The sequence below is a fragment of the Python bivittatus genome, unplaced genomic scaffold (genome assembly GCF_059951505.1).
Source record: "Python bivittatus isolate LINGU-HERP-01145 unplaced genomic scaffold, Pbiv_v1 ctg000410_np1212, whole genome shotgun sequence".
Taxonomy (NCBI): domain Eukaryota; kingdom Metazoa; phylum Chordata; class Lepidosauria; order Squamata; family Pythonidae; genus Python; species Python bivittatus.
Genome location: NW_028277067.1, coordinates 12,320,616 through 12,392,704, shown reverse-complemented (window position 1 = coordinate 12,392,704; position 72,089 = coordinate 12,320,616). Strand labels below are relative to the sequence as shown.

Below are 72,089 nucleotides of genomic sequence, written 5' to 3'. Positions count from 1 at the left end.
TCTATTATTACATTTATCATTTATGGTAAGTTTTAAAGACTTAAAATTTTAGTGACTTAGCCTGTGTCCACCAAGACTATTTCAAAGTTTCACCGTGGTATGGATGTATATACTGAGATGCTGGGAACTTCTGTACCAGACAACTGCAAGCAAGAGAGTACAGTAGATATGTACTCAACCTTCCCTTTGATGTGTTATGATGTTGGAGACCAGGTAATTTTGATCAGGCCTGCATTACTGAACAGGCTAATGAAACTCTGGCTTAGGGCCTGTGGTTTTCAGAATGTGCCATTGGCAAAGTATCCATTTTCCCCCTACAGATCCACCAGTTAAAGGCATCTTTGTTAGTGGCCTGGCCTAGAACCCAGAGTTTTCCTATGGCATGCTAGCTTTCATTATGGTAATGTGAAAAATAAAATAAAGTGAAATAAGTACACATGCTTTGAGTTGTAAAAGAAAATATTGAGCGCTATACTAACAGCTGCAACATTTTCAGGTCATCAAAATAGTTTTGAGAATAGATGAACAGCCAGTACCAAGCTAGCTGGATCACAGATCACAGTGCAAGATGATATTTTTTAGAATAAAATCCAAATACTAGTTCTGCTAGCGTCCCCTACTCTTCATCTTCATCTATTTTTTAAATTATTTTTTTTACTATTAATTTGTTTCATATTTCTTTCTGTACTTACTTTTCAAATGTATGCCACTCCATCAGTGTCTAACTAGCAAAACAAGTAGATCTGAAGTGCTGAACCTGTGTGCAGCTTAAACACAACTTTGTAAAGCTGTTGCAGGCCATATGTTCAGTACACTTAACAGCAGGTAATAAAGAGTAAGAGTTAACAATCTTTGAACAAAAAGCAAAACAAAACATGGTAGTACTGATCTAAATTTAAAAATATAATGACATGTATTTTTAATTTGTCCATAATGACAGTGCAGTTTCCAAATCAGGTGAGTTCAGCATTACTGTTTTCAGTGTTAGCTATAAGAAAAATACAAGACAGCATCAAATGTTGACCACATACCAACTGATCACTTACATAAAATCAGAACAATTACAGGCTAATACATTTACAAGATCTTTGGGTGGCAAAAAGCATAAATGGACTGCAACTGTAGACCGGGAACTGTGGATCTATTTTTTATTATTTTATTATTGCTTATTATATTTTATTGCAGAGCACGCACTATTCCCCCTCATCATTAATTTAAGTCTTACAGAAACTGTTAAGTCTCTCCACCAGTTTATTACAAAGCTGAACACATTTTCAGTGCAAAATTTTGATAGACCAAATGAAGCTATTTTACAACACAGTTTACTATTGATAGAATAAACCAAATAATTTTCTTCTTGAAAAAGACAGCAAATCAAGTGCAGGAATAGTCAGTATAGTTGCTGAGAAAAATATCACATTGGTACTTTTATCTGGAGAGTATCAGACATACAGAGAATTTCTCTAACATGGTAATTGGAGGGAAGAAACATGGATCGTGCCAAACAAATGGGAAACATGGGCTCTTTGGTTTGGGGAGTGAGTGACTCGGATGTGAGCCTCTTTGGTCTTGAATCCTGTTTGCCATTCATCCTCCTTCTCAATGTCCCCAATGTCCTGTCATGACAGGAAGCCGTGATGACTCGAACAAGCATTCCGCCCAGAGGTGACAACCCAAGCTCACCCTACCTTAAGAGCAGCCACGTGCCAAACAAAAGTTGCCCAACTTGTTTTGCTGAACTAGGCTGAACAGTTCTTACCAAACCGGTGGGGCGGATTGGGTGGTGGCCCGAGCCAAGGAGACAGAGAGACAACCAGGGTGTGGTAGCAAAATTTGGGACAGTCCCTCCCCAGATGGCCCAGCTCTCTGGGAGTGATGCTTGTCAGAATGGAAGCGCTTACCCCCTACTTCTCCACTCTACTTTGGCCCTGTTTAACAATGGAGTTATTCTAAAGTCCTGGAGAAACTCTGAAAATTCCCATCTTTTAATCCTCCAAAGCTCAGTGGCCAAGGAGCAAACAATATCATTGTAGCTTTAATTAATGAGTAAAAGGGACATACAGCTGAAGGCTACATTTGCCTTGGGGACACTGTGCCATGCTCCAAAAGAAGGTAGGGCCAGTTCAAAGTCATAGGTGGGACTCAGGAAGAAATGAAATTCAATTTAATACAATGCAAATGTAACTCAAACTAAAATCGCATTACATTAATTAAATACTGCTTATATTATTAAATTAACAGCATTTAATTAATTAAGAACCCTTCCCCTGTAGTTAGTATTTTTCTTCTTTCACATTAAAAATTACAACTTGGTGGCGATTTTTGAAAGGGCTCTGTGGACTGCACCCAAAACCTTTGAAAGATACACACAGTTTTGAGGCCTCAAGCTGTGTGCTGCCATATGGCTACTTACATAGTTGTAGAGTTTTACCACACATATGCTATCTCATGTTAGGTGCCTCTATCCAGTGTCTTTCATACATATTTCCTCAGCATTTTGATCAGTGTTTCTCAACCATGGCAACTTTAAGATGTGTGGGTTTCAACTCCCAGAACACCCCAGCCAACATGGCTGGCTGGGGAAATCTGGGAGTTGAAGCCCACACATCTTAAAGTTGCCAAGGTTGAGAAACACTGATTTTGATGATCATGCAAGTTTCTCCACAACAGTGACTCCTATTTTGGACAACAATTATCACTTAGATATACTGGCCACCTTCTAGTTCTATGGAAAGGCTGAAGCTGGCAGGACAGGAATCCATTATTTTGAGACCAGGCACAATCATTATGACAACATCCCTGCGGTTGCTTCTCCTGACCTTGAACAGAGGGGCAAAACATCCATTGACTCAGAAAAGTGGGAGGAAAAAGACTAGGATTTAAACTTTGGACCAGAGAGAGAGAGACATGTACACTTTAAGTAGACAGATCTTCTGTGTATATAGGCGACTTCTTTCTTTGCAAGAAAGTAAATAATCTAGCTGTGTCAACTCTGTAAAGCTACTGCCATTACTGAATGCAGAATCATTCTGGAGAGTTGATATTTATTTCCATTTTCCTTTCAGCTTCCACCGAATCTCATGTCCCAATAGTGAACTCATCTAATGGGTGACATATAAGAAAGAGGTTCAGAGGAACCCCAGGATTTGAGTATAAACAAATCTTTCAACACTCTAAGAGTGTTGTTGTTGCTGCTGCTGCTGCTGCTAATGTTGTTAGTTGCCATCAAGCCAATGGCAACTCATGGCAACCCCATGGATAGTTGTCCCAAATTGTGTTTGGTCTTCACTTAGGCAGCTGTTAGAGTGGTGTCCATGGCTGTTGTTCTTGTTGTTGCATCAATCCATCACATTGCTAGTCTTTCTTTTTTGCATTTTCCTTCAACCTTGCAGTGTAGGGATAAAGAAAAAAAAACAACGAGATGCTGATATAATAAGGAAAAAATGCAGAATCACTAATGGGACCATTCTGTGTTGCCATTTTTTTTAAGGTAGTGGCTCTATTTCCAACCTGACACTCATGGTAACACGTACACACACACACCAAGCCCAAAATAGAAACATAGCTAAATATCAAAGTACTGTATATTTTATAACCATTTATTTCAACAACACTGTTTTATTGTAGACCTCAATTTAGAAATTATCTTGACAAGCTCAACAAAGGAAGAGGGTGAAGATGGTGAAAAATCTGAAGACAAAGTTCGATGAAGAAAAGTTGAAAGAAGTCCATATGTTTAGCTTGAAGTGGGGATGATTTGATAGATATCTTCAAATATCTGTCACATGTTGCTACAAATTGGTTTTCTGTAGTTCCACACCAACTTTCCCCAGTTTGATATTCTCCAAATATGTGTAACTATGATTTCCCAAATTCTCAGCTAACATGGCCCACTTCCTCCTCCTCCTCTGATTTATTTATTTATTTGTCTACATACTCCCCTCCCTTCCCCACAACAGTTGGTAATCTCTGGATCACAGCAAGCAAAATTAAGTGATTGTATGTTGAATTTTTAACATTTTAACAAACTAATAATAAACATGCAGCATTAAAAACACTCTGTTATAGAGGATAATAGGATGGAGAAGGGAAAACAAAATGCGTCAAGCACAAATTTCTGGAATGGTTAAATGGACTGAGTGAATGATTCTATAGAGAATGAAAACAGCATTAAGAAAGTGGCAGGTAAACTTCTCTGAGGAGGCAATTCCAGGGTGCTTGGCCCCCCATCGTTTGTTACTCCATAAATACATGGATTTGGATCCTGAAAGAAGACATTTTCCCCTGGTTTTGTTCTTATTTATGTTATTTTTTTCCCAGTGCACAACATTAATAGAACTGCATATTTCATTCAGAATGAGCTGATCCATGGATGTTAATGTAATATGTAGCACATTTCACTACAACTCTCAAAAATTATTAGCTATCAATAGTGGTCAACACTGATGTCTATGTGGCAGATGCTAGCTATTCTAATCTAACAAATATTCCCAGAGAAGGGGCAGAAATTATTTATTTTACAGTTTTGTATTCTGCCTCAAATAAAATGTGGATCAGAGAGTTTAAAAGATGCCAGTTAAATCACTACCATTTCTTTTAGCTATTAATTAATGGCCAATGTCATGGCTGTTATAAAAAAGCAAACACTGCTCTGGCCCACTCAGCTCCCTCCCTCCCCCACCCCCACGCCCCCATTGCTTCTATAACCAGCAAGAACAAGAGTCAAACACAGACTTTTCAAAGATCTTGCCCATGTTCTGAACAGAACTGAAAGCGTCCATTATGACTGGACAAGCAGAAGCCAAAGCTGCTTCAACTGTGTGGACACACGTGGATGGATGGATGGATGGATGGATGGATGGATGGATGGATGGATGGATGGAGTGAGAGATAGACAGTCACTCTTTTTCACACACACACACACATACACGCTGGAGTGTGTGAATATTCAATTCAGAGATTCAGCCTGGATCAAACTAGGGGCTCTGAATGCAGTTGGCAAATTAATTCAAATTGTTAAACTGAATTGGGTGCTTCTGAATTGATTTGGATGTTTGATTTGAATGACTTCTGTGCATATGTAGAAAATGTGCATTTTTTTTTCCTGAATCAGTTTGGAAGTAGAAATCAAATCTGATTGAATCAAATCACCAAAGCCCATCGACATATATATACATTCACACACATGCACCAATGCACACATACACACACAAACGTATATCTGTACTTAGGTGAAGGTCCATCCTGTTTTCTTTTAAGTGAATCACAGCAGCATAGTTAAATGTTACACACTATCTGTAAGCTAGCTATTTTTAACACAATTTAAATCTGAAGAGCATCAAACCCATATCAACAATTATTAAAACTGCAGGTACTTCTGTAATAATTTGCCATTACTGCTAAAAATGCAACTGTATGGCAGTATCAGTTCACACTAATGTCTTGCAGAAACATCACTGCTTAAATCAGAAAATATTCTATTCACCCAAGGATGTTTATGCAGCATGTAATATTGTGCATAATATCAAATATGATATTTAAGGTGCAAGTAGGATTATGTAATTACATTATTCCCTCCCACCCACCGACCCTAGGACCACTTGCAAGGATCACTGATCTGCAGACCGAGTTTGAAAACCAGTTTATGAGACAAAACCAGGTAGAAAAAGTTCTAAGGCAGTATGTTATGGCTTACCATGTCTTCGATTGCTCTGTCAGCATGCACCATTTAAAAAATGTGTGGTTTAACAGGGTGAGCAACAGGACAACATGCAACCTTCATCTTAATTGCAAAAGCCCTTTGCAAGCAATCCGTTCATCTCTGGGCAGAATGATCCTCTGGTTAGAGAGGAGAGGAGAGGAGAGGAGAGGAGAGGAGAGGAGAGGAGAGGAGAGGAGAGGAGAGGAGAGGAGAGGGGTATCTGCAGGATATGTCAAAAAATTCAAGATGGCAGCCACCATGGTGTGATGAAGCTCCACCCATTTTATTTGCATCTCAATAACATCGTTGCAGCTGCCATCCTGACTTTTTTGACCATACCTTAAAGAAACTCTCGGAAGAGAGAAGACAAAGTGGGAAGAAAAGAGACAGGAAAGCCACTGCATATTATTGACAGCTCTTATATCAGGGTTTGGATCCTGTCAGGTTATATTTCTACACCCTCCCCAGCAAAATAATACTACTACTACTACTACTACTACTACTAATACTACTAATAAAAAACATCTGCCTAACCCATGTGCTTGGGAAGGACTTGATAGGTGGATAAAAATGTCAAATCCAGTCTAAACATCTGGCTATGTGACTAACAACAGCAACAATGAAAATAATAATTGTTTCTTGCAGTGAGCTGGTGCTTATATTTGATATTACAGTATTGGCATCTTTTAATAGTTGTGCTAGCTGTTTCTCTGTAACAAGCTTCAATGCAGGCAACCTTATGCTGTTATTTTTGTGCTGTTCTAGATGCTCAGTTATTCTTCGTTTCAGTTCCTCTTGTTTTTTATCTAGAGGGCTTTGTTTTTTCTGAGAAGGCAGAGGAGGGGGTGGGAATGAAAATGATTCAATAGCTATGCTGGCTTCCTCTACTGTTGATTCCTCCTGGTTTGCTTTTATAGTCTGAGCTACGTCTGGTGAGGCTTCAGTTTCTTTGCCCTGGGTAGACCTTTGCAGTTCTTCCAATTCTACCTCTGTGAATTCTTTATTATAAATCAGTGTTGATCTGCTAGACTTTGTTCTGTTATTTCTGATTTTGGATTTTGTTCTTTTCAGAACTGGTGCATTCTTTTCAGATATCCTCTTCTTGTTGGACTTGATTTGTAATAGCAGATCATTATTTCTTTGTTTCTGGTCTTCAGACACTCTTCATTTGGCTCCTCTGATGAGACCTGTCCAGTATGGTTGAACCACTGGCATAGCTCTCATCCTCCTCAGAGCACACAAGCCCCACAACCACATCAAAGTGGTGCCTCGCTGGGGGATAATGCCCTTCATCCACACACCGCCAGTGACAGACTCTACTTACCAAGGAGCATAGGTGGGCGTGGAATGTTGCAGGCACACCAGACAGCTGAAGATGAAAAAAGGGCATTGGAAGAATATCTGAAGGACATTGAAGAAGATGCACTGAAGCTAGTACACCATGAAGGCTTACTGAATACCAAAGAGACCAAACTGGCCTACCAGTTTGAAATACCAAATGAAGAATAGAAAAGAGACATGGCAAGGCAGAGTATTATATGGCCAGTACATTAAAAAAAAAAAAAAACCTAGCAGGCAAAGCAGATAACAACAAGACCTGGCAGTGGCTAAGAGCAGGAAAGTTGAAGAAAGAGGAGCTAATTCTGGCTGCTCAAGACCAAGCCTTAAGAACAAATGCATATAAAGCCAGAATTGAGAAGACAGCAATAGACAGCAAATGCTGCCTCTGCAAAGAAGCTGAAGAAACAGTGGACCACCTAGTTAGCTGCTGCAAGAAGATCTCACAGACTGACTACAAACAATGGCATGGCAAAGTAGCAACAATGGTGCATTGGAATATCTGCAAGAAATACCACTTGCCGGCAAGCAAGAACTGGCGGGACCACAACACAGACAAAGTAATAGAAAATGAAAAAGCTAAAGTGCTCTGGGACTTTAGCATTCAAACAGACAAGCATCTGCCACACAATACCCCAGATTTAACAATTGTTGATAAGAAAGACAAAAAAGTCCGGATAGTGAACATTGCAATACCTGGAGACAATAGAGGAGAAGAAAAAGAACTGGAGAAAATCACAAAATATAAAAACCTGCAAACAGAAATAGAATGACTGTGGCAAAAGAAAGCAAGAATAGTACAAGTAGTCCTTGCTTAATAACCATTTGTTTAACAACATTTCAAAGTTACAATGGCCTTGGAAAAAGTGCTTTACAACCTTTACTTCCACCTATAACTGTTGCAAACCGTCACACCACCTCCCAGAGTCACATGATCATGATTTTATGAACATTTTTATGACAGTCATTAAGCAAATTGCACAGTTGCTAAGCAAATCACATGGTCATTAAGTGAATTCTGGCAAACAAATCCATTGGGGAAGTTGGATTTGGTTAATGACCATGTGATTCTCTTAACAACCATCATAAAATGGTTGTAAAATTGGGTCTGGTCATGTGTTGACTTGCTTAACAACCACCCCACGTAACTATGAATTTTCTGGTTCCTATTGTGGTTGTTAAGTGAGGATTATGTGTAACAATAGTAATAGGTGCCTTAGGTGCAATTCCAAAACTTCTGGAGCACCACCTGAACACCATTGGCATTGACAAAATCACCACCAATCAGTTGCAAAAGGCAGCTTTATGTGGAACAGCTTATACCCTGCAATGATACCTTTAACACCATCAAACATCTGCCTATCTTAGGTCTTTGGAAGGACTCGATAGGTGGATAAAAATGCCAAATCCAGTCTAAACATCTGGCTGACTGTGCAACCAACCATAATAAATCATTGCCTCACTCTTGAACAATACAATAGCTGAACCAAAAGAAATTACATGTTTCGAGCTGCTCTGCACTTCCTTTTCAAGCAACAGGTCTATATTAATCTCTGTGGCAGAGCTATAACTGTTTAGCATCTGCAGCTGCTGGCTAATTATTTTCAAGTTCACCACCTGATATACTCATTAAAATTTGCATTCAGTTCTATATTCAGTTACTCAATCGGATAATTTTCTTTTTTAAATAATCCAGTCAGGGATAGAATACATCAGAACACACAGCTAAGTACTGATCTCTATCTCAGATAATATTCCCACCCAGGTAATATTCCCACCAACAAAAGGACGAATTGATATTACAATAAATTATTGACAGTTGTATGGTGTTTTTTTTTTTTAATGTTACAAGTATATTTCGATAACTTGTCATACAAAGGAGACAAAAGGATCCTTAATCACACAGAAGGATTGCTGAAACATGCGGTGTTTAGCCCAGAGAGGTGGCCTGTGTGTATTTTGGTTACCCACATGTGACTTCAACAAAGGCAGGGGAAAAACACCGATGTGTGATTTCCTCACCACGCCCAGGAGCACCAGTATGTTTCCAGATATCTCCCTCCCAATTCAAACCAGAAATGATGTTTTACAAGCCATGTTGTGCTAAATCAAAAATGGCTAATCAAACCATGCTTATGAGAACCAAGTCTTATAATCCTGTAGACAAAGTCCCCTATGGTTTGACAAAAACTGGCCAACTAGCATATAAAATGAAAAAAAGAAAATGAATGAAGAAATATGTACAGTGGTACCTCGAGTTACAAATGCCCCTCCTTACGAATTTTTCGAGATACGACCAGCTCTGGCCCCAAAAATTTACCTCGACTTGCGAACTCCACCTCGAGTTATGAACCGGATCCGCGGCCATTTGCCCTGCTGCCACGCGGTCGCAGCTTCCTGTGGGCGAGATCGCGGTAGCAAGGAGACGTTCGGTGAGGCTTGTGGTGTGTTTTGTGGCGTTTGGAAGGTGTTTGGTGTGCTTGTCAGCATGGCTCCAAAGAAAATGCAGAGCAGGCTTGGCAAGAATAAGGCTTTGAAGAAAAAAGTGACGATCGAACTTAAGAAGGACATTATAGAAAAGCACGATCGTGGTATTTGTGTGACTGATCTGGCCTTAGAGTACAAGATGGCAAAGTCGACCATCTCGACTATTTTCATGTTTTTGTGGTTTAAAAATAAAATGCATATGTTTCAGAACTGTTTAACCATATGTATTTACATTGAACCTTATGGGGGAAATTTGCCTTGTGGTGCGACCAAATTCAGAGGGCAGATTAGCCGTATTTACATTGAACCTTATGGGGAAATTTGCCTCGTGGTGCGACCAAATTCGGAGGGTGGAACGGATTAACCGTATTTACATTGAACCTTATGGGAAAATTTACCTCGAGTTGCGACCAACTCGAGTTGCAACCAGAGTCACGGAACGGATTAAGTTCGTAACTAGAGGTACCACTGTATTGTTGCCAGAGATGGCCACATTTACTAGAATTTGCAAAGCTGCTAAGCCAGGCTACTCCTTTTTAGGCCACTTTCAGAAATTTAAAATCAGTGTTAGATGTTGTTCTGAACTTTGAAAGTACCAGATGTAAGCTGAGTTCCCTCTGTAGATGTGGGGTATCATTAGGGGAAGGGAGAGGCTGATGAATTAACCATTATGAACCATTAAAACTTCAGAGGAAATTAATTAACAGTGAAGAAAATGGACAAAGATGTCATGGGAAATGTAGTTATCAAGACATGCAGAAGTCTTTCTCACTGGCTAGCAACACTGAAAAAAATGTAGCTCTTCTGGTGTCTTCCAGAGATGGAAGAAGTACAGCTTCCTAACACTGGGTAGATGAGAAGCACCTCATTTACTAGGCCAGTGTTCCACTGCAGGGCACAGGTTGACTCCAGGGTGCAGTAGGGCAATTTGGGGTCCTGGTAACTCACTTGAGGCAGGACAGATGTTTCTTAACCCGCCTTATCCCCAGTTCAGAATCCCCAATTCTGAAGCCTTAGGCTGAACCTCTCAATGATAGTTTTGCCATTCCACCATGCAGTAAAGGGCAGGGTGTCATCACAGCCTAAGGGATGTGGGAGAGAAATAAGAAAAATTGCTCACTTACAAGGGAAGGGAGGGGGTGGGACTGCTGATTTGGTGATTCTTGGGTCTGTCCTTAAATAAGAGTGAATCTTGAAATGAGATTATCACTGGTTTTTGTGGATAGGTAGCAAAAATGTGAAAAGTCAAGAGGGAGAGATGGATATTTACTTCCTTCAATGGGCTTGCTTCAACGTTGCCCATATTCTCTTTTTAAGTAGTTCTGGGAGTGACTTTTTTTTTTTTTGGACACATTTTAGTTGCAACCAATGCATTCTTTCATCATCTTCCTTCTCACGATCTGACCCTCCTTCACTTAGTATTTCCCATCCAATTGTCCATTTCATTCTCTCCTTTCTCAACCTTATTATTATGAGCTTTGCGAATGCTGCAGAAATGCTTTGAACATTTTTGTCACCACAATGAGGCTTAATTTTTTTTTTCTCAGTTTATACTCCTGAAGCAGGAAGAGATTGGAATAATGGATGACACTACTGCTCTAGATCTACTCACTTCTGGAATCCAGAATCAAACTGCAAAACAGCCAGGGGTTCTTTGCAAAGGCTTAACACTCAATCTTTAGGATATTTAGGATATTAATTCGACTCTACCAGTCAATTCATAGAGGAGTCTGCAGAATTTCTTACATAATTCCTTGGAGTGAAATAAATGAAGAGAAATGATCCATTGAAATAGAATAGCCTGTGAAATTACATATATATTGTGTTTTAACTGGTGTACGTGTTTATATTTATTTTAAATTTATGATAAAGTTCAGCATTATTTAAGGACTTCTGTAAAGCAAAGTGGTGTCCAAAATTTGGGCAGAGACTTTTTATAACTGCAGCAACGGATAACTAACTTTTAGACTAGTGGAGTTATTTTTTAATCTATAATTCCTTTGATTAATCCAGATCCTAATATTTTCTTGGTTTTTAAACAACTGATAAGATTTAAATAATCTTTGGTAAGACAATTCTATCTGAAGAAAACAGATAATATAATTGATAACTTTGCCTGGATATCTATGAAGACATCATTGCCTCCTTAGCTATTTTTCTTTATAAGGTCCTATACATTCTAGCTGCATTCGCTAAACATGTTTCACCTGGTTTCTAAATTATCCTATTTTCTGGAATTGTACAATACAGTGAACCATAAACCAACCAGAGTGGATTCACGCAACATACTAAGACACAAAAAAAATAACCAAGGTTAACAGAAACCAAGTTTTACATTGTATGTCAATACAACTGTTAGGTTTTTAAATGACCTGGTAAATGCAATATATAATTTATACTTTTTAAATGAATGCACAATCTCTCTCTCTCTCTTTTTTAAAGCAGGCAAACAGAACTTTTGTGCAACTTGTTCTGAGGGTTGTACTTCAAAAGTACTGTATAGTGACTGTCCCCCTAGCACAGTGGCATAGTAAATATGGTCTCTTTCCTTGTAAACTACAAAAAATGATTTGAGAGGGACACTGAAATTCAAGGAAATGGGAAAGAAATGGGAAAGAGGACATAGTTATGCTAATTTATATGCATAGATGCCAACTGCAAAATAATTAGAAATTACAAATACAAGTGTAAGATATCTCACCATAGTGGGAAGATAATGATCACATGGTTGAGGCTTACTAAGGCTATTGTCCAGGTTCCAATTGTTCACAGATAACTTCAATGACTCTTTTTTCCCTTCTGAAACCTGTTTATTTTATCAAGTGGTTAAGGTTTGGACAAGGACTGGGGAGACCCAAACTCCAGACCATCTTCACTCATGGCATAATTCCCCAGATTAGAAGCCTAAAGTCTGAGCTCACGCAAAACCCTGGAACAAATCAGAAAAAAATGTAGAGGCTTCATTTACCCACTAAACTAAATGAAGTTCAGCCTTTGTTTGCTTGCGGCTTAGCATGTTGTATAAACACAAGATCCAGTTGATTGATTTATGGTTCAATGGATTGTAAAAACTCAGAATATAGGTTAATTCATAATTAAGTGAAGAGCAAATTGTGGAAATATAATCAAAATCTCTTTACCAGTCTATCTTAAATTATCATTGTTGTGGGGGATGCTTAGAAGAAGGAGATCTTGTCCTGAAAGAAGGAAGGCCTAAAAAAATCCCTAAATACCTGAAGGACATAATTCATATGAAATAAATGAAAAGTTAATTGGTGTTTTGGGTCCATAAGGGGAACGTCATGATACTCCATGACTTATCAAGGTTAAAGACAGAGGTTGATCCTCTCTAACCCAAATCCTAGCCTAACAACTCACCATTTTCCACAATGCTTAGATTACAATGGTTGCTTTAAAGCTGAAGATATTTTTGTATGACTTTGAAGTTGAATTGGGGGGAAAGGAGGGCATAGGTTGAATCTTTCTTTGGTCCTCAATTATTATTGTTATTATTTTGGTCTGAATGTCTGCTTGCTTTCAACTCCAGTCTTGAAGTAATTAACTTTTCAATGTTGAACTATCAAAGAAAGAGAAGGAGAGAGCCCACATGAAATAAAAAGCCAGATTAAAATAAGTGTCTCCCTTCCTCCTCACCAGCTTTAAATCCCTGCACATAATATATATTCTCGTTTGGGTAATTATAGAGGCCAAGGTGGAGGTGAAGAGCAAGAACCTGAACGCATGTGGGAAGGATAAAGATTCTACTTATTCCAGAAGGCTAGTTAGAAAGAAAGAGAAAAAATAGCCCCAGTGACCCTGGTGGAGTTCAATGGGGGTTAATTACATGGCAGAGATAATTTTGTTGACTCTGACTTGTGAATTATGAAAACGCCAACAAAGAGGTCCTTCCAAAGGGCAGCCAACGCTTGAAAACCTGTCCATTTCATCAGTGCCTTCCCTGACCTGATGTCCTCCAGATGAATTGGACTATGATTCCCATCATCCCCAGACAGCGCAGTGAATAGAGATGGTGGGAGCTGCAATCCAGCACATCTGGAAATTGCCAAGTTAGGGAAAACTGTCCTCTTCCAACTCTTTTGTTCATTCTTTCTTTCGTACTCCCTGTGTTTGTACAACACACATACCCACTTATATTTTTATTCAATCAACCCACATTTCTAAGTTTGCAGGACACACTAAAGTGACCAAACAATAAACTAATCTTATAGCTAGGTTTGACAACTCATTAGATTGGCTAGTTTATGCTTCAGTGTGTCACGTGAACACAACTGGTATTTCGTTCCAGAGAAAGCAAGATGATAAGGCAATTGGCAGAAAGATGTAAGTGCTCATGTGAGATTCCGGATGTGTGAAACAAAAGGATGCCTCAGTGAGTCAGTCCTTCTATCCTTCAGCGTCACTCCTACCTTGAGGAGTGAGGCAAAGAAGCTCTGCTTGCACTCTGAGGCATTTTCAAATTATGTTAGACAGTTTTCCAGTGATCAGACTTATCCTTCCCAGCTCAGTTGAATCTTTCTCAATCCAGTTTGAAATGCAACCCATATTGATTTGGATGGGGTTTTTTCCTATGTGCAAACAGTTTTGACATCAAACACTATGGGCAAAGAGGTGCCTATGTGCCTGCAAGTCTAAAGATGGCATGTAGAGAGCCACCTGCCAATCTATACTTCCCTTTTCTGGCCTGTAGTTGGCACAGACAATTGTCAGTCATTTTTTTCTTGGTATCCTTTTAAGCAGGCCAATAATTGGGCCTCCCTCCCTCCCTCCCTTCCTTCCATGTTTCCCCAGATCCATGCCTAAATAAATTCCCTTTCTTCACAAAAAGAATAGAAAATGAATGGCAAGTTCTCTCTCTTCCGCTGTCCATGGATCTGTGAACACTTATCCCTTGCTATGCAAAACATCCCAGTGTCAGTCTGAGGAAATACGTGTGTGTGTTGAAAATTCTCAAAAGTTTCTCACATTCCATGGCAGGAAACCTCCACAGTTGCCTCCCAAACCCTTTCAACTGTAATGTTGGCATACCAGTAATTCTGCACAGAGGCATCTCGAATCATACCAGTATGTTGCTATGAGGGGAGCAAAGAGCTGAAAAGCAGGTAAACAAAAAATTTAACCAATGAAAGTACAAATTGTGGCTTAAAATATACGGCAGCATTCACTGTCTGGAAACATTCTTTCCTTGCTCAGAAAAAGAAAAAGGGGAAAAAAGGACACTGGCCCCAAAGTAGGTGGTGATTGCAACCCCATAGTTGCAATATTCTGAGCCTACAGGATCCAGTTTTTGGCTTATTCCTGCTGATTCCAGACCAGTTTGGTATGGACCCCAAAAGGTTGCTGAGAAAGTGGTAGTAATATATTCTTAAATAAATAAGAATATAACAGGGCCGAAGCCCATTTCCAGAGAGTTTGCTGAGTGGTTTAATCAACATTGTTCTGTTTCATTCATCAGAATGGTTGCTATCATTATTTATCATACAGATAAATACATTGTCATGCATTTATCATACATTATCACCTAGTTCTCAAGCAAAGTTCACTGCCTGAGACTGCAAGCTATCATTTTAATTTCCCACCATGCCTCTGCTGCTCCAGGCATTATAAGAAACTCAAACAGCTGCTCTCAGCTATTGATATCAGGTAAAATAGGACTCCAAGATCTGGGCTGCAAAGATCTGGATGACTACGAGACATATAGTTATCACTCTGTGTATTTCTGTCTAGGGGTCATCCAGATCCTAGTCTACAATTAGAGGTGTGAATTTCAACTGTCAACATTCTTGGAGATGGCCATGCAGGCTGGGGACTTCTGGAGTTTAAGGCTACTTTAGAATGCCACAAGACTCACTGTTATTCTTGCCAAAACATCATGTCTACTTTCTGGATATGGGAAAAGGCTCACCAATTTATGGGGGGCTGGAGGAAGAAATGGTCCTTCCTTCCTTCCTTCCTTCCTTCCTTCCTTCCTTCCTTCCTTCCTTCCTTCCTTCCTTCCTTCCTTCCTTCCTTCCTTCCTTCCTTCCTCTGCTGAGGACATGCCTAGCTAACTGCATATGTGGGCTGTAACCATGGTTGACAGACAACTGCAAGAAGTTGCCTTAGCAGAGGAGGAAGAGGAGAATAACATTGACAAAAGACGTTCAGTAGCTTCCAGAAAGTGGTGCATCATCAAGGCAGAGCAGCTCCTCCACTTTGTGGCAGCAGGTATTTCCAGAGTTTTCTTCCTGGTCAGGCGCCTCAGCCCACGCTTACCCAGCACATGCTTTGAGGTACATGCCCAGGTAAAAGAGGCCCTTGTGCAACCTGACTTCTGCTCAGTCAGGAACAGCCACTCCAGGCTGGGGTGGGTCCATTGCCTTTGCCTGTAATCTGGTTCTCTTGTTTTTCATCTGGTTATCCCGCCTTGTCTTTTTGTATGTCTGAAGTTTATACGTTAAAAAACTGTTTCCCATGAACTTCATTTCCTGATCATAAGGTGCACGTGCATGACTTGACATGTAGATGTCTGGGGCCTGCTCGCATTTCTGGAGGCAAACCACAGACCTTGCCTCCTTGGCAGCAATGTCAAAAGCTGTCCTTGCTCATGAGCTGTCTTCCCCTGCTGTTGAGTTCATGTACTAATCCACCTAGCCTCCAACCGGCAGGAAAGTCCTGGCATGAAATTGTGGACCCTATGGTAGAGCCTACCTTTCTGCCGCTCAGTGACCAGAATAAATATTTGAACTGATTTGATTCCTATCCTGCCTCGGTTGCCTCTGCTGCTAGTCACTACATGCAATTAACTTCCCTTCAGAGGAGAGGGTGAAAAAGCCGAGCAGGTTTTGCATACGTTCAAGCTGTACTTAGAGCATATTGGAATAAGGGAAAATATTACAAAACAGCTAAGGGAAATGGGCTGGAGTTGAGATGAAGGCAACATCTTGGGGACACATCAGAAAAAAGGTATTGCCAGGACATGTTTGTACTTTATTTGCTCTGTTAGGTACAAATGAGGAATGGCCCTTAGTTTTGGTAGCTGCCATCTGTGAAATGGGTAGATGTGGTCTAGATGTGTTTATTCCTTGACCTTCTCCTATTGGACCACTGTAAATGGTCTTTTTCTGCAGCAAGTGGGAATATTTACCAGTATCTGATTAAGATACAGATGAACTCAGTTTGGATTGTGAGCTCCAAATAGTGTTTTGCTCCTAATAATGGCAAAAAAATTGTCGGTATACACAGGATCTATACATTTTTTATGATGGTCCCCCAACTTCTTGGAGCATATAGAGAAGTCTAGAAATTTGAAAAACTGTCATCAGCTTCAATGAAAAATGGCTGTCATGGGGCTTCCATAGGAGTAGGCAAATTTTAATAAGCAGGGATGAATTAATGATGCAAAGTGGCAGGGTCAAGATTTGTTTTTCCTGAGATGGGGGGAGGAGTCGGGGGGTAAAAAAACCCCTATTTTTTAGATGGATCGCATGTGTGATATATGTAAAAGAGGCAGAGCCTTAATTGCATAGGTGCCATCTTGACTTTTTTGGAACACCACCCTCACCCCTAACTCCTCCCAATGGACACCCCTGGGGAGGAATTAGGTTTAACATAATTTAAAAGCCAGCTTAAAATAGAGATGTGGGCTGGAAAATGTTTCAAAATTTTCCACCTCAGGCAAAGCTGGTGATTTCCAAGTGGGATGTTTTATTGTTGAATTGACTATTGCCCGTATTGTTTCCAATATGCCAATAAAAACATTTTTCCCCTCATAGCAAATATTTCAGTTTCTTTGAATGTACCGGTGAAACCTCATAAAATAGGCTGGATTTATTTTTCACATCAGATAACCTAGCCCAGTGTTTCTCAACCTTAGCACCTTTAAGATATATATGGACTTGAACTCCCAGAATTCCCCAGCAAGCATGGCTGGCTGGGGAATTCTGGGAGTTGAAGTCCACATATCTTAAAGTAGCTAAGGTTGAGAAACACTGACTTAGCCTAAGTATTTGTGCAAACTATGAATACTCCAATGATAGGCCCATCAAAAACATACTCATTTGCATAGGAAGCTTTTCCGGTTCAATTTTTTCTGGGAAATCTGTATCTCTGATTTTAAGGCTCCTGACGGTATTTTCCTACGTTTCTCAAAATAGTGGGAAACTGTGTGGCTCATTTTCAGTAACTGGCCAGATGAAAATCTGGAGGCCAAAAACAAAAGTGTTTTCTTGTTGCCATCCCAGAATGTTTCTGTGAGCTTCAGCAGTCTGTCAAAAGGCAATTATAACAGCTTCCTACTTTGATCCCTTACCAATTGAAACCCTTGCTTCCTATGTGAGAAGCAATAGCAAGATCCATCAAAACCTAGACAAATAAGCATTCAAGTACCCTAAGACAGAGGCGTCCTTAGTGCTAACAGAGTGGAAGAGCCACTTTGAGCAACAGACATGGGGGTCAGAGTACCACAGGGATGCGATGGGAGAATTTTGGTGGGCTATGTTGCTTGTCCTGCAAACTTCTAGGCTAGGAGGAGATGCAACTCCCAAATTTGGCTAACTTTTCAATGTGAAGTTGGAGTTGGGAGGTGATATCTTGTCCACCACCAACAGCAAAACATCTTGAAATGGCACTGATGCTGCTCTTTTGTCAGTCTTCATATTCACTTAGAGAAGGCAGGTCAGCAGGCAGAAAGTTCAAAAGGGAAGAGAAACTGCGATGCAGGAACTGATGTTAGACTCTGATCTGAATCGCTATTGGCATCTGCCCAATTATGATAAGCCTGGATGCCAGCCTTGGAGAGCAGTGGTCAACTGTCATACATGAGAGAGCAAGACAGTTAATAGATAGTTATTTACTTTTTATTTGTCCCACCAAGGACAGAAAGATGGGCTTGTGAGATTCTCTTCATGTGCCCAAATAATTTGGCTGACTTTGGACATTCATGCACTTCAGTTTAGATGGGCGGTGGAAGTCTTCTGCCTTAACCAGCAATAAGTCTTGGGCATTTTGTTGCCCGCAACAGAAAGACAATGATACCTTTTCTAAGATAAGCTACAAAGTCAAGATTCAATTCAGGCCAATTCTTTTGGTCCCCGACAGAAAGCCCCAGAAGCTGATCTCTGTCTCCTTTTGAGGGCAATAAAAATACAGCAAGAAATTACATTAGTAACATTTTGCTTCCCTTGCATGACAAGTTAAATCATTCTGCCTCAGAGGAGGGCTGACCCTGGAATGGGATGGAAAGGATTTTATTGTCTCAGACAAATCATCTCTTCCAATCCCAGGGGCAGCCTTGAGTTGTTAGGGAAGGAAGGTAGAGTTGCAGGCATGCCTACGGAATTGAAATAGATGCCAGTCTAAATCAGTCTGCACTCTTATAATGCTCCAGGCACTCACTCTGGTCCAACAACAATTTTCGATTGAGTAAGCAAACAAGAAAGGCCTGCATATATGTGAAGTTCCACTGAGTTTTTTGTTACCAGGGTCTTGCATGTTCTGCTCCCCTAGGAAGCAATGCTCCAAAGATGTAATTTGTACATGTTTGCAGGAATTAAAGTGAATATCCATTATCACTGTCTCTGGTTTAACCTCTGCTTCAGACTTTGCAAGCCAACTAAAAAAAAAAGGCATAACAAATTCATGTGTACAAAAAAGGAAAATATTTATAGTTTTACATTCTGTTTATAAAGAGAAAACAATACAGTATACCAAAAGTTTTGTTTCAATAAATAAAACATTTGTCATTCTGCTTGGCAAAGCATGGGGGGAGGGAGTTAAATTAAAATTAAAATTGTTCAGGTAAAGTTATTCAAGGGGGGAGGACTTCATATAGTGGTTGAAACGAATATGAATTTTTTTTCAAAACAAAATCAGGGGACTATGGGGATTACATTCCACAAACTTTTCATTAACTGTAAACACAATTCTGGGTTTCTTAGACACAATCTTTAAAAAATTGGCTTTGTGGTGTTTGAGTATTTTAAAAACCTGCTTATGGGGCTATTTATAGCCACTCACTACCTACAACTGTAATTTATTTTGTAGGTAGGAAAATATTGAACACATTTTGATGGGTTATATTTCTTGCCAGTTTAATCCCATGAGAAGAAATGCAGTTGCTATCTCCAGACTAACCAGTGTTTTACTCCCCAAATCATGATGTTGTGCCAGTGTTCAAGAGCGTATGGACCTGTGCCATACACTGTTGGACTTCAAATCCCATCCTCCTTGATCATCAACCATGCTGATAGGAGTTGGAGTCCAATGGCCACAGGAAAAACTCAGGGTCCTTGTCTGCCCCTTGCATAGGCTTTCTTTTTTGAATTTCTACCCAGTTCAGCAGTCCATTTTTCTAATACCTGTCTGAAATAGAATTCTGTGCGGCAAAAATCTTGCTACACTAAGGTTGCCATAAAAAACAGAAAAAAAATGCTCCTATGCCTTTAGCCCGCTGCATGACAAACGGAAATACAACAGATGAAGCCTTTTCATCACTGCCTGAAGCTCTACATTAGGAAAAAAGCTTATACTAGTTTCATTGATATCTGTCACTGAAACTGTTTAAGGCACAGAAACCTTGCCGGAAACAAACAAAACTCATGGCAACAAAAATCTTCCTAATACAACTATATCCTGTGTAGGGCCATGTTACTCATGAGCCTATCTTTGGAACCAAAACACAGACACTGTTTTTATAAATCTCCACTGAAGAGGTTCTTCTCAAAAAGGGGCTCCTGACTTGCAATCAAGGGGGGGGGGCGGGCTGGGGCTCTTCCCCAATCTCTGCTTCACACATTCTGTCACCGTTGTTAGACGTGGTCCTGGATCAGAGAAGGGAAGTCTGTGTTGCAGTCATCTCCTGCTAGACGGCTTCTTGCCATGAGAGAAGGTCTGGAAATTCCTTCAAAGAAGCCATCTATTCCACCCTTGTCCCACTTCCCTATGCCAGGAATGCTGGTCAGGGGTTTGCAGAAAGAGGCACATGAGATGGGCTGACATTCCAAGTTCTGTCTTTGTCACATCACTGGAGGCCTTCCCATGGCATCTTGGTGTTGTGGCTGTTGGTACCAAGGTCCAAAGCTGTTGATGTAGCTGTTAGGAGGCAGAGGGGGTCCTTTGCATGCCATGGGGATGTCCCAGAGTGGAGGTATGTTGGGTGAACACGGGGACAAAGATGAGGAGCTATGTAAATTGTCTTCTTGGATGCTGGAGCCCTGCTTCATAATCTTTTTGAATTTGGAACGTTTGTTCTGGAACCAGATCTTGACCTGGGATAAGAGAGAAAGGATGCAAGGAGAGAATGCATGAACAGCTGCAATAAAATTGGGGGGGGGGGTAATCCAGAACTTTTTGCATCTACATTTTTCTACTTCCAACGGGTTTTATTTTCTTCCTATCTAATGTTTCTCCTTATGGCCATTTTAGACTGAAGAATTCTAGATGTTTTTTTCTCACTGGTTACGCAACATCCTTACAATTGACACCTTAGCACTTGAAGTTCAAAAATGGATATTGTTGGATAAGCCATGAAATGCTAACAGGAAGAGCATTTAGATTTGGGAATTACAATGATTTTTTAAAGTTTCTTTTGACTCTGTTAGTTCTGTATTTAAGAAAACTTGGCAACAATTCCATTTGCATCTTTTCAAGATTTTATTCACCTAAACTTCAGGTAAGCCATGAACCCAGACCTACATGGATATCTAATAAAAAGAAAGGCCAGTGCTGAATCTGACGTGATTTTGATACAGTAAATCTGTTGCCAAATATAGGAAAATACAAAAGCGCGCGTGCACACACACACACACAAAGAACTTTAGTTGTATGAAACAAGCAACCAAAGAAAGTGTCAGATACTATGTAAAACTAGAAAACAACCTGAAGGAGGGTACACAACCAAGATAAGAAGCTATTTAACTTTTCCCCTTTCTACCACTGGCCCATTCAGAACCACTCCAGCTGCATTTCTCCCTAGGTCAGTGTTTTTTAACCTTAGCAACTTTAAGATATGTGGCCTGCAACTCCCAGAATTCCCCAGAATGGCTGGGGAATTCTGGGAGTTGAAATCCACACATCTTAAAGTTGCCACGGTTGAAGAACACTGATCTAGGTGGTGAGAAAGATCCGGGAGAGTGTTTCTCGGTGGCCTGCAACTCCCAGAATTCACCAGAATGGCTGGGGAATTCTGGGAGTTGAAGTCCACATGTCTTAAAGTTGCCAAGGTTGAGAAACATTGGTCTAGGGTCTCCCTACATCCTTTTCTCTGTTGAAGGTGCCTGCAATGAGCTGGTGCTTTGGCATCTTCATAGCAAAGGCTTGGCTGTTGGATAGCCCCTGGTACCATTCAGTATTGTTCTTCTCTCTTTCCTTCCGCCTTAATTCCGTCATCTGTAAAATGGAAGCAACAACAACAGCCCATTTCCCAGGGCTCTTGCAAAGGTCCCCGAAGAGCAGGATCGTCAGATCAACCTGCCCTCACACGTCTTTCTCAGGCTCTCTGTGGCAGCCTAACCCTAGCTCATTCCTTCAAGCAGGGCTCCGCCCCCTCCCGTCTTCCCCCACCCCCAAAGCCGATTGCACAAAGGCGTTTGTGGAAAGATTGAAGGAGGGCAAAGTGTAAAGTTTGGTCTTCAGGGCATGTTGAGGAAAAGGAAAACTACAGGCGTCTGAAGCAAGCGACCCCACCCACCCCCCGCAGCCCTAGTCGGTATTGGGACGCTACCTTTTCTGATCAGTTTGCCAGATTGGACTGGAGTGCCATGCCTTACATCAGATAAGTGCTTAACATGCAGAAAGAAAATACAGATGAAGAGTTTAGGATCAAGATAGCAAGCCTGCAGCTTTCTGAAAAAAGAGAGCAAGAAAAATGTCTTTTAGGGTAGACCGTCTGGAGATGAAGCATTTTGGGGAAGGGGTCAAACGCAAGGAGCGAGATTTTACGAAGAGGAATTACGAAGAGGGTAAAGAGCCAACCTTTATCATTTTGGGGCACTATGTTTCTCTTGCTTTCTTCTCTCAGTTTATCCTACGTTTCCCTTTTGGTTTTTTTTTTATCTTTTGCATCCATTTCTCTTTTTAATATCTTTGTCCCTGCATTATCTTGCTTGCTTCACCTGTGAACCAGGAAACACAAAAGGCTGTCTCCTAAATAAAAAATGCTGAAGGGTGGGGTGGGGTGGGGTGGGGATGAGGATCTAGGGCTATAAGGAAGGGAATATTCTCTAAATGTGTTCAGTTGCGATCTGCGAGATTAGCTTTACGCCTTTCAAGTAGTTAGTCTTTACAAAAAATATCTGGGAATAAAGCTCGGCTTGATATTCACCCAGAGATAGGTGGTAAAGGGCACATGCTTTGCAATCAGAAGAGCCCAGGTTCAAGTCTCAGCATTTCCAGCTGAAGGGACCTGAGCAATAACAAGTGATGTGAAAGACTGATATTAAAAGGCCACGAGTTGCTTCCACTACCATAGCAAACCATGAGTCAATAGTTGTGTGGCTAAACCAAGGTCCAACCCAATATTAGCATAAGAATCCTTGGTATGTTTCATCTACACCGCTGTTTTTCAAACTTGGCCACTTTAAGATGTGTGGACTTCCACTCCCAGAATTCCCCAGCCAGCCATGCTGGCTGGGGAATTTTGGGAGTGGAAGTCCACACATTTTTAAAGTGACCAAGTTTGAAAAAAAACACTGACCTACACTAATAGTTTGGCGGAATGTTCAGGCATGCATCTAGTTAGAACCAATGGGGACTGCAGCATAATGTTGCAGATCACAGCGTAGCCAATCAGGATTCTGGTAACTCCATCCCTGATCCCCCTCAGAGTTTCCCGCCTCCCCCCAGCAAAGATCAAGCAGTGTTCTGTGCCTATTGAGCACGCCCAAGCAGCGTTCATTGGCCTGTTCTAGACTCCCTCCTACATACATATTTTGTACTTCTTTTGAGTGGGCAGTCCTGTTCGAGTTACCCAAGCAACACTTTTCCCAGCAAATATCAGCAATAGAGGGAAGTCTAACATCATCAAAAAAGATATTTGCTCTGACACAGATTTCCTTCATTCCCACTCCAAAAAATATAGCCTAAACGAGGAATTGCTGCTTACAGTGTGAACATTCATCCCATTTTCGTCCCCAGAAAACAGGTTTTGAAAGCTTTTGTACTGCTTCAGAAACCAGCAAAGCCTGCGCGCCCAGAAGGAAATTTTCCGGACAAAGAAGATATGTGTACAGCCCAGGAGAAGGGAAACCTCCCTGAAACCACCTCCAGCTCTTGTTTTAAAAAATGTTTATCATGGACTTTTATTGAACAAGCACACTGAGCTGACAAACCACAATTTTTAAAAAAGCAACAGTGTTGGCGTTATTAAGTATTCATTACTCGCATATACCCTTAAAAGCAGAAAAGAGGACTAGGTTTGCCTTGAACTACACTTGATCTTAGCCAAAAGGCCGAGAAGCCTTTTAACAGTATGCAAATCCTATAAGGGCCAGGATGCACATTTTTACGAAAGGTCCTGTATCCCCATAAACTCTATTCAAATCGACATTTTGATTTCAGCGAAGATTCAGAGAGTAGTAGAAGGCTGCTTAACACTGGTGCACCTAGAAATGATATTTTTATCTACTAAACACATTACTTTAAGCTTTCACGCAGAAAGAAATCCTCAAACTAATTAGTAAAGTTAAAAAAAACAATTTTATATATAATTATACGTAACTAAGCAACAACATCAAAATGAATCCCAGAATTTTAAGATGTGTAGACTTCAACTCTCAGCATGCTGGCTGGGGAATTCTGGGAGTTGAAGTCCACGCATCTTAAAGTTGCCAAGTCTGAAAAACACTGAACTAAATAAAACCTAGATTAAAAATAACCACTAGCCATAATGTATCAGTGAAACATGGCAAGGCTTACTTGTTTAGGGAGAGGGTTCCAGACATAGAGAGCCACCCCTGGAAAGCCCTTTGTGGCTCAGAAAGCAGCCTCCCCCAAGAGAAATTTCAGACAAATGCAACTTTCAGATGCTGCTGATTTATAGCACTATTCACACACCCTTGAGTCAGCCCAAAACTATACCAGAGTGAGATTTGCTGTCCCCATTGTTGATCCCAGCCCTGGTTTTGTTTCAAGTCCCTGCAGTCATTGGAATTCCTTCCAGCATAGTGAGTAACAAAATCTAACAAATTTTACATTACCTGAGGCTGACCTTGGACAGTGTTGAAGGGGGGAGGGTGGAATACTTATTTAATATGAGTAGAGCTAACTGTCGCTTAAGCCTCACTCACACATGAGCTGGCAGTGAGATGAAGGCCATATCATGGGGACGAGACAAAAAAAGATGTTGCCAGGCCATGTTTGTGCTGCATTTAGGGGAAAGTGAGGAAAGGTCTTACATCCACGAAACCATTTATGATGGGTAAAAACATAAACCTTTGCACCCCTTAAACAGCAGAAGAATCTATTTCCGCAGGTGCACAACATTGCTCCACAGGAAGGTGAGACAGAGCCTTGCTTTGGGCAGCACCAGCTCTGTTGTGAAACAGCGATCGCACACCCATCCAGAAGCTGAGAGGATCTCTCAGAGAACAGTCATAACCTGAGCAGTCCCTCGGGAAGAGCTGACTGGCTGACAATATTCTGTCTGGTTCCTTTGCTGCCTTCCAAGGGACAAACAACTAGAAGACCAAGCAAGTTCCCCCGTCTGATATATCACCTAGTAGGTTTATAGCTTCCCTATATCTGGAAAAAGAATCCACATTTGTAACACTTCCCAGCTTTAGAATTCCCCCATCCCACCCCCCCAAAACTTACAGATTCAACCATTTTACTTGAATTTCTTCTTTGTCCAAAGACATTTTTAAGTGCCTCTGGCTAAGAGTTCATCTGTGGCATTCGTCTGTCTCAAGCTATCTCTTTAAGTGGCTCAGCCATCTGTAAAAGAGGTAGCTGAGTGGGAGGGACTTTTGACAGCACTGAGTCCTGGAAGACTTCCATGTCTTTCCAAACTATATCTCACCTCACCCAGACCTTCAGTGGCAACCTCCCCTCTTCTCAAACTCATCTGTCCACCCTTATTTAAGTCCTACCTTATTAAAGCAGAATGCAACGTCTCCTGGGAAGTGATTCTAACACACCTAAATGCTGCAGTTATTATCCACTTACTACCTTGTACACACAGAATCTGCTATGAAATGTTGATGTCAATATGTCAATACTCCAATGACTCCATTTCCATCTGTCCTTGTTACCTAACACCTCTGGCAATGCCCATGTTCCTTTCTTTCAGCAATCAGTCCATATTTTATAACCACTATGCATGCTCGGTTTCAGTTCTCACTCAGCTGATTGGAGGTTTCCCTCTCCCCCATTTAAAGTTGTTCTCCTAAGGTGAGTTTTTTTGGGGGGGGGGTGTACATCTGAGTTTCCCCAAATTTGCTGATTCTATCTCGTCCACCACCTAAATAATGGCATCCACAGTCAAACACTGGAAATGATCAACTACCATAGTATTTCAATTGGATATAAACAGACTATTCCGTTTAGTATAATGGCTACTTATTTTGTCTTTCTACTGTTCCAAGAAAGCAATCTCTTTCCCGAAAGATCAAAGTATAAAACCCATGGTGCAACAATTAGATTATCAAAGGAGCAGAGATTTAAAATGAGGCAGGGAGTCAACATTTTTGATCATTTTTATGTGTGTGTGTGTGTATCCTTCTTCCTGATGTTGCTATCACATCAGGAAGGAGCATGAGAAGCTGGAGAGGTACCGGGGCCTGAAGGAAGAACTAGAGAGGATGGGGAAAGTAACGGCTAAAGTGGTCCCAGTGGTGGTAGAAGCACTCGGGGCTGTGACTCCTAAGCTGGGAGATGGGAATGGCTCCAACAGACCCCAGGAACAACATCAGAGCTCTCTTTGCAGAAGAGTGCAGTGCTAGGAACAGCTAAGATACTGCGCAGAACCCTCAAACTCCCAGGCCTCTGGTAGAGGACCCGAGATTGAGGAAGACACGTACCACCCATAGGGGTGAGAGGGGAATTATTTATTTATTTTTTTAAATATGTATGATGTTGGTCATTATATATATAAACATATCAATACACACACACACACACATATATCCATATGTTTATATATATAGTGACCAACATCATATGTGTGTATGTGTGTGTATGCGTGTGAGACCATAAAGCCCATACTTTAAATTTCTCCTCTGAATCAATCCACTGGATAGCCTTGGAAAGCCAGAATTTCTGAAATTTATCTTCAACGGTCCATCTGCAACATCAGGTTAATTCATAATGCTGATATGCTACAGCTCACTAAGTTGTACGTGAAGGGCTTCAAAATGCTCCTCAGCACAATATTAGCATTCATGCTTCGCTCTGAAGGTGGGAAAAGCAAGGTTGGAGCAGCAGCTATAATAATACATTGGGTTGAATGTGGAAAACATTAGCTAGCATACCTTTACAGGTCAATTACCCATGAAAGTTATCACGCAAGCAGATGGGAAAACTACAGTTCCCAGAAGGCCTTGCTAGCATGGAGCATGTGCTATTGGGAGCTGAAGTTCAGTTAGATCACTATAAAGCAGGTTCCCCAGCCCTGATTTATCATTTTCTTGCCCATACACACTCCAACTTTTGTTTCATCTGTAATGTCTAGAACAGTAGTCCAGACTGTACCCTTCAGTAGAAAGCCAATACAGGGCAGAAGAAATTTTAATCTCTTTCCTATCTACCAGTTTTTCATTATCAAATATTCTTCCCAGCTGGTTTCATTCTAGATGGAAGGAGCTGGACTTGAGCAAGTCGCCATCTTTATGCTAACCAATTTTACAGGGCTGTTGTGAAGATTATCCTCATAATCCTCATATGTGCGCTCAGAATGCAGGGAATGGTGGGTAACAAATGGAGGATATAAATCAGTAGCACTACCTGCGTCTCACCTGTGTTTGGGTCAAGCCCAGCTGTGCTGCTAATTCTGCCCGCTCAGGTAACGCCAGATACTGGGTTTGCTGGAAGCGCTGGTTGAGGGCCTGGAGCTGGAGGCTGGAATAAATGGTGCGCGGTTTCCGGATTTTCTTCCCTTTCCCATTGATGCGGATTTCGCCATTCTCTATGATGGTTGATTTCTCAAGTTCTTTTGAAACAAACAGAATGAAAGAGAAAAGTAAGACCCAATATGTAGCTGAAGCCAACATCAGTGGCAGCTGACCAAGTCTTTGTTTTTAAGCAGACTTGAGACCGATATGCTTACAAAACTTTCTTTTAAACTGGTGTTTCCATCTGAGACAACATGGGGCATTTGGCAGAATGCCGGACCAAGACGAAAGAAGCCCCAGATTCATCACTGCTCCACCATGAAGGTCACTGAGCACCTTTGGGTCAACCGTTCTTTCTCAGTTGAACCCTCCTCACAAGATTGTTGTGAGGATAAAATTGGAGAGGGAAGTGTACGCTGCCTTGCCTCCCAGAAGAAAGGATATAAAGGCAATGGTTAATTCCTTACATTTCTGACTTAGGCAACTTTCAGTAACAACAAAACAACAGATTGCAATGAAACGTGAAGCAATTGCCTGTGCCAGAGTTCTGAGGAAGTAACTACAACATAAGTTGTTTGACAACTTACTGCTAGAATTTGGTATCCAGAAAGCACTCTGCATATGCCCATCTATCAATCTGCATGTGTAAAGCAAAAATAAAAAGTTCTTTGTTCAGTTTGTAATTCTAAATGGAAAGGTACCAAGGATATCATGACATCTGGCCAGAATACTCACGCCTCATAATCATGGATATGATGAATGGTGGATAAGTTGTGTTGAAAGGTACTCTGTGCATGCTCAGAGGCATCTTGTTCCTAATTTACCAGCTTGAAAACTAAACCCGACTCTATGTAAAAGCAAAATTTAAGCCCAGACCGCACGGTATATGTACCCCATACCATGAATTAAATTGAGGGTCTAATTTGCAGCAGAATATTTTAAAAGCCTGCAAAGCATCTCAGAAACTGACAATTCACAGCAATTGATAGTTCCAGTCAAAAAACTAAAACTGAGAGACAATTTAGATATGAATGTACTTACAACTGAACTAGTTCTTTTGCCAAGAATGGGCATTATTTATTTTTGCTGATTCCTTTAATAACTCACTGGTTGATTTTGCCATGATTAAATAATGGGAATTACAGATCCCAACAAGAACACACTGACCAGAACCCAAGATACACACAGTGGCACGGTCATCCAAAAGACAAGTCTGCTCCCAAATTCTGAATGGTGATAGTCGCTTTCTACCATCAAGGAACTCTGGAAAATCACAGAACTATATGAAGAGATGGAAGGATAAGCTTAGTCCAAGGATATGGCATTGCCTTCCTACATATTTAGACCCTGACTGGTGGCTTTTTGCCCCAGTTGGAGCTTTCAAGCCTTCTTCAAGGGCCGCTCCATTTAGACTGTAGGCTCTCCAAAGCTGGAAACAGGCATTTCTACCCACTGGGAGGTCACTGAGTGATCAATGGCAAACGTGGGCCCAGAATCCCCAAAACACACATCTACTGCCTCAGGGGAATTATAATTTTTCCCAGGATGGACCATCGCAAACTGTTACCTATGCCATTCCAGGATATTTCTTGAATCTCCAACTAAACAATTTAATTAGAAAGGAGCTTTTAATCATGGGACTAGGATTTAAATCAAGATAAAGGTCTACCCTGAATAAATGGCTAATGTAGGAAACTGGGGGAGAAATTTCAGCTCCTGTAGGTTTCTACCACAAATAATTGGTATAATCAGAAAGGTTCTCAACAGAATAAGCAAGCAAATGTCTTAGAAGTACTTGTGATCAGAGGAAAGAAATTTGGCAATTAAGCTGTCGTGCACTCCTAATTGACTGACATTCCAGATCTGAGCCAAACAGAACACATTTTTCAGAAAAGCTTTTGACAACCTGAAAACACTTTTAGTGACTGGGATATGCCAATAAACAAAGTTGAAAGAGCACAGCCATCAAGAGTGAAGGCAAGGAAGAGTGCCATCATCCTGAACTGGCTTTGTGATGTTATAACCTGATCTGATTGGCTGTGTAACAATATTCTTTCACGGTGATATCATCAAATTGGCCAAGTCATTCTTGATTGATTGAGATAACATGGGCAGGAAGGAGTTGTAGTTTAAACAACAGGAAAATGCTACTGAAGCAGCTGTCAATCAGGCTGCAAACAATATGGATGAACATACATACAAAGTGTTTTATTAAGAACAGTTGATGCGGCACAATGAAAGTCAGTTTGTTGCAACAAGCTCATGTTCTCTTAAAAAGAGCAACGCTAATTCTTCTGAAAAAATTCAACCCGGCATCTCTAATGTTTCAACTTCAAAGACCCAAATTTTCTGGATTAAAAAAAAGGAGGAAGGAGTGGCAGAGAAAGGGGCATGGAACAAAAGATACAAGGTCAAAATTCAAATGCTTGATCAACGCCATGATTTTTCTTTGCATTTTGCTATACTGCTATAATTTGCTAAAAAACAAACCAGCCCAAGTGTAAAGGATCTATCCTGTGTACCCAGTTCTTCCCAGCCCATTACATTTGATGAACATTCCAGGCTTACTGCATTGTGGCAAGAATTCCTCATTATCTTGTGTTTTTAAAAACCTGCTCTTTCCCCAGGAGAGAATAATTGAGCAGAAGTAAGCAAGCCTGCAAATGGAAACAGTTTCAGAGAGCAGTTGAGGCCCAGTCAGAGGCCTTGTTTTCCCTCATCTCGGTTTCAAACTGTGTCAGGGGAAGAGGGAGAGATCCCTGTACAGGGCTGGCTTTAATTCTCACCAGTGCAGATTTTAATTAAGAAGCTCCACTGATGTGCAAAGAACAAGCCAAGCTCTTCAGCCTAAGGAAGAATACTCCCTAGACGCCTCAATAAACCACATCCATGCGCTACTGGAGAAGCCACAATACAGGAGATAACACTTACAAGGCACAAAGTTTTGACAAACTAAAAAAAAAAAAAACATACGCAGGAAGAGGGAATCGCAAGACGCTATTCCCTTACAGATAATAGGACTTTAAAAAGAACTGTTGTTCTTCTGAAAGTTTGATTCTGTTTTCTAAAGGCTTTTTGCATTGTCTCGGAGGAGGCTTTGAAAGAACAAAAGCATGTTCCTCAAAGTTTAACTTTTTTTCCTTTTCTTAATCTTTTATGCTGCCTTTCAGTTCAATATGGACTTTCAAAGTGGCTTAAAACAACAGGCAAAGAGAATGCAAGTGAAAGAAATCAAAACAAGGAAATTAATCTATGAATAATCAGGAACGATTGGCATTTATTTAGACCTCTATGGAGGAACACAGAAGCACCAAGCCTTGCTGCCTAATTCATCCATCTGGGGCATTTGCAGATACCCAAGAATGAGCAACCTGTGACATGCAGCGTAACACTAGGAAGTTTTCAGTTTACTTTGCAAAGCCTTCTGCAGAGGTCCTGCACTGGAAGATGTCAGAAAGAGGAAGAAGAGAGTTAGAGGAAGCAGCCCCAACCAGATACTCTTTATTTCAAGTCTGACCGCCATGGGTCCTCCGCAAACCATTTACTCCTGACCAAATGTGGACTATGATACCAAAATCAAACTCACTCCTAGGATTGGTGCTGCACCATTGCGGAAATATGGAGTACATTGGTGGGATCACAGCCTTACAAATGATTTTCAGTCCAAGTAAATTCTTCTATTGCTGAGATAATCAAACAGGCCTGGATAAGTGGTTATGTGAATGTGTTCACATTCCATTCCTCCCCACGCCCCCCCCCCCATTCTTCTGTGAAGGCAGAATTGAGCAAGCGAAGTAGCAGAACTGGATTGCGAGGTTCTGACACACAGATACAAAACCTCACCTGGAATGCACATTCTTCCTCTAACACAGCCTTCCCCAATCTGGGGGCAGCACTGGATTTGAATTACCATGATCCCCTAAAGCACTGTTTCTCAATTTTGGCAACTTGAAGATGTGTGGACTTCAACTCCCAGAATTCCCCAGCCAGCCATGCTGGCTGGGGAATTCTGGGAGTTGAAGTCCACATGTCTTTAAGTCGCCACGATTGAGAAATTCTGCCCTAAAGAAATCCAATGAATTTGGAGAACTCCAGGTTGAAAAGGCTGCTCTGGGACCTGGGAGACCTAGACAAATCATATAAACCAACTGATGGGCTTTGGTCAGCCTATCTCACAGAGACATTATTGGAACAGACAGAGGGTAGCGCCTTAAGATGCCCGATCTTAAGCTCCTGTCCTGAAAGAAAGGTGTAATGCAGATCTAAAAAATAAATGTATCAGGCTGCCAGTGAGGCTTAATTTGCTATATGACAACACTTAAAGAAGAAAATAAACTACATTTATAATGACCCTTCTAATTTAATATTAGTATGTGTTCATTTGCCTCAGCTTTCTCTCTTTTAAAATTGCATCCAAGCTACTAAGCCAGTGGACTGTTTTTTCCCTCTTTCTCGGCAACTCAGCAATTTGATTTGATTGAAAACCTTGATGATGTTTCAGTTTTTCAGAGCATTCTTCTGCAATTCCAGGCATCCTTCCTCAGAAGTAAAAGACTTCAGCACATCTCACATCCAGACGAGCATAAACCTAAGTCTGCAAAATGCATAAAACAAGCCCTATTGAATTTATTTCTAAATAGCCATGCATAAGATGAAGATAAACAAAGGACACAATTCCTAATTAAACAATGGTTACATACCCAACAGGAGAGCTACACATTAAACCCCGTGGACATAAAACTAGTTTTGTTTACTAAGTTGTGGTTAATTGAACCACAGTTTATGAAACTGACCTCTTTTTTGGCAATGTCCAACTCACTGAACCATAAATGAACCACAACACTGGCTGGGTTCTCGTAGCATCATTTACTGAATTAACCATCTTGCCTAAATTTGTACAACGTATTGAACTACCAGCTAAACCCAAAGGCTGCTTCACCCATCACGTTAGCTTGATATGCCACATGAACCCACCCACTCACCATTACCGTCTTATGTTCAAAAGTGGATAATATATTACTAGTAAATGCTTTCTCTTTCAGCAAAAGGTTCATGTCACCCAGTATATAATTCATCCAATAAAATTTAATGCATATTGTCCTGGACAATATAAATGATAATGCAAAGAAAAACCAGGAAATGTATTAGGAAAAGAATTTAACTTCATAAAATAATAACAAGGCTAGACTTATGAAGTTCTTACTTCTGTGTTAGCCATTGCCACAAATACAATGGTGCAATACATCAGATGATGATGATGATGATGTAATAAATCAAGGAAGAACTGAACCCTGTCATCCCCTCTATATACAAGACTGGCAGCAAAAGTGTCCTTCCTTATTGGGTTGGTGGAGAACTTGTGGCCCAGATATTGCGGAACTAGCAATAGCAGCATATCTGGTAGCATATCTGGAGGACCAAAGGTGAGAATGCTGGGAATTGTAGTTCGGCAGCCTCTGATGAGAGCTAGGCTCTTCATCCCTAGGGTAATTGGATAAAACTATCACATTAAATATTATGATGTATTATGCTAAGTATTATAAGCATGATTCTTATCTCACTCTATAGAAAGGTAACAAATGCAGCTAATAGTATTAATAATACAGCTTATTCAAATTTAGTAATCATATTGACTCAGACATCATGCATTGGACCAGATTCATACAGTCTAAGCTTGCCAACTACCTTTCCCTACAAAGCTAGAGTGTGCCTAATTTCCTAATCTTATTTGGATTTTTATCTTAATGACTTTAATTGTTTCATCTTCCAGTCTTCCCCAACCTGATGACCTCCAGATGTGGGTTTGGCAAAAAATAAAATAAAATCACTTTATCCTCAGCCATCGTGAATATGGACATCTTCCTCGGAGTTTGATTTTGTTACTTAAGATACTAGAGTTTTCTCTAAGCCAGAGGTGCCCAACTTTTCTGGGCCAAGGCTGGACTTAATGTTCTATGCACCACTCTTGGGAAAGGTTAGGCTTGGGGTAGTGGTCCAAAAAATAATGGGAGGAGCAACCAAAATTGACTTTGGCATTGTAATGAAAGTAAGATATCCATATTACCCTCTAGTTTCACATCTAATTATTTTCTTATTCAGTCACATAAAAAAGAAATACCTTTGGGGTTCTCTGGGGGCCTCATGTAGCCCTGGGCCTTAGGTTGTCAACCTCTGCTTTCCATATAGGGCAAGCAAAAAGTATCATCACGGTTAAGTGGAAGAGTATAGCTTTCAGCAACTGAAGGCTTGGCTTATTGAAAGGCAAACTTCTACACCTGGAAAGGTCAGGACCATTGCCAGGAAAATAAAAGAAAAGCTGCAGTCCTAACAAAGCCTATGGAATCTATATAATGACATACAGATTGTTTTCTAAATCCCAACAAGGACCCAGCACTGTGGAGTTTGGGGCCAGAATTCAGAATTGTCCTAACCTGACTGTTCTCAAACTTTGCCCACAAGTAAGTTCCATTCTATGCACTGATATTGATTTCCAGAAGAGCGGAGAACCAGAAATTTGATAGCTTTCATAAGAATATGCTCTGGCGCTACATGGTTGATTCATGTTCCAGGTAAAGCAAATGATTCAGGTTTATAGCAGGAGGCATTACTGAAAACGATGGTGAGGGAGCTGGCCAGAAACAAAATCAACTTTCTGCTTAGGAAAAAAAGTGGGGGGAGGGATAATACTTGGGGGGGGCGGGAAAGGCCAGGTCTCTTTTAAGATGCCTTCCAACGTTAAGGCTGCAATCAGACAGAGATGGAGGAATGGCTACAGAGCTCGGTTGAGCTTACTTCTGAGTAGGCACTTCTCACTAAGGTGAGAACTCCTATGTGCAAACTTACTTGGGAGACAAACCCTTCCCCAAACAAATCAGCTGAGTAAAGATATTTAGACTGCCTGCAGCACTGCAATCCTAGGCAAAAATCACCTTGTTTCTATGCCTTAGAAAACATTGTGGTGGAAAGCAGAAATCCACCTGTAGCCTTTCTCTGTGCTTCTGAACACGGACAGGAATACAAAGGAAAGATTGTTTTTGTAATTTTGCCTAAAGTGTAATTATATGCTTTTGAATGTTGTTGCCTACCACCTTGGAAGAGGTTCCTTTAAAAGGCAGGTTATGTCGCATTCAATAAAATAAATCCCATTTACTACACAGTAAATGTAAACCAAACACAGAAGAGTAAATCAATATGCACCAGATTACAACCGAGATGAAAGCCGACAGGCATCTCCTGGGGAATATTAAGTACAGGAGCGCTTATTTGCAGCTAATAAGTATCAGCCCATATATCTTTATATCATCTCAACGATGGCTGGGTGATGCTATTAATCTGTCGTGTAGAACGGATGGGGTGGAAATCCTGGAAGCCAGCTGAATTAAGAGAAAAATAAACACACACCCCACCCGCACCCCCGTCTCCAGCCAGCTAAATTGCTCGACTGAAGAAAGTTATTGAGTCAAACTCAATAACTGGATTTGAGTTTGGTCGGTTTAATGAGCTCACCCTCTCTTTTCCTTTTATTTACCCCCTCTTCTTGCCTGATGATGATATTCAAAACGTGAGGACGACACACGTGCCAAGTGAGCATTTGATGATTTCAGCCAGAGGATCTAGTCCCAAAGGATCTACTCCTTAAAAAACAAAACAGAATCGGTTTATTCGTCTTATTAAATGAGGAACGAATTGATTCCAATCGATTTGATTCGATTTAAACCAAAGTAATGAGTTTCCCGAGATGACAAAAATCGATGTCAGCAGCTGTAGCTGCTGGAGACGAGGGTGAAAGCGGAGTTCGTGGATCACGGCAAGTTTTCCGGCGTTGGACGAAACGCTAACAAGCGGAACAGCAATTTCTTCCCCAACAGACCTGCCCTAAAGCTCGGCCCTATTTCCCCGGCTCCCACCTTGAGTGAATGAACCAAAAATGCTTATGCAGCGGTGTCTTTACTCAAAACACACATGCACCCCGATTTCAGCGGAGCGCGCGTCTCGGGCCACCTGAAATCCAGCGTCGGCTTTGCAACCTCGCTCGCGTTTACCGCGGAGAGGCCGCTGCTGAATTCAGTCGGGCGGGCCTATTATTGTTGAATAAAACTCACGACGCACGAGATCGCGTTACAAAAGCCCTGAAACCCGAAGGGTCCAACCGAGCGGGCTGTGATTCAATCAAAAAGCAAGCAAAAAAAGCTCCGGGTTCTGTTAATTTGGCAAATCAACCGGAGGCGTGAACTGAACAGGCGCCAACCGCTTCCACGCAGCCCGTGGAGAACGGAGGTTAAAAGGATACATCCGAAACCCTTAAGGAATAATTTAATTTAAAAATCAACCCAAAACCAAACTCCGAGACGCCTGGCCCAGTGTCTACGCTAATTAAAAAGATAAGATGTAATAATGAAAAGAAAAGAGAGCGCCACACCTCAAACTAGTTCTCTCGAAGAAAAGAGAAATCGTTCGAAAATCCGCCGGGCTGGAGCCGGACCTGCAAACCCCCGAGATTTAATTGCGAGCAGGACGGGACGTGCCCCATCGAGTTCAACGGGACTCCCTTTAGCTAGACCCACTTTTCTTCTTTCAAAATGTTAGGTATTTATTGACCTGCAGGCTTGTGTCTGTCTGCTTCCACCACTGCATTTAAGGCTGGGTAGTAAGAGCCGGTGTTTCGAGATGGGGTGCGCTTTTCTCTAAACTGCACCAGCCTGAAGAGGCCCCCACAAGGGGGAGGAGGAGGAGAGAGAACTCATTGAATCGCGTGTCTATTCTCTTTTTTCTTGTTTAAATATTTGTATCTATCCACACTATAGTTTCTCGTATGCCTAGAACAGGAAGGTGTGTATAAAGGCAACTTGTGAAAATTGTGTCTGAGATGCGCCACGATCGCGTGCTACAGAACGACCTTCAAACGCGCGTTTCCTTCTGCAGCTCGCTTTCCTGGGTAGCGCTTTCCCAGCTCCCCTCGCTTCGATTGGAGAACTCGAAGTGGGCCCGGGAAAGATCAGGGCGAATTGGTCATCTTTGTCTACGTTGTCCATCCTTGGTCTGGAAGGAAATCGTATTGGCCAAAACCGTTCTTAATAAACCACGCGACGGTCGAGACACTAGCTTTTTCTAAGAAATCTTCATCAAGCTGGGTAGAAAATCAGGGGAGGTGGGAGGGAAAGAAGGGTTAAACGCCTCCCCCTCTTTTCGTCTAGAGTTTTAGAAATCATCTTGTGTGATGAAGAATTCTTGGAAACTTGAACGCTTGCGCTCTATTTTGTAAACTATCCGTTAGCTTAATAACAGTATTGCCTTAATGTGGATTTTTCTCTCTCAGGAAACACGCCTGCTTTTGCACTATATTATATAAACCGTTTCTTAACTCTCGGGTTTGGTTTGGGGTTTTCCCTAGTTTTTGTTTGTTTTTTGAAAGGAACTCCATTGTCTGTCAACATTTAAATCTACAGGCTTCTTGGAATAACAAGGACAAGAAAAATATGCCTGAGACAGACAATAGGAACCTTGTGGATGCGTGGGAAGGAGAAATTTGCATGAGCACTAAGTGAAAACTGGCACGTTTGCCCCCATTAACTCCACTTAATAACTTCTAATTATTATAAAATTAGGGTCAGATGCAGTAAACTAATGCATTTAAATAAATTCCCAGTCACTTAACTTCTACTAGCTCACCTTAAATTATACGTCTCTTTACAAACAAGTAAAAAGTAAAATTCGTTCGTCAGAGAGAGGGCGAACCTGATGGCTTTAGCGATTTGCTAGGTAAAACTGGAAATCATGTCCCTTAAAGGAAACCAAAGAGGCCTTATATTCTATTGGCCGATTTACCTGAAACGTTGATTTCTAATCCAGCTTTTCATTAAGGAAGACTGAAGATTTGGCAGTGACCTAAAGTTGAAACTGACTACAGAGAAATTAATAGGGAGTTAACATTTTCCGCTAAACCAGCCAATTCCAAAGAATAACAGAGGAGAAACAAGGGAGGTTCGCCAGAGAAATTAAGATCTTATGCGGGATGGTGGAACATCGTAAATGCGTTTGAGTTTTGGCTTCGTGTTAAAAAAAAAAAAAAAAAAAGTCCACAGATTCCAAAACACACGAACTATTAGACTGCTTAAGCGACTAAAGTGAGCTTTTTCTCTGTCTTTGACTCACAACGTGTCCATTTCATGATTTGGGCTCTGTTACTTCCGGCTTCTTTCGGGGAAGGGGGGAGGGATTTTAAACAACTATTTTAAACACCTCCAGAGCAGCATCGCTTCTGAGCTCGATGCGCTCAGTTGCATGATTCACCTCAAGCGACCCTCAAGTGCTCGTGGGCCGTGCGCGTGTTTGGAGGGCGAGTCCAAAGGCCTCGGTGTCCACCTGTTGCGGGAAGGGGGCTGTTGCGGGGGAGAGTGGAGCGCGGCTCCCTGTATTTCCCATCAGCAGGTCGGTATTCGGCTGTGGAGGACACTTCAGATCCCCCCCTCCTCGACTTGGAGCAATGTATGAATGAGGGACAAACCTCCCCCTCCCCAACAGACACACACTCTCTTTTCTCCTATGATTGTCTTCTATTTTACTTAATCTGGGAAAAAATGTACAGTGATTCCAGGTGTTCTGCCTGCCCTTCCATAAAGTCGTTGCACTGAGGAATTCTGACGTAATGAAATTATTAATGAAATGCACACATATTTTAAATAATACGGCATGTATTTATGGATCAACCTCCTTATATTTTGCTTGAGTAGAGACACTGACTATATAGCTTCCTTTCTTATAAACCGATCTTATTGCACATTTGCTTCCTTGGAGGTTTATTTGTGATCGTCTTGCACATTTATTTGAGACCCCCTCCCAGCATAACGGGGCCTCCTCTTCAAAAAACTGCACAAGATTGCGCTTGCACGCAGTGCAATCCCAGACAGGTTTGTTGAGTTCCCCCGATGAAATTCGATTTCTCCGCGCAATTCTACACAAGCCGGTTCACTTCAATAAGTCCCATTATCAAATAAGTCGGCTAAGGATTGCAGCTATGAGTTTACACGCACGGCGAAAGTCCTGTGAAATGAATTCGGGCTTGGTTCTGAGTAAACAGGTACAGGACGTCACCTTTCATTCTCCCAAAAGATGCACCGAGTCATAGAATAATATGCCTGCCGAGTCATAGAATAATATGCCTGCCTGTGTGTACCAACCATCCAAGCCAAACAAGCTACTCCGATGTAGACTCAGCTTATTGTATGAACGAGGCCGCTCTCTTGATTCCGCAAGTTGTGGCTGAATGTTCCCCAAGCCTCAAATCCTATGGACTTCCTTTTCCTTCAGCTTAGATCGGCAACAATAGCGCCCCGCCCCCTATCAAATCGCCCCCTATCAAATCTAAGCTTGTAAACCGCCCTGAGTAGACAAGTGAAAGGCGGTAGGAAAATGCTTATGATCAGTTTCACAAAGGAAGGCTTGAAGGAGAAAGCCAGGGGAATAGGCAACCTGGTGCCCTCCAGCTGTGTTTAAACACCCATCAGCTCCAGCCAGCATGACTAATGATAAGAGATTATGGGAACTGTAGTCCAAACCAGGTTGGTTACCCATGTCTGGAGGAAGCCATCTCCTTGGGCAATGGAAGGTGATGGTCCCTTTGTGCTTTCTGGTCGTCCGACAAACTGCGAGCAAAGACTGCGCTGAGACAAGACTGCGCTGAGACTGCGTTCAGGCCAAAGCACATTCAGCCGCAAGCGAACCCCCTTTTATTCAGCAGAGCTAGCTTGCTAGGAAATACGCTTAGGAGCACAGGCTGGGGCTGGGTTCCCCCCTTGAGCTAAACCATAATAGGTTTGTTTGGGTTTGCTTAGGCATTGTGCGAACCCAGCCGAGTGTATTTTGCTTAATAAACCATGATCACTCTATGGCTTAGCGTGAAGAGTGCGCCTGGCCTAAAAGAGTATCTGCTACGGATTTTAACACATTTTGTTATATTGCTGTGCCGATATAACAGTCATGAAGACCAGCTCTCTGCTGCTGCGGTGGGTGATGCTAGAATAAACCACGTCGGAGAAAGTGCCCTTGATTGATACGTTGTCACAGCAGCAGCTGGATGATGCAGTGTATTACAAGGGGGAACAAACCTGGAAACCTCGGTAATTAAAACCGAAGCGCTCTGCCAGCCTGGTCCACTCCGATGGAGTGAGAATTAAGGCAGCTCCAAAACTCAGGGCTCCCTAAATGGAGATCGCTCACCCAACCAGTCAGTGAGCGCGCCCACACAGCAACCGGGGTCCTTTGCTGCCTGATTTGGAATATATACCATGGACTCCCCGCAATCCCTGAGCTTCATAACAATTAATAGCCGCTAATTAATTAGCCGCGGAGGGGATCCACTGCCTCGTCTTAAATAGGGTTGGTTCTACAGCCAAAGGACCAGCAAGGGAGCAACCCCTCTTGCTGGGTGCTGCATTTGGCTTCAAACAGTAACAAGACGCTTTCTCTTTCCCTTGCTGATCTTGACAGGTGCCAATTATATATATATATATATGCGCAAATAAGTACCATTTAATAAACACCTAACGTCACCAGGAAGTGGGAACTCATGTTGCTAATTCAGTGATTCATTTCTTTGCAGAAAATGGGGCTAGGGTTTATGCAAGGCTATTTCTCCAAAGATGAAGAGGGTCTCTTTGCCTTTCACTAACTGTGGAAGCATTTGGTTACTCAACATTGCTGGTCTTGATATGTTTAAATTAAAAACCTCCTGCTTTTACTTTGGCAGAGAAAATATCCCACCCTGAATCTCTGATGCCTATGTTCCCTTTACCTTTTCAACAGAGGCTGGTCACAGAACAATTCTGGAAATTGTCAATTTTTGCATGTGTACAGCTTTATACCGCAGGATACATGTCAATCATCAAGGTATTAATTAAACCAAACTAACTTGAGTTCCCCCTAAATTTAGCAAACTAGCCTTATGGAATTCTGGGAGAGGTTTATGTGGAGTTTGGACAGATCCCCCTCTGGGGGGGAAAGCCAGATAGCCTGGGGGTTATGGATTAACCTTAACATCAGAATATCTTGTTTAGAAAGGAACAGCACTGCCCCCAAATTTAAACAAAGCTAAAGTTACTGCAGTTGAATAAAATGACCATTTTTATATTTTACTAGTGCATTCTGCAACGTCCATTATTATAGAAATGGGGTGGGGAGAACTGGTTTGAAATGTCAGAAATCCTGAACTGTAGGGTTACAGGAAGTTTTATTAAATGAAATACAGTATATGTTATAGTCCTTATTTATTCTCCTCCAGAGCATTTCTATACCAGGTTTTTTTCTTAAATCACATGATTAAAAACAACAATTAATACTTCAGTTACAACCCTTTTAAAAACCATGGATAATTTTTTTTTAAGTACACTTGTTTGTTTTAAATCAGATTTTTAAAAACTCAGCTGGCTCCAAAACAAACAACAGATACAACTCAACTCAGCTTATGTAATTCCACAGTTCAAGAGACAATTCCATTTCTTAAAAAGTCTGTTTCCTGAAATCTCATTTTGAAGCCAAGCTGTATGCAAGGGACACCTTCAAAACAGTTCCTTTGTGATGCAAACTAACAAGAATGATATTCATATTTTTGCATGCACTATATATAAAAAAATAAAAAGTCAATCAGCATTGTATTAAAGGACTCTACTGACTTAAAGTTTCCCAAGTGTTTGGAAAAATATATACAATTCTGGTCAACATTATCTAAAATGTTACCCTTTGGTGGAGGAAGAAATTGAGGCTTACATATTCGGCCACGAAAGAATTCCTAAATCATTGGAGTAAGTTTCTAAAGGACTAAATTCCCTTGATCATAGATCAAGAAGAAAGATCTTAACATTGGTGGTAGAGAATCAAAAGCAAAATGGTGCATTTTATGTGCCAAAAGAAAATGAGCAGTAACCTCCAATCTAAAGTGACAAGTAGATAAATACATGTTTCTAGGAAAATCCTGGAAATGGAAAGTATTTTTTCCTTGAAGGGGGATTTAGACCAGAAAGCTAAATAAAAGGAATACATAAATGCAGGGAGTAAAAGAATCTAAATGGTCAGGTGCAGTTATAGGGAGCAGCATGGTATGTCCAACTCAGTTTATTGAAGGCTGGAACTGAGAGCGGTTGAAAACCAAGTCCTGCAAATGAGACCCAACTTAGTGTTGAGACTTAGGCCAGGAAGAACAGGGTTTTAATTCCTGCTCAGCTACAAGCATTAGGTCAAGTGGATGGAAAATCATGAAGCCATAAAATAATTTCAGGGACAAGCTGTCTTGGAACAGCAAATATCCAAGCAGTAGGGATGGGAAGAGACACTGTACACCAGCAAAGGATTCAAACCCCACATCATCCACCTCTAAGCTGCTATTGAATTTTGCCAGCTAGCTCCCTGAGCAACTTCAACCTCTTGTAGCAAGTTATTTATAGAGCACTTCGATCTACCTGGTTGTTTGACATAGCAATACAAACCAGCAAAACAACAGAGCTGTGCCCAGAGGCACGTTCAGTCTAAATGGGGTGGGGAGGAAAGGGACGTTTCCAGGAAGGATATAAACAAATGCGGTTACCGGAAGGTAAGTTTCATCCCAGTGAGGAGGGATGGTCTTGGTCAGAAATAAGTGGCATGTCACATTTAAAAGGTTTGTATCATCATTTGTCTGGGCTGCTCTCTCCAAAACAAAATATATTAAAGATATCCATGGTGTCTTATGCAACCTGACTTGAAAGACTAGCTCACAGAGTCAGCTAGTGGTCAGGCATGTGGTCAGTTGAGGACCAAGTCTCAAAGCAGAGTAGCATCCAGGAACCAAAAGGAGCTAGAGCAGTGTTTTTCAAACTTGGCAACTTTAAGATGTGTGGACTTCAACTCCCAGAATTCCCCAGCCAGCATGCGGTCTGGGGAATTCTGGGAGTTGAAGTCCACACATCTTAAAGTTGCCAAGTTTGAAAAACACTGAGCTAAAGGCATCCCCCACACCCATATGGCACCCTTCACAGGTTGCAATGCCTATTATCCCCAGCCAGCTAGGTCAATTTATCCCATTCCTCAACCTGATCCATTCCATCAAGACTGGAATAACAGTGTGTACAACACATCAGGTAGTTATTTTTTTTTTAACTTTATTAATTTTACTGCTTCTCCTGCATTTTTGCACCACTTCACCCTTGAAGAGTTCTGAAAGCTTGCACATTATTTTGTCATTGCCCAGCTATCCATTAAACTGCAAAACACTATCTAGTAACCTTTCCCAACCTAGTATTCTCTGGATGAATTGGATTGCTGTGCTCATCATGCTCAAACAGGTTGGATAGCAATATCCTAGTTTCTAGAAGTCATGAGAAGAGAAGCCACTGAGTTTTCCTCCTCCAGCTGCTTGAGCATCTGAGATGCGTTACCAAACAGCTGCTAGTTTTGCGCCCAAGAGGACAGCCTTTCTCCTTGCCCGGATCCATGTGCCACTGCTGCAGCCATGACCCTGTGATGTTTTGATGCCTATCAAATGGACCCCAGGAACAAGAATTTCAGGAGGAGGAGGAGGAGGAGACTATTTCCACCTGCGGATACGGGAGAGGAAAAGAGAGTTGGGGGACTGATGCTTATTCTTTGAAAAAGCTGGTGGGGAGGGGGCAGAAGAGAAATATTCATGGCAAGAAGTTTTTGAATTATGGGCAAGCTATTTCAGGGTCCATTTGATAGCTGATCCAAGCTAAGATCTGTCTCTCTAAATTGTACAACCCAAGGGTGGCATAACATAATGGATTGTATTTTTTCTCTCTCATTGTTAAAGCAATTGCTTTTCTAAAGGGTAGCCTTTTCCAGTTTAAAGTAAGTGTTGTACCATATTGAGTGACTTATTATTTTTCTCTTAACTCAGACTATATTAGAGCCTGCTAGTGATGCAGGGAAGGGACATCCCATATAACTAGACTGCAATCCCATGGACTCCTACTTGCAAATAACAGTAATTGAACTGAAGCATGCTTGCTTCAACTTAAACATGTCTAAAAGTGTGCTGCAAATGAGATGGCAGGCAATGCAGATTTTATACTGGGTAAATGCAAAAAATTATTCCAGTGACATTGGTTGGAGTGGCCTCAAGTATTCGATCCACATTTGATTCACATTCCCTGGCAGGAACTACTGGCCCTTTCATCCTGCCGATGAACAAGGAGAGGCCAAGAAATGGCTGAAACACTTTTTGTGTGCCTTGGAACAGGGAAGTCTCATCCAAATTCGCAACCTGAGGTTCATTTCCGAACCAATAAACTCAGGATAACTTCTAACTTAGAAAAGCGTAATTCATCTCTCTCTCCCTAACTCGTATTCGGTATGTCACCGCACAAGAAAACGAAAAGGAAAGGGTAGCACTTATTCTTTGTTAGTGATGGACATTATTATTGATTTATTCCGCTCCCCTCCCTCCTGTTTTTCCACAGCCCCCCCCCCCAAGGCTTTGAAAGCAGCACATTTTAGTCCACATTCCTTCAGCCCGTTCCGTCCAGGGGAGCTGCCCTATAGCTCCCATCACTCCTGCGGCCACGGACCTGTTGCCTCCAGACAACGGGAGTGGGAGTCCAACCCCTGGCGGACTGAGGAGGGGGCTGTTCTGGACCGCTGTTCAAGGATAACCTTACGAATGTCGGAAACCAGCCATCCGGATAAAGTAACGGAGGTTGCACACACACACACCCCCCGCGAATGGGGAGGGGGCTTCGGCCGCCCCGGGCCTGCTTCCCGCCCCCTTCGCCCAAGCCAACCAGCCTCGCCTTACCCGTCTCCTCCAGCCTCGTCCCATGGCCCAGGGCGCTGGAGGTCTGCTGGTAAGGCGAGTAGGAGGTGCCGTGGTGGTGGTGGTGGTGGTGGTAGAAGGCGTGAGGGCTGCCACCGGCCGCCCCGGGGTAAGAGGGATATGCCAGGGGTCTGCTGCCGTAGGAGGCGGCGGGAGGAGGAAAGACGCCGCCGCCGTCGTGAGGGGGCTGCTGCGGCGGCGGCGGCGGCAGCGGGTGCAAGGCTTGGAGCGAGTAAGGGGGCGCCAGGCTGGCCGGGTGCTGCTGCGGCTGCGAGGGCTGGGGCTGCTGGTGAGGAGAAGGCGGGGGCCCGAGCCCGAAGTCCAGGAAGGCCGCTTTAGACGGGTCCGGCGGCCCCAGCAGGCTCTCGGCCAGAGAATTCATCGTCATCATCCAAAGATCCGCGGGACTTTCCGCGGCAGGACGAGGAGAACGCCGAGGCGCCGCCGCCGCCGCCGCCGCATCCACGGCCCGGGCCACTACCGCGTTTCGAGCGACCGGCGGCGGCGACCGCTGCCAAAGCTGCTGCTGCTGCTGCTGCTGCTGCTGCCGGACAGCTTCATGCTCGGGCAGCGCCGCCTTCGCAGCCCGGGTCAAGCCAAAGGGAAGCTCCGACGTCTACGCCGCCACCTGCCGCGGCTGCAACCCCGCCGCCTCGTCGGGCCCTCCGGTCGCCCGCGTCCGAGCCACGGCGCCCGCTCCTCGCCTTCTCCCCCAAGCTCCCCCCAAGCGCCCTCTTTTCTCCACGCCGGGTCCCACAAGAGAGGAGGAAAACCACCGAGGGGACGTTCCTCCCCCCCCCGCTCCCGCCGCGCCCCCTCCTCCTTTCATCTCCCGAGCCCGCCCCTTGCCTCCTCCAATTGGCCCGTCCGTGGCATGATGTCACGGAGCCCCCGGGGACCTCCCTTCCGAAGCTGCAGCCTCGCCAGCCGGGTGAAAGAGCCGCCGCTTTCCCTCTGAAGGCCCGCCCCCCAAGCCGGCGAAGCAACTCCCTCTGCCGCCCCCCCCACCCCACGGGGGACGACTGAGGGAGAACAGGAGGACAGATTGGATGGAGCACAACAGGTCCAGGCACGTCTATTTTTCTCACCTATATTAGAGGGAAAGGAGAGGAGGAAGTCGACCTTCAAATGTTTGTCAACCCTTGGACTGGGCGGAGGACTATCTAAAATTCAGGGGAAAACGATACAGTCGTTAATTAATACCGATGGGGAGAGGAGGAGGCGAGCGTCTAAATATGAAACGACTTTATCAACAGGTCTGGACAAGTCCTCCCCCCTCCCCAGGCCAATTCCCTCTAGAAACTTGAAAAGGAATCTAGATAGGAATGTTTGTCAACACATTTACGATAGGAAAGGATAGGATAGGATAGGATTTTATTTTCCTTCTCTGAAAGTCACATATGAGGGAATAAAATAATTCACGGAAAAAGGAAGGAGGTTGAAGCTGTCATGTTCCTTTTTCCACTACTTTCCCAGCCTGGTGAGCTATAGAGGGGTTGGGACTCACTGCGACAGGATTCCTGCAGGGCCATGTTGACTTAAGCAACTCAAAGGATAACAGATACAGCATCTGTGTAGTACTGCTGACTGTGTGGGGTTTTTTTCCTCTTCTTCCCTTTATGACATTGCATGGTGTTGACTCTATAGCTCAGTGTTGTCCAAACTTGGCCACTTTAAGATGAGTGGACTTCAACTGGGGAATTCCAGCCTGGGGAATTCTGGGAGTTGAAGTCCACTCATCTTAAAGTGGCCAAGTTTGGACAACACTGCTATAGCTGGACTGCTGGAAGAGGCCAGCGGATCATCTAATTCAGGGTGGCGCCAAAGCAAAAATGTATCTTTTTTTCTGGACAGGTTTAAATCTCCAGGGTTAAACAAACTTTGTCCCAAGCAGTCAAGGAGTGTGCACATGTAACATTAAAACCTTTATCATATTTTTTTCAGAATTCTTGGAGAACTGGTGAAGCACCGGGTGATAAATCCATCTTCAGAAAGAGAAGTCTAGACTGCTAATGAGCAGTCAGCTTGAAAGTTCTAGTACAAATCAGTACAGTCTGTGAGCATCAAGGAAAGAACGCTGTGACTATAGAGAATTTTTAGTGAGACTAGAGAAATGCCATTTCTTTTTAAGAGTTAAATAAAAACTTGGTAGATCAGAGGAATGCTATGGATGTAGTGTATCTTATTTTAAGCTGGACCTTAAACAAAATTCCCAGTGGGATTCTCATTAGCAAGCTGTAAAACAGTGCCACTGCTATGAGGATTTGTAGTCTTCCTGCCCAGAAAAAAGACACAACAACAACATTGGGAGATGGTATGGAGCATGGTAGAATGGAAGAGGAGAATAGAAGAAATGGTACGAACAACCTAACCCATCTGCATGCTGATAAGTGTGGTGGGTTTTTGTTTTTTTGTGATCGGCCATATCCAGCCATTTTGTGAATGGGCCCATGACATGCCCTCAGAATTCCAAATGTGTTCACTGGCCCAAATTACAAGCAAAAGGATTTTGCTGGGTTCAGATGACAAACAAAGGGATTTTCCTAATGGTGAATGCTGGTTGTCAGCTTTACAAGCTGCCATGGAAGGTGGTGGACTGCTCTTCATTGTAGGGGCTTATGCCGAGTCTGGATGACCACCTCTCGAGGTTACTGCAATAATGAATCTTCCATATGGATTGAACTAGATGAACTTTGAAGTGTCCTCCTCTACTGCCACTCCTGCCACTGTCACCATCATCAGTCTCATTAACCACCATCAATCTCATTCTTCCTCCAAAGACAATGTATCTTTCCAGTCTTAACCTTGCAGGTTGTTATTGAATCTAATGTCACCTAGTGAGATGCAAATTGATCCACAGAACATAAGGCAAGCGGTGTGGTAGAATGATGCAGAAAAATACAACAGCCGGCAATAAAATGGGCAAAAAGACTAGGCAGGAGTTATCTCCAATTGTTTTAAAATTCTTTCCCAAATCAAAACACGATACAGAATTTGTAGTCCTACTTTTGAATCTCTAACAATAGCCTACCATACAGAAATTTAGCAAAGTATTCTTGGTATAGAAATACTTTTCTAGAAAACACTTGACTTCCTACCATTTCTGCATGATAGTTATTGAAGGAACAGGAACAGAAAACCTAAAGAAAGTTTTCAACCTGATTCTGACACATGAAGACTTCTGTGCAATATCTTTGATTGTTTTAAGGTACATAGTACTAGGTGCAATGCAGACTATAGCTGTGATAAGGTCTTGTCCCAAGGGCAGAAGAGGAAGAATCAGAATGAAATAAACTGTTGCATGCATTGGCAAGCTGGTATATTTTGAAAATATCAGACTGCCCATCTCCAACATTCATTTTAAGTATAATCATCTCTTTGCAACAGCAAAACAAGCATCCAAAATACAGGTATGGTTCCCAGCCTCTGTGCTATCAGACACATTGTTCTAAATAAAGATGTAATCACTCTCATCTGAAACAGGCAGCTGTCTGATGGTCTTTGCTGCAGAGCATTAAATAATCCTGCACGTATAAGGCAGGTAGTACGGAGATCATGCTAAGACAGCTGCTCAAAGCATACCTGTTATTACTCACATCACTGACTCAAGGCCAAAATCAACAATGGGATAGGAAGAGATTATAATTGTCTTAGTTGTTTAAATGAACTCCAAAAGATGTTTGCTCAGTCCTGATGAACTTCATCCTCCCAGCCGTATATCTTTGCATTGATCAAACTTTGAGTCCTTCGGTTGATCGGCTTGCAAGCTTAAATAATATAATAAACCTATGTCTGGATTCAAGATTACTTAGACATCTTATGAATCCCAGACCTGAAGAGAATCCCGGATAGGTCTGTGCTCAGAGGTGTTTATATGGCTGCTACGGTGTTGCTGCTGCTGCTGCTGCTGCTGTTTCAAATCCCAGCCTGTGCATTGGGTTTTGAAACAAATCCTAAGGTTTAGTAATGGTTCTGATGAAATCTTGATTAATCCATCTACTCCTCAGGTGATGGATGAATGCTACTTGGCTTGATTTGGTATCATCTCAGAGCAGTTTGTGAGTTTTCTTGAAACATTCTTGGAAAATGCTTGACACAAATAGTTTCCTGATGTGTCCTGTAAGCACATTAAAGTATTCTCTCCTGGGAGTAGGACTTTGGTTTCACCTGTTCTGTATTCATCTGAACTGCATGATCTATATCTGAGAGCTTCTTGGAAATTCAAGCTGCCCCAGCCCCGTGAAAGGCACTCAGGGACAAATGGAGTTCCAGATCTAGATTAGAAACAACAATCCACAACGTTACAATGTTAGCAAGAACAACCAAGAATACTAATTTGCTGATACAGAGATCATATAAGTTTGTTGCTTCCTGGGCCCTGGAATAGTGAAGGTGAGTTCACTGTGATAAGTTTTCAAATTGCGAAGCTGATAAAAATGCCTGACTCTATTCCAGCTTGGACTTCACATTGAAAAACAAGTTCTGGAGTAGTAATCGAGAAGCTGCTTGTTCAGTACTAATGAAGGTGTATCATTTGGTTCATCCACAATGTGTGCAAAGGCTGCTTGGAAGAGAGACCACCTCCTGGGCTTCTGGACTCTTGTCCATCCATGAAAACTGGCCAAGAGAAGTTGGACAATAGGCTGTTGTTTTTTGGCAGTGGTAAATGCTTCCATTGGGGAGAATTGTGTCCAGGGAATTGTGTCTGCAGAGGGATGGCTTAAACAAGTCGAGATGGTGCCCACACCTATGTGATCGAACCCTTGCCCCTTTTACACATGTGATCCATATAAAAAGGGGTGGGGCTTCAGTCATATAGGGGTGGGCACTATCTTGATGTTTTTGATGTATGGACAACCTTGATTGTTCCTCAATTTCTTTTAAGACAAGAGTGCACAATCCAAGGCCACAGTATGGTGCCCCTAAAATCCTTGAGCTTAGTCCCTTCAGAAGGAGAAAATGATTAAATATGACTTAGAATAGTCATATGAACTACATTTCATTAATGCTTATAGAATTCAATCAGATTTAAATTTTATCTTGGCCCTGCCCATATTCTGAAGTGTGCTTATCACTCAAAGCCAAATGCATTCATTAGTCTGAAAAAAAGTTATACAATTCAGTCTGAACACTCTAGAATATTACCAGTCAGTCTCAAACTCAAACTTTCCTTTACAAAATAAAAAAGCTCTAGAATGAATGGTAGGAACTCAGTGCCTGGCTTTCATAGGTGGAACTGAATTTTAGGATTTTTTTCCAATCTGGTCAAAATCAAATTTGTGGGCAGAAGCAACACTGGTTGCCTTGGAGAACTGATGGACATTAGACAAGTAGAGTGAGTCTTCACCAAAAGAATTTAATGAGCATTTCTGTGAAAACTTCAATGGCTAATTACTCCACATTTAGCTACTTCCCTGTGTGATGTCATCCTCCATTTTTAAAATTGGCTAGTATAATGTAGAATCTAGAAGTTGTCATGCAAATATTTTTCTCTCTTTCTCAGTTACACAGCATTCAGTGACTCTTTTAAGACTACATAAATAGCTATTTATTCTTCCATTTGCCTATTTTGCTCTAGTTTGTTCAGTTGTCTGTCTTTTTTAAAAAAAAAGACAGTAACAAGGCATATTGATGAGAGGACAGAAAATCTATGGTAACCCAAGGGTCAAAATATGTTAAGCTTCCCAAAGTAATCCACCTTGAGCAGCTTTTGTGCTCTGAAAGCTGGGGCAGTTCCATGAGAGAGAAAAAAATCACACAATGGTTTCCTGCGTGGGGGGGAAATGAAGATAGTTCTGTTGTAGTGCTCATTCCATGCTCAGTTGATGAAGAATAAAATCATACCATCTCTACTGGTTGGTAGGATGGTGGCAAATAGATGTTCCACTGTGGCAGATAAGGATGACATACGTTCCCCCCAATATACATATCAAAGATCCACTAATTTCACTCATCCAAAATCAGGGGCGAGAGTGTCCATGTTCACTTACTTAACATTTTCTGTATGAGTATATCTACAGCCCGCCCGCCCTAGTGGCAGTTGAAGGCAGCATTTCTTACAATTCCCAGGTTGTCCCTGCTGTCTTACAGTTCTGGAAGTTGAAAGGATTTTTTTTTCCTTAAAGGATACCACGTAGGAGAATGTGATTTGGTTCTTTTGATTTGCATTGCTTTTATACCATATTTCATCCAAAAGGTATCACTGCACTTAATGACTTCCAGCTCTTGGGGCATTGTAGTGATCCAGTCACACACATTTCCATGTGCACTACAGAAAAACTCTTGCCCGCTCATGGTAGGTCTGACCTTTGCAAATCCGTGATCCAGAATGCACTTGAGAAAGAGCCTTGCTGTTCGAAGTGCAGAGTTATGTTAATAAGACATGCTTTCCATGAAAATGAAAGGAAAGAACAGCCTAGCTTTGCCTCAGTCTGCTGTTGCCAGAGCAATTAAATCTTTCACGGTGTTGAATTTCTTTGCGGACTACAGGCACCACATTCAACAAGGGAAGGCAGGGCCATGGCTCCAAGATTTGATGTGATAATTGCCCAGAAAAGCAACCTAGAAATGGAAATCCAAAACTCCAACCTCATTTTCTGGGAGAAGAAACCAGCCGCCACCTGTGTTTATTGCAGCCTCTTGATGGGAAGACCTTGCCAAGCTCTTTTTTTCCCTGGGCAGCATGAACTTATGAGTTTGGAAGCTGATCAGCCAGAAGCTACTAGCACATATTACAGATGGGGGAGAAATTAGTTTAGTTCACCTTTGAAAGCAGACTGATCTAATTTCACACTTCTGAACTGGGCTATTTTTTCCTCAAAGTTCACCCTTCTCCAAATTTTGCAATACCATTTTTTACTGAGACACATGCATACATTTGGGGGTCCTCTTGGAATCACAGCTACTGCTTGATGAGCGTGTGGCAGCTACAGCCAGGAGGGCTTTTGCACTGGTTCATCTTCTGCATCATTTGTACCATTTCCTTGACCAGAGGCCCTTCAGACAGTCACTCGTGCCCTTGTCGCCTCACAACTGGACTATTGCAATGCACTCTATATGGGACAGCCCTTGAGGATGAACTGGAAGCTACAGCTGGTTTAAGATGCAGCAGCGTGAGTGGTAATGGGCATGTCTCATTACGTTCATGTGTCATCACTGCTGCGTGAGCTGCATTGGCTACTAGTCAGCTTCCGGGTGCAATTCAAGGTGCTGGTTGTCGCCTATAAAGCCCTTTACTACATAGGACAGTGTTGTCCAAACTTGGCCACTTTAAGATGAGTGGACTTCAATTCTCAGAATTCAATTTCTCTTGCTTTTTAGTTAGAGGGCTTTGTTTTTTCTGAGGAGAAGGCTCTACCATCTGAGCTACTTCTTGCAAGGCTTTGATTTCTTTGCCTTGGGTAGACCTTTGCAGTTTTTCCAATTCTACTTCTGTGAATACTTTATTTCATGTTATAAATCAGCATTGATCTGCTAGCCTCTGTTCTGTTGTTTCTGATTCTGGATGTTGTTCTTTCCAAAACTGGTGCATTCTTTTCAGATATCCTCTTCTCATTGGACTTGATTTGGAATAGCAGATAATTATTTCTTTGTTTTCAGTCTTCATATATTTGCGATGGGCAAACAACTTTTCTCCCAGTAGCTGTGCAGCTGCTGGCCCTGGTTGCTCAGCCAACAGTCCTGAGTCCTGTAGCCCACTTGTCACCAGATGTCCAGGAACTAGAACACCTAGCATGGTCCTTGTTGACCTGGGCAACGACTGATCCAGTATGGGTTTCTGTAAATTACGTCTTACCATGTTGTTTATGGGAGAGACACTCTTCGTCTGGCTCCTCTGATGAGACCTGTCCGGTACGGTTGAACCTCTGGCATAGCTCTCATCCTCCTCGGAGCACACAAGCCCCACAACCACATCAAGGTAGTGCCTCACTGGGGGAAATTATTATTATTGTTATTATTATTAAGATTTATTATTATTATTATTAAGATTTATTATGTCTGCCCATTCCCAAAGACTCTGGGTGGTTACAACAGCAAAATATAAAATAAAAACAGTTAAAAACATAACAACAAAACATAACTGCCCACACAAAACAGTAACAATAATACAAAAAGTTTTGATAGGGGCTCCACAACACCTAGTCCCAGGCCTGGGAAAAGAGCCAGGTCTTAAGGAGACTGGAAGGCATCTGTATCTCCAGGGGAATGCTGTTCCAGAGGGCAGGGCTGTGACAGAGAAGGCACACTTCCTTGCTCCCACAAGATGACAACATGTAATTGAGGGGACCTGGAGTGCAGCCATTCTGTCGGAATGTACCAGGAGGGCAGAAACAACTGGGAACAGGTGCCCCTCAAATAGCCAGGTCCTATGTCAGTGTTGTCCAAACTTGGCCACTTTAAGATGAGTGGACTTCAACTCCCAGAATTCCCCAGCCAGCATGGCTAACTGCAAGAATAACTGAGCATCTAGAACAGCACAAAAACAACAGAATAAGGTTGCCTGCATTGAAGCTTTTTACAAAGAAACAGCTAGCACAAGTATTAAATGATGCCAATTCTATAATATCAAATATAAGCACCAGCTCACTGCAAGAAACAAACCAACTGATGTACAGCACAGTTGCAGTTACAATTGAATACCTTGGATACAAAATCAACAAAGAACAAAGCCAAACAGTGCACCACCAAAATGGAGCATCAGGGTGGAAAATAAGATCAGCATGCTAAGATCAGATGCAAGCAAGCTAGAACAGATGAAAGAAAAGAAGCTGAAGAACAAGAAGACCAAAGAATACCTGATTAAGAAATATCACCTAGAAACAAGGAAGATTAAGGAAGCACTGGAAATAATAAAGCAGCAAATAGCAGCCATAGCCAAGAAGATCAGCAGATATGAAGCTCAAATTGTACACTACAGGCAGAATCTCCAATTTCAGTCGAATCAGGAACATTTCTACCAGTCCATCAATGGAGAGACTGCAATGAACCAGTCAACACCTGACAAAGAAGAAACAATGAAGTTCTGGGTGCAGCTATGGCACAACCCAAAGAAATGCGACAGGAATGCAGCTTGGATAAAGGAGGTAGATAAGAATAAAAAGGAAGCTGAAATGAAATAACTTGTAATAACAGCAGAAATGGTGGAGAAAAGGGCAAGGAAGATCAAGCATTGGTCAGCACCAGGTGAAGATGAACTACATGGTTTTTGGTTGAAACATCTGACTGGTCTGCACCCACTCATTGCTAAGAAGTTTAACAACATACTGCAAGGAGGTGAAATTGAAGATTGGTTAACATCTGGCAAAACCTACCTGATAATGAAAGATCCAACCAAACGGGAAGCACCAGGCACCTACAGGCCAATTGCCTGCTTACCAACAACTTTCAAATTGCTGACTGGTGTTATAGCTGATACAGTCCAACAGCATCTAGTTGAAAACAAGCTCTTTCCATCTGAGCAGAAAGGAAGCCACCCAAACAGCAGAGGGACAAATGATCAGCTCCTAATTGATAAGATGATTTTGGAAAGCTGTAAGAGAAGGGAGACCAACTTGAATGTAGCTTGGATTGATTACAAGAAGGCATTAGACTCCCTGCCACATGATTGGATAATCAAGTGCCTATAAATAACAGGAGTCAGTAAAAACATCAGAAGCTTTGTGCAAAGATCAGTGGCACAATGGAAGACATAGTTGCTGGTCAGTGGTGATAGACTGGGAGAGGTTAACATCAAGAGAGGAATCTTTCAAGGAGACTCACTGTCACCACTACTGTTTATCATTGCATTGATTCCTCTGTCAACAATACTGAACAAGTCAGGACATGGCTATCAAACATCAAAAACATCTGCCAGGTTATCCCACCTTCTTTACATGGATTATCTGAAGCTGTATGGAAAAACACCATCTGAAATGGAATTGCTGCTCAATACTATCCGAATATACAGCCAAGATATTGCAATGGAGTTTGGACTGGACAAATTTGCCATGACTACCATCAACAGGGGAAAAATAGTGAAAACTGAAGGAATCAAGGTGCTTAATGGAAACAATATCAAGAGTCTAGATGAAGATGATCACTACAAATACCTGGGTATCCTTCAGGCTGACAACATCAAACACACTGAAGTCAAGAAGAAGGTTAGTAGTGAATATATCAGAAGAGTGAAGAAGATCTTAAAGTCCAAACTCAGTGGTGGAAATACCATCAAGGCCATTAACACCTTGGCAATCCCAGTCATTAGATACACAGCTGGAATAGGAGACTGGGCTCAAGCAGAACTAGAAGCCCTGGATAGGAAGACCAGAAAAATAATGACAATGAATCATGCCCTTCATCCATGCACCACCACTGACAGACTCTACTTACCAAGGAGGTAAGGCGTGGAATGTTGCAAGCACACCAGGCAGATGAAGAAGAAAAAAGGGCATTGGAAGAATGTCTGAAGGACAGCGAAGAAGATGCACTGAATCTAGTACACCATAAAGGCTTACTGAATACTGAAGAGACCAAACTGGCCTACAAGAAAGACCAAATGAAGAATAGAAAAGAGACATGGCAAGGCAAAGTATTACATAGCCACTACACACACACACACACACACACACACACACACAAATTAGCAGGCAAAGCAGATAACAACAAGACCTGGCAATGGCTAAGAGCAGGAAAGTTGAATAAAGAGACAGAGGGGCTAATTCTGGCTGCACAAGACCAAGCCTTAAAAACAAATGCATATAAAGCCAGAATTGAGAAGACAGCAACAGAAAGCAAATGCTGCCTCTGCAAAGAAGCTGAAGAAACAGTGGACCACCTAGTTAGCTGCTGCAAGAAGATCTCACAGACTGACTACAAACAACGGCATGACGAAGTAGCAACAATGGTGCATTGGAACACAGTGGTACCTCTACTTACGAACTTAATCCGTTCTGTGACTCTGATCGCAAGTTGAGTTGGTCGCAAGTCAAAGTAAATTTTCCCATAAGGTTCAATGTAATTACCGTTAATCCATTCCGGCGTCCGCGGATCACATGTCAGGGGCGGAAAAACAGCCGCTGACCACGCGGCAGGGCGGAAAAAATGGCCGCAGACCATGTGGAATGGGCAGAAAAATGGCCACAGACCACGTGGAACGGGCGGAAAATGGCCGCGGACCACGTGGAACGGGCGGAAAAATGGCCGCGGATCATGTGGAACGGGTGGAAAATGGCCGCGGACCACGTGGTGTGGGTGGAAAAATGGCCGCGGACCACGTGGAACGGGCGGAAAATGGCTTGTAAGTCGAGGCGAATTCGTAAGTAGAGGTAAATTTTTGGGGCCGGAGCTGATCGTATCTCGAAAATTTCGTAAGTAGGGGCGTTCGTAAGTAGAAGTACCACTGTATCTGCAAGAAATACCACTTGCCTGCAAGCAAGAATGGGTGGGACCACAAAACAAACAAAGTAATAGAAAATGAAGAAGCTAAAATGCTCTGGGACTTCAGAAATCAAACAGACAAGCATCTGCCACCCAACACCCCAGACTTAACAATTGCTGATAAGAAAGACAAAATGGCTGCATGGTGGACATTGCAATACCTGGAGACAATAGAATAGAAGAGAAGAACTGGAGAAAATCATAAATTATAAAGACCTGCAAATAGAAGTAGAACAACTATGGCAAAAGAATGCAAAGATAGTACTAATAGTTATAGGCGCATTAGGTGCAATCCCAAAACATCTGGAGCACCACTTGAACACCATCGGCATTGACAAAATCACCATCAGTCGATTGCAAAAGGCAGCTTTACTTGGAACAGCTTACATCCTGCGACGACAATACCTTTAGCACCATCAAACAACATCTCCTATCCCAAGTCCTTGGGAAGGGCTTGATAGGTGGATAAAAATGTCAAATCCAGTCTAAACATCTGGCTGTGTGACCAACCATCATCATCATCATCATCATCATCATCATCATCATCATCATCATCATCATCATCCTTGAACGCCATTGGCATTAGTTGAACACCATCGGCATTGACAAAATCACCATCAGTCAACTGTCAGAGGCAGCTTTACTTGGAACGGTTTATATCCTGCAATGATACCTTTAACACCATCGAACAACAGCATCTGCTTATCCCAGGTCCTTGGATAAAAATGCCAAATCCAGTCGAAACATCTGGCTGACTGTGTGACCACCACCACCACCACCAATAATAATAAAAAACATACAACAACCATGCATATATTAAAGGAAAATCTTACATGCACAAACATGCTTGTAATAAAAAAAACAACATAAAGCAAAGGTAATATATTAGGGAAAATGTTTGCCTCTAATGACATTCATTAGACAAAAATGGAGACAAAAATGCTTGTATAGGGAGAAAAGTCTCCCTCTGTATGTGTGTGTGTGTGTGTGTGTGTGTATGTGTGTGTATAAACTCAAATTGATACAGAGGTTAAGTTACAAATCGAAAAATGAAAGCTGAGCAAAACCAAAATGGACAGACTTCCCTCCTCATCCCACTTGATACATTGAACAACCCGCCTGCCCACAAGTGCACAAATACTATACTCAGATGATTCCCTGCTTTGGGGTCTATGGCACTTAAAAGTTATTTCCTTACAGGATAAATGGATTGTGTGAAAAATCTCTCAGCAGTTTCTCAGATGTATTGCACAGAAAATAGATACATGCATCCTGAACAACAAAAATTAGAAAATGCAGAAATATTTTTACAAGAAAGCACATTCTTCTTCCTCATAAGTAGGCAGGTGATTGATTGATTGATTGATTGATTGATTGTCAGATAGATGATAATGCTTTGTAAGAAGTAGTAACCCCCAGCTCTTGAACTGATGGCAGTGTAGTACTAATAAAAGCCATCTGAGCATGTGTTGAAAGCTATGCTTTCATTCCTAAATTAGAACAATCAACTCTTAGGTATCTTGGATTAGCATTGTAATAAATCATTAATTTAAATACTTAATTTAAGCTAGTGCATACTCTGCGTACTTTCAGTTAGAATTTACTGAGGGACCCTTTCTTATTGTAATAGGGTTTTATTTTATTTATTGATACTTCATTTGCCCCTTCCAAATGGCTGAGAACAATCTTAAAAATTGATCAAAACAAATTTATATTTTAAAAATATCAAAAGAAAAACCAAACAGAAAAAAACGAATAACTTAGAAACAGCCCAGCCAGAATCTACAGATGATCCAAAATGGAAGGACAGAAAAGGAAGGGAAGGGAAGGGAAGGGAAGGGAAGGGAAGGGAAGGGAAGGGAAGGGAAGGGAAGGGAAGGGAAGGGAAGGGAAGGGAAATAAGGGGGCAAACAAATATAGGACACTATTAAATAAGAGACAGCCCAATTTCATGTGTAGGCAGTTCCACATGCTGGAAGGCAGGAGAAGGCATCTCAAGATGCTGATTCCAAACACTCCTTGACCTGTGCAGCAGAATGTCATCAGCTGAACTCAGGATCAATATACACATATTAGATGAGAGATTTATATCAAAAGTGGCCGGGTATTAGGAAGTAATCTAGCACTTAATATAGTTAATTATCCTAATAAGTGGAATTGCGCATTTTCTGCATAACCATAGAACTACAATCAAATCCACATCTATACAGGAGATGAGCTGAGCTTGGTGAGCAACAAGTTGTCCTGTAAATAGAAGTTTAAGAAAACGAGGCCAATGGTGCAATTATGTGGCTTCTAAGTTTCCTTTAGTGAACATCTGCCATGCTGGTCCCACTTGCTGGAACTGCTTTCTCCATCCTAGTTTGCAAATATATAGCCAGGTTCTATGTAACTTTGATCTCATTCTTCTTACCAACATATAATTCCAGGCTACAAATTGAGATTCACGCTGTGAAATATTCCTCTGTGCAACCCACTCCCTTTTCACTATAGCTAGAAAACTAGCATATCAAGGAAACAGCCAGGCTAAAAATCTAGCATGTCAGGAGATGACTAGGCTAGGTTTTTATCAGGAGGTGAGTGTTTTAAGGAGATACATGCTGCCATGTGAACGGCATAATTCAACTCAGGCCTAAGTTGAATATCTCAAGGGTAACCTAGTCTGAAATCATGGTTGCCTCCTGAAGAGGTTCTGGCTGGCCACTGGCCCTCTGAAGGGCCTTATTCTCTGGGAAAGGCTTTGTTTGACTGTCCTCAGAGTGGCCACCAGCAACAATGATTTGGTAGCCCCTTGTGACTGGGTCAATCTGCCATTTTACTTTCACACAATTTCCTAGGCCCAGAAACCTGCAGAAAGGCACTGTGAGAAATTAAAGGCGCCCTTTGCATGTTCAGAAAGATTCCCTTTTTATTATTTCGTGTACTCCACAATTTGGATGGTTATGCGTACATAGTAAAAATAAATAAATAAAAGAGCAGGACAACACTGTGCATGAAATGTGCACAGATCATTTATGGACAGATGAAAATGTGGAAAAATGTGTAATTTCAGCAGAAATATGTCAGTCCACCAGTATGGTATTTATTATTAAGTGAGAAATATTGTGGCCCAGTTGAACTAGTAGTTTCTCCTATCCTGGTGCCACCGACCATCAACCGGCCATTTCTGAGCTAGGAGTTGCTCTTCCATCTGCTGATTCTTTGTCTTTAAACTTGACTTAGTTGAAGTTGGTCTGGAACCAGCAGATATCTTCAAACAGAGACACATGAGGAGCTGTAGAGAATAAGGAAACTGACCTTGATGGAGATATGCAAGAACTGTTACCTAGGCAAAAGGGGCTGAAACATTTTAAAGTCCAGATAAATAAGATAACATTTGGAAGCAGGTCAGGCTGCCCTGATTCACTGAATTATAAGAAGGGGGAGGAGGTACACCACAATCAGACTCGCAAGGTTCTGTTAGTATAACCAGTCTCACTAAAAGTAGTTTTAGCCTTTACATATATGGAGTTGATTTCCTGGTCTAGTCTACTCTGTGGGGCTGACAGGACCCTGGAGAGGAAAAATAGCCTGAGATTCACAGTTCAAATCCTTTCCCCTTCTTCCCTAGTGAATCTAATTTTTCTTCTCACAGCCGCTTGCTTTTGAGGAAGAAACTGTCGTTGCAGAAGAACCTATTGTGGAAAATGCAATGCCTACTGATGAGACCATCCTCCAACCTTACTTCCATCTGGAAACAATACCATGAGACATAAATGTAATCTTTGGGTACATATCACACCTGTTTAGTTTCCAGGTGCAATTTAAAGTCCTGGGTTTAACCTATGAAGCCCTTGAATGGCTTGGTGCCTGGTTATCTGCAGGACCACATGTTCCCACTAGAATCGCCCCAACCACATTGATCATGCCAGGAGAAGATGCTGTCCCCTATTTCCGGGATGTCATGGGGGCCAAAATGTGGAAATGCAGTTTCAAGGGTCATGGGGCTGGCCTGTAGAATGACTTCCATCGGAGATTTGTCTTCAACATTGTCTGCCTTCTGAAAAAAGTTGAAGACAAGAGCTTTTCTGGAGGGCTGGCCTGATGCTATATATTTTGTTTGGGTCTTATTTATCTTATTCTTATGGTTTTTATACTTGATAGTATTTCTGCATTTTGTTAGCTGCTGAGAGCCCTGTGATTGTAGTAGCATATAACTTTATACATACATACATACATACATACATACATACATACATACATACATGCGGAACCAGCAGCAGCTTCCCTTACTTTGATATAAAGACAATAATAATAATGTAGCTCAGAAAAGTCAAGAAACTGAATTGTTTTGTCCCTCTAGCCCAACCCCCACTGCCACACTGTCATTATTGTTGATCTTGTTTTCTAACTTTTGCTAAACTCTTTTGGGAGCTCCGTTTTGTCATTCAGTAATATCATCTACCCTTGACAAGTTACTCAGTACAAGTTTCCAGTATGTTTGGTAGGGTTTAGAATAATATCCTTGGAGGTGCTCTTTCCCCTTTCAGCTTTGCAGTTTCCCAAAAGAAACTTTATAGCTTGGTACAAACATTGCTTCAAGGAGAACATCAGTAATCACTGAGTTCTGAACCTCATTGACAGAGAATCAGAGGAACTATGGAATGAATTTAAAGCAGTCATTAAGGATGAATGTGAAAAGAGATTTCCACGGATGGACCAACAGAAGAAAGCAAACTGGATGTCAGAACAAATTATGGCAAGTACCAAGAAGAAAAGAGAAGCCAAAGCTAAGAAAAACAAAACTCTTAGGAAGGAACTTAACAAAGAGTTTCAGAGAGCTGTTTGAAGAGACAAGAAGTAGTATTACAACAACATCTATAAAGACATTGAAGATGGAAACAGATATGGAAAAACAAGAAAAGTCTTCCAAAAAATCTCTGAACTCACAAGGATGTTCCAACCTCAAATTGGTATGCTAAAGGACATCAGTGGACAGGCAGTAATTGATTCAAAGAAGATCAGACAAAGAGGGAAGGAGTATACTGAAATATGGTACAGTAGAGATGTTAACACTCAATATAGAAGATATTCCCTACTTACAAAAGCCTCTAGCACTAGAAGGGGAGGTTAGATCAGCACTGTGGTCATTATCAAGTCAGAAGGCTACAGAACTAATGAAATACTTACAGAAATATTGCAAACAACAGAAGAAGAATCAGTCAAGGTTCTAACCAAGCTATGCCAGCAATCTGGAAAATGATACAGTGGACCACACATTGAAAAAAGTCAACTTATATTCCAATACCAAAAAAAGGAGACTTAATAGAGTGTGCAAACTATCACATAATATCCATAATTTCACATTATAACAAAATAATGCTTAGGATCATAGTGTAGCCCTACATGGAAAAAGAGATACCAGATGTTCAAGCTGGCTTTAGAAAAGGCCAAAAACATGAGGCATTATTGCTGATGAATGCTGGGTAGTTGTGAAAGCCAAAGAATACCAAAAAGAAGCCAGTATGTGCTTCATTGATTATAGAAAGGCCTTTGACTGTGTTGATCACATCAAGCTGTGGAATGTGTTTAGAAAAATGGGAATCCCAGAACATCTCATTGTCCTCATGAGAAACCTACATACAGGTCAGGAAGCCACCGTACAGACACAACATGAAAACAGGCCAACTCCAGACTGACAAAGGAGTGAGACAAGGCTGAATAACCCTCCATTTATTTATTTAAAAAAGACTTGTATGGCCACCATCTTAGAACCACAACTCTGGGAAGCTCACAACTATATAAAACCAAACATCACACACAAGATAAAAGCAAAAAACCCAATAAAAACAGAAACAAAGAAACCTGGTGGCCACAGCTAATCTCCCTTGATGCAGCCAACAGCACTATTTTCCAGGTCCGACCTCACCCTACCCTAGTGCTTGAGGGAAGAAGTAAAGTAAAGCAAGTAAAACAATTAGAACAATCATAAAGAAGAAAAGACTTTAAAATGAATAGAAGAAAGGAAAAATATAATAAAATATCTTATGGGTAGGTAACTTAATAAATGGAAAAGTCCCCAGAGAGGATAGGATGCCTGCAGAGGTACAGAAGCAGATTTTCTGTTGGTGGGTCCCTATTCTGATTAGACTCTTTTCAGATATAGACAAAACATATTATACCTAATAACTGGAAACAAAGTATTATATATGCTATTTTTAGAAAGGGCAATAGGCAAGAACCTTCCAATAACTATCCATTCAGTCTTTTAGACATGGCCTCCAAATTTTATCCCCAACATCTTCTGAATAAATTGGAAGATTGGGAGGAAGTGACAAACCTTTTACATCTAGAACAGGCAGGATTTCATAAAGGCCATAATATGATTGATGACTATATTACTCTGAAGGCCTTAATTCAAAAGTACATCAATGGAATTAAAAAATAGCTTTACGAGGCATTTATTGATCTCGCCTCTCCATTTGATCCAGTTGATAGTCCCTGATTATGGGAGAAATTTCAAAGGACAGATATTGATAGACTTTATTTATTTATTTGTGCCTTTGAGTCATTGTTGACTCCTGGCAACTGCTTGGACTAGTCCTGCAGTTTTCTTGGCAAAATTTTCAGAAGTGGCTTGCCCTTGCCTCCTTCCTAGGGCTGAGAGAGAGTGACTGGCCCAAGGTCACCCAGCTGGCTTCATACCTAAGGTGAGACTAGAACTCACGGTCTCCCAGTTTCTAGCCTGGTATTTTAACTATTGCACAGAACTGGCTTTCATTGATAGCTGACTCTCACTCAGGATAATAATCAAACTTCATAGTGATATTATAGCCAAAGTGAGAGTGGGTCCCAAGAGTTTTTATCAAATCCTGCATCACTGGAGAGAGGCGTTAAACAGGATTGTTCACTCATCCCTTTTTAATTTAATGTCTATTTTGACATTGCAGTGGCTATGAAATCACCACACTTTTTCTCCTCCTCTCTGAGTGAACGCAACATTTCACTCCTAATGTATACCGATGATATGGCTCTTATATTCTGCACTTAGATCGGCCTTAGAAGATTGTTGACCAAATTGACCAACTATTGTGAAAGAGACAAATTAGGGATGAACCATGACAAAACAAAGGCAGTGGTCTTTGGCAGAAGAAACATCAAACATAGGGGCTCAATTAACACCCATCACATAGAATGATGCCCTTCCTTTAAATACTTAAGTATCTTTTTTACTAGTCCCTTGGCTGGAAAACACATATATCCACTGTTTTAGCAACCACCCATAAGTGGCACTTATCTGAAGTTCTTCTACTCTAAAGGATGGCAGTTGCTAATACCTGCACTCACTTATTTCATGCTAAGGTGATAGCTCAGATGTTATACGGGGCTCAGACGTGGGGGTGATGAGTAGGTCATTGCTCAGTTGGAACTGGTCTGGAATAGGTTCTTAAGGAAGATTCAGGGGCCCTCTCAGGCATTCTGCTACCTCTCTTAGGATGGAAGTGGGGTTGACCTCAATCTTGGTTAGAATTCACCCTTCCCTGCTAAGGTACTATTAGAAATTAGAAAGCCTCTATTTAGTTAAATTCTGTCTCTTGTATTAAATGGGTGGAAATCAGTGAACCAAACTCCCATTTCCTATCCTACAATGGTATTCCCTGCCTCCTTAGGGGAACTTACTTCTTGGAGCAGTGAAAAGAGATACATTTTTTGAACGAGATGCCTGTAGTGGTCCTATTGTGGTATGAACCTCAAAGTTTTCCTCTTGGTACTAATAATATTAGTTTCTTATTCATGATAAAAAACAGAGAAGCCTCTCCCATTATCTGGTCAGCCTTACTAATGCTTTGTGGAGGATGGCTTTTACTTCTCTCCGCTTTCAGATCCTGTCCATTGAAGGGAGATTTTGTAAATGCCCAACGCAACAGAGTTTCTGCCCTTGCGGTGTCAGCCAAGTGGAGCATATTATTCATTACATCCTTTAGTGGCCTATTTGTGATGAAAACAGAGGGAAAATATTGATGATAAACACATCTAAGGGATCAGACACTGAACAACTGAATTAACTTCCTTGGGGATATGATTCCAACAGTTAGCAGCCAGGTTGCTATCTTTGCCACACTCTACTTTAAACTTAGAAATTTTTCAAATTAGTATTGTTTCCCTATTAACTCAATTTTCTTGCATGCCTTTTCTTTGTTGTTGTTGCTTACCTTTCTCTTTTTCCTATTATTATTATTAATTTCATTCTTTTTTATGCTGTGTAATGTTGTCATGGCCTATAGTCACAACAATAAACTGAACAAATAAATAATGAGGAGGTTTTTTTTAAGTTAATCACTTTCTCGAACACACCAAACTATAAATAAAAAGGCAAAATATTCAAAGCAGTTAAATAGGTTTTTGCAGCAAGATTATGGTTTGCAAAAAGTTGGAAAAGTAATGAAATACCTAGTGAAAGATTGGATCATAAAATTAGCTGAACTTGCAGAAATGGCAAAGCTGACCAGTTTGGCCAGACAAAAAATGATGCAGACTTTTCTAAAAGACTGGAAACCTTGTATGACTTTTTGTTGAAAGAAGAAAAGATTGAATGGATGATTTCTGGATTTGAGGATTTAAAAAGGCCAAAGAGGATGGAGAAAAGAATAAGATGATAACTACTCGATAGAAAGAAGGGCAGAAGGCATAATTGTTTTTTTTCTCTCTTTTCATTCCTTTCCCCCCCCCCCTTTTTCTTCCTTTCTGTCTTTTTAAAAATTTGTATACATTTACTGTATTGAAAAATTCTAATTAAAAATACATTTAAAAAACCAAACAGTTAAATAGGTCTGACCCTTCCTGCCAAGACAGACGGAAGGTGGGGAATATACCATGTTTTGGCTGCAGAAAGAAGGAAAAGCAGGTTCCAGGTAATAAACCTGCACAGACCTTCGAAGATAACAAAAGTCCAGACAGCTATAATTATGCATTAGCAGTGGAACCGGAATAAAAAAAAAAGAATGAAGGAAAGAAAGAGAGGAGGAAAAGAGCAAATGAGAAACCGCAATAACAATTGCAAAGGCCCGAAGCCAAGTACAGAAGCTCTAGTTTAATGGAAGCCCAAGGAGGAGTTAATAACAAGACAAGAGAACGCTTTACAGACAGCTTGGCGTCTGGCCTCCCACACACAGCTGAAGTCCTGTTTGCTAAGCAGCAGCAGCAGCAGCAGCAATGCATGAATAAGGACACTAAGACAAAAATTCAGACAGCAGAGAAGGACAACTGTTTCACACAGGGGATTCCCTGTAAATACATTTCCCACTTTGCAGAAAAGGGAGGCCGAGCAATCTTGATCTACCTGACCCTGATCTTCATGCAGGCCCTGCTTTGGTTTAAGCAATAGTGCATGTGACCGTACTGGACCCTCTGGTTTGACTGCACATAAACATGGGCTGGGTTTGGGTGGCACGCTTAGCCACATCAGTGGAAGATCTGGTGCCTGCATCTGCTCGACATGTGAAGCCCAGCTGGATTTAACTTCGGTAGCTTTTTTCTGGCTTCGTATGCCATCTGACTCTGGCCTGTTTAGTTAATTTATGGTTCAAATTCTGGTACAAAGTTAGAAAAATAGATTAATTTGGTGATCAAATTAAGGCATTATATCAACACGGGCAAGGTGAACTTGCCAATGTTTGTTTTTTTTTTTAACACAGGTTGCCTGGGAAAATTCAATCGCTCTGGCAAGAAGAGGAGGAAACGTGGTTTGTCAGATGATGATGATGATGATGATGATGATGACATCCTTCACGCAAAGATAACTGATTTACAAAATTAGAATAAAATGCAAACCAGCAAAAATTAACACCAATACCATGAAACAAAACCAGCAATCGATAGCAAAAACCATCAACACAAAGCAGTGGCTTGATGAAAATGTACATCCTGAGCATTGGGCAAACTGGAGCGTGAAGATGCCAGCTACACCCGAAAGGCAGAAGATTCATAGCAAGGGTGCCACAGCCCCAAAGGCCATCGCTCAAATAATTGCCCTAAGAGTCAACTCTCAGCAGTTATGCAATGAAGGTCCCCTCCAAAGGTCTTAAAGACTGGTTACAATATTTCAAATACATAATTAAAAACACAGTTTAAAAACATAACTGCCTGGACAAAACAGTGACAATAGCATTCAAAAAGATTCAACAGGGGCTCCGCAGCAGCCTAACCCAGTGTTTCTCAATCTTGGCAACTTTAAGATGTGTGGACTTCAATTCCCAGAATTCCCCAGCCAGCATGGCTGGCTGGGGAATTCTGGGAGTTGAAGTCCACACATCTTAAAGTTGCTAAGGTTGAGAAACCCTGCCCTAACCCCAGGCCTGGGAAAAGAGCCAGATCTTAAGGAGACTGGGAGGCATCTGTATCTCCAGGGGAATGCAGTTCCAGGGGGCAAGGCTGTGACAGAGAAGGCACACTTCCTTGGTCCCACAAGATGACATTTAATTGAGGGGACCTGGAGTGCACCCCTCTGCTTGAATGTACCAGGAGGGTAGAAACAACTGGGAACAGGTAGCCCCTCAAATAGCCAGGTCCTATGCCATGAAGGGCTTTATAGGTGACAACCAGCACCTTGAATTGCACCTGGAAGCTGATTGGCAGCCAATGCAGCTCACGCAGGAGTGATGACACCTGGGCATCACCACCAGAAACACCCGTTACTACCCATGCCTCTACCTTTTGAACCAGCTATAGCTTGTGGATGGTCTTCAAGGGCAGACTCAAATAGAAAACATTGCAATAACCGAACTGTGAGGTGACTAGGGTGTGAATGACTGCCTGGAGGGTCTCCCTGTCAAGGAAAGAGTGCAACTAGTACACAAGGTGAACCTGTGCAAAGGCCCTCCTGGCCACAGCTACTACTTGCTCTTTGAGCTGTAGCTGCAAGTCCAGGAAGACTCCCAAGTTGTGCACTAGTCTCAAATGGGGAAGGCCAACCCCAGCTAAGACCAAAGATGAAGAAGCTCCTGGCCCAGGGGCCTTAATAGCTGCAGCCACTCAGTCTTGTCAGGATTGAGCCCAAATCTGTTCCTTCCCATCCAGACCTGAACAGCTTCTAGATACTGGGTTAGTACATTGACAGGGTCACCTGCACAGTCCAGAGTTGAGATGTATAGTTTGGTATCATTTCCATAGTGATGATATCAAACCCCAAACTGACAGATGACCGTACCCAGCTGTTTCATGTAGATGTTAAAACAGGAGGGGTCAGAGTGTCAAACCCTGAGGCACCCCACAGGTGAAGGGCTGTGAGCTCCCCTGCCCTCTGGCCACTGACAAAGGAGGCAAAACACTGAAGCACAATACCCCCCTCCCCGCCCCCAACCTCCACAGCTGGTCCAGAAGGATACCATGGTCAACAGTATCAAAACGACTGAGGGACCAAGGAGCATAAGGATATGTGCACCACCCCCATCCTGGCTCTGCCAAATGTCATCGACAAGCACAACCAATGCTGTCTCCGTACTATATCCTGGCCTCAAACCCTAATTGAGTGGGTCCAGATAATCTGTTTCCTCCAAGATCATCTCAACTGCTGTCCAACCACCTTCTCAACAACCTTTCCGACAAACAGAAAGTTGGAAACTGGATAACTGTCCAGAATGAAGAGGTCCAGCAAGTCTCTTGAGAAGGGGCACACCACCACCTCTTTCAAGGCCAGAGGACCACTTCTCCCTCAAAGAGGCTATCACATGGACCCTCCTGTAGGCCATCTCGTAAGCCACCTTCACAACCCAGAAAGGGCCTGGGTCTAACAGACAAGTGGCCAAACTTTGGAAGGCCATGTGATTACCATCCCCAGACACTGGCTACTGAGGCCACTAGAATTGGCAGTATGATGTTAAGGATATACAAGAAGACACGCAAGAAGAATGGGTGAGCAGCCTTTCCCAACCAGTGAATTCTAGATTTACTAGACTTCAGTTCCCATGATTCCCAGCCACACTAGCCACAGATGATGGGAAATGAGTTCCACTGTATCTTCAGAGCACCAGGTTGGGGAAGGCCTCTAGCCTTTGCTTTCAAGTTTTTCCCCACCTCCTACTTCTCATTCTAGTCTTCCTTTGACAGTGCCTGGCAGTAATTGGGGGCAAGCAATTTTCTGCCAGATGCATTTTTTTGTCCCCTGGACCTCTTGTTATTCTCTTCTTGGCCTGACGTGTTAAGCTGATTTGGGTAGGTGGGAGTGGGTGTAATTATAGCCCACATCTGGAGTCCTTTTGAGAAGGTGTGGATGTGTCAACAAGAAATGTGACATATTTAATCAATTATTCCAATAATTAACTCCAGCCTTCCGTGTCCATTATGACATGTAAGAGCAGTTCAAAAGAGATTTTTAAACTTTTATTTGACAATGGACTCTGTTAAAGGGAGGGGGGAATATCAGAAAAGAAAAAAGAATGAGCAGCAAACTGAAATGTTTATCATGTAATATGGAGCTTTTGCACCCATTGCTATTTTTATTCTTCTACTGCTAATCAACACCACCAGATATCTCCATTTATTTATACTGCTGTCAGTTATCACATCAGATTGCATTTTAATAATAAATTAAGGCAGTATTATTATTCCCATTTTCCAGTTGGGAATTCTGAGGCTGAGAGAGGTCGGCTTGCCTAAGACTATTGAGTGAGTTCATGTTGAAGGAAGAACGTGTTCAGTGTCCTGACTTGCAAGCCTCGTGACCGCAATGCAGCATCAGTCTTGATGGGGTTTCTTGTAGAGCCTTTACTTTTGCATAGACTGACATATTCTCACATTCTTCATCTGCTAAATCTGGCCACTTTCCTCAAGGGCCCATATTCACTGCAGATCAAAGTTTCTAGCGGTGGGAAAAATAATGATGAATTGTACCACTGGGCATTTTGTTATATTTTCTACAAAGGCTGTAATATCTATCCCCTCTGGAATATGTTGAGGTAAATAATTTAAAACTTTACTGGGTAAATATGAAGGAAGGTATGGATATCATCCAGTTTGCAGCTTAAGACACAAACTGTTGATGCAGTTTCAGTCCAAATACTGGTTTTGGGGTGTTAATTTATACTTATAAACAGGAAGCACTTGAACAGCAATACAGTTCCCTGGCAGAATCTGATATAAATGGAAGTGATTCGGGAGCAAGATTTCTACTATTGCTCCAAATGGAAATCACACATGCCAAAGAAACAAGAAACATGATGAGGATATGTGAAGAAAAACTGAACCCCTCCTTCCAAGGACTCATTTATTTGCTTTCTAGGTGCTTAGAAATAGTGTATTTTCCACCAACACAACAGAGTAGGAACAGAAATCAAACAAGGACAAGGTAATTCACATTAGCTGACTCAAGAAAGTTAGCCAAGTGACTGACTACAAGTTAAGCAGTTGAAATATCCATCGAGGAACTTAGCACTCAGGAAACAACTGGAAATCTTTAAGCTATATGTATGAATGCACCTTATATACTCTTCAGGGATAACAGAGACCTTTGGCATTCTTGTTTGTCATTATCTGTCCAGGGCAGAAACGCCTCTTGTGAAATAATATCAAATCTCATTGGTGATCTCCATAAGGTGATCACTTAGGTATGAAGATAGATTTCCATAAAAATTGTACCTGCTGGTTTTTTAAATGTATAGAGGGCCATTTAGACACTGTGATTCCTGTAATTTCAGTAGAAATCCACGCCCAGGATTCTCCATCCAGCATGAGGTCCACACATCCTAAAGTTGCCAAGTTTGAGAAACACTGCCTTAAACAGTAGGTGAAATATCTCAAAGCAAGGAATTCTACAGGTTAGGTGCACCCACAAGAACGCCCTTTCTCTTGACATCCCTAACTGTGCTCTGCCACAGCTGGGACATCAAAAGGCCCTGTCCATCAAAGGATGGTACACCAGTTCAGCCTTACAGACCTGGTATGGTCCTTCCTGCAAGCACCAACTGCTGCATTCTAGACTACTTGCAATTTCCAGATTCCACAAAGTTCCCCTGAATTGAAGGTATGATGATAATCTCATCACAAGGCATACGTCATTGTGGCCATGTCTGTACCTCCTCAGGCAGTGGGCAACTGAAGGTGGGCAAAGGCATTCCTGCCCATAGCTATCCTCTGGGCCTCGCAATGCAAAGTGGCATCCAGATGCATTTCAGAGTGCAGGTCTGATTCTTCAGGGGGAGTCCTATCCCATCCTAAACTGGCTACATTGTTGAGAAATGCTGAAACAGAGAATGTCTTCCAATAGGGGACCCATGTCTGAAATTTTTCCAACAGAAAACTTTCTTGTAAGGTCAGACACATGCCCCTCCCAGAGAGGTCCATGGGGGACAAATGACTCTTGAAGTCTTTTACCAATGGGCATGATGGGGGAAGCTGATGGGAGTTCAAAACATCTGAAGGGCACCAAGTTGCCTATCCCTACCCCAGTGGAATGTAACATGGTTCTCAAGCCATTGCCCAGGATATGTAGGCATTAAAACAAGTTGGGGGCGGGGGGGGGGGAGAAATCACAGGTGCTTTTCCAAGTAAGTGTTGCCAGAGCCATGCTTCAGCCACCCCAACTGGGGAGTCATGCAGCCGCTGAAGTTGATACAAAGCAGATGTAGTCCATGCAGAATGGAGCAGGGAAGGTCTCTTCTTCCATAAAGAAGCAAATAATGTTTGAGAATGAGTGGAGCCTCCTGCCCCAGGCACCCCTGATTTCTGGCTTGCAGGTGGAACTGAATTTGATCACTGACTGGTTCCAGGTTGCCAGCCCGGTCCTGCACACCCACACACAATTCACACACATACCCCCACAGCCATTGTTCACAGTTCCAAACTAATGGGAGGCATTTTCCTCACCCTGGCACTCATAAAAAAAGAGCTTCAGTTGAAGATAAATCTTTTTCCTCTTGCCCAACAGAGAAGGGATTATCTCTTAGCCCTGGAGAAGGGAAAAGAGCTCATTTCCAATATGTTACAGATTGGAAAGACTCACTTTCCTCTTTTCCATGTCCTGTGCAAGGGGGAAAAAGTGAGGCCTGGGACAGGGAAGAGGGTCTGGGAAAGAAGTCTGTTGGAGTGGGTGGAGATCCAACCGTGGTCATATGAGGCCCTGGGACCAGAGGTACCTGATACCTTATTTAAAGAGAAATACAATCCCTTACATCTGAGCAAGCAAGGCTGTGATCAAGTGATCCATGTGTTTACACACTCAGCCTGTGGCTCATGCACTAAGTGTTGATGGGTAACTGCAAGGCCACTTCTTGACCTTCTTATGAGTCTTTCCATTTGAACTTCATTTGGGTTGGATAGTCTTTCAAACAGAACTGTTCTCTGTTAATAAGGACAGTTGGATACTTGAGCCCTGAGACTGATGTCATAATTCCAAAATATGCATGAAGCTTGGTATTCCTTTCCCACCAAGTAACTGCTTTTGATCCTCACATATTTGGGGTTTGAGGGATGGGGGCTTCCATGCCAAAAGGCATGATTTGCTAAGCAGATGCAGGACCTCAACACTTTCTTCTATAGTAATGTCCTATTGCCAGCATCTTCTGGCTATGTCAGCACCCAGAATGCTGCTTTTGCATCACTGAGAAAGAGAGGGAGTGCAAGAAGTGAATAGGAGGGGCAAACTTGAGTAAAGTTTGTACAAACTATTATCTATGGATGCCAATTTAGACAACGTTTTACTCTCACTTGGAAAGATTTTGCCTAACAAGGAAGATGGAAATAGATGACATGTGCTTGTTCACTTTACTGTGTAGGTAATACTTGTGAAAAGGAAAGTTCAAGATTCATTCTGCATTCTTCTTTCTTAGGTTTCTTACCTTCAGGATTATTTTTAAACTACATTTGCAGAACATAAATTTGCATTTGGCTAGTATTAACCTTGATTAGGTTTTCTTCTGTGGTTTAATGCATCAGGCCACCCGGGACCTTACAGTTAATATGTGATTTAATGTTTTATGCAAAGACAGAAAATGAGTTAATTCAAGACCCAAGTTCATCATGTCATCTGAATGTAGCCTTAATGAAAATTGGCTTTTTAAAAAAAAAATAAGCAAACAAATATTTAAATCAGAGTTGGATTTATGGGTGGCCCTTCCAATACAACAAGGGAACACAATCTTTTTAGATTGAGAGCCAAGCTTGGCTTTTCATGGCATGTTGTGGGCCAACTCCAACACGTGGGCAGGACTAGGGCAACTTTGAATGCTGTCCTGAATTTTATTACAATTAAATCAATGTAATGCTACGGTTTTCAGTGCATTGCTTCATTATCTGTTATATTAATAGTTACAAGCTGGCAACAACTTTGAGCTGGGCC

At 41.9% G+C, this 72,089-nt stretch overlaps 1 protein-coding gene across 1 annotated transcript; it reads right to left on the bottom strand.

The window, feature by feature from the left end:
- Positions 1 to 20,538: 20,538 nt before the first annotated feature.
- DLX4 (distal-less homeobox 4) lies at positions 20,539 to 44,957 on the bottom strand. The gene is made up of 3 exons (XM_088143261.1): positions 44,348 to 44,957; positions 27,472 to 27,665; positions 20,539 to 20,790 (listed from the first exon to the last, which is right to left on the bottom strand). Exons 1-3 carry the CDS (start codon positions 44,754 to 44,756, stop codon positions 20,539 to 20,541), a joined length of 855 nt encoding a protein of 284 aa, XP_087999387.1. The 5' UTR covers positions 44,757 to 44,957.
- Positions 44,958 to 72,089: the final 27,132 nt, after the last annotated feature.

What these genes read in the sequence shown, in the direction of transcription:
- DLX4 (XM_088143261.1), bottom strand. Translation starts at nt 44,756, where the DNA reads ATGATGACGATGAATTCTCTGGCCGAGAGCCTGCTGGGGCCGCCGGAC. An exon ending in GACGAGGCTGGAGGAGACGG is followed by an intron (nt 27,666 to 44,347) that starts GTAAGGCGAGGC and finishes TTGTTTCAAAAG; the next exon opens with AACTTGAGAAATCAACCATC. An exon ending in TGGGCTTGACCCAAACACAG is followed by an intron (nt 20,791 to 27,471) that starts GTGAGACGCAGG and finishes CTCTTATCCCAG; the next exon opens with GTCAAGATCTGGTTCCAGAA.